Below are 65652 nucleotides of genomic sequence, written 5' to 3' on the forward strand. Positions count from 1 at the left end.
GGATAAGCTTTTCCCATTGAGAGTAGGGAAGATTCAAACAAGCGGACATTAGGGGACAGATGTTTAGGGGTAACATGAGCGGGAACTTCTTTACTCAGAGAGTGGTAGCTGTGGGGAATGAGCTTCCAGTGGAAGTGGTGGAGGCAGGTTTGATTTTATCATTTAAAGATAAATTGGATAGGTATATGGACGGGAAAGGAATGGAGGGTTATGGTCTGAGTGCAGGTAGATGGGACTAGCGGAAAATAAGTGTTCGGCACGGACTTGAAGGGCCGAGATGGCCTGTTTTCCGTGCTGTGATTGTTATATGGTTATATGAATGGCGGAGTAGACTTGATGGGCCGTATGGCCAAATTCTGCTCCTAGAACCTATGAACTTATGCACCATTTTGTATTCCTTCTAATTTCCAAATTCTATAAAATGTAATCTTATCCTGGCCTTAAATGCCCGATGTCCCGGGAGCGGCACTGGTCCGGAGTTGCAACGATCAGCCTGGCCATGCGTTGCAGTTGATGTTCTCCACTGTTCCCTGTTGTTGCTGCAGGCCGTGTCCGATCCGTGCTCTCGTCTGACCACTGTAGAGCCTCCAGCGACGTCTGATCCAACCAATCCCCCGATCCCACACAGTCATCGCAAGACTGTTGAAGCCCACCAGGTCTCCAACACTGGTGCTGTAAGTAGTATTTAACTACCTACATGTGTACACTAGGTACTCACCAGTATTCACCATGAACATGTAACATGGTAAAAGACAGGTGGAGTTAAAATCAGATCATGAATTTGTCACCATCTTTGTGACCCAGTCCCTCCTAAGTGATGGCTTTATTCCAACTTCCCACAGTATTATCTAATACCGTGCTACGTGAGATAATGGCATTGAGAGGTAACCACAACATTGGTATTTTATCAAATGTCATCGCAGGAATGTCAAGTCATTGCATAACACATTTTAATGCACTTCCAATGAACTATGTACCAGACTCTGAGAGGCGTCTTAATCCCTATTATCTAATTTTGATATGAAACAAATCTGTTCTCAGTTCAGGCATTCAGCGTTTTTGTGTTGCATTAATAATCAACATGGAAATAGCTGGAAGGGCAGCAGAGTGGCGCAGCGGGTAGAGCGGCGCAGCGGGTAGAGCTGCTGACTTGGGTCCCTTTCCAATCAACTTTAGCCAGCCCTTCCCTCATGCCCCTGTAGTTGCCTTCACTCAACAGTAACTGATGCATCTGATTTCAGCTTCTCCCTCTCAAACTGCAGTTTGAATGGTATCATATTCCTAGACCAAGTGTGACACGTTGGGTCCCGTCCCCCAACACAGGGGGTGGGGAGGGTGGAGGGTGGGGGGGCTCGTTGTCACATAGGAGGGCTGGTCCCCGAACGCGGCAGAAGCGCACACCCCAGATACTGGCCCCATCCGGATTTAAAAGATGGTTTTGCCTTTTTTTGAAACTTTAACCATGAATAACCCGGGGGGGGTGGGGTCAGTGGGCAAGGGTTGTGAATAACCCAGGGGGGAGGGGGCGGGGGCGGGGTGTGTGACACTCGGCAGCTTGAGAGCCCATTGTGATTGGTGTACTGTGAGTGGCATTGTGACGTCATCACTGGAAGCTGCTGGAAAAAGGCTCTCTGTGAGGTGGTTTTTGGCTTTTTTTTAAAGCTTTAATTGTGAATAACGTGAAATACAGGATGAAATCTTAAATCAACCTGAGTATGGTGTGCACGGTAAAAATGTGAGTTAGAATATGTAAATATTTCAGCACTAGCTCGTGGCTTTTTGAGGAAGATACAAAACATACAAACATACATACATACAAACATACAAATAGATACAGACATACATACATACAGACATACAGACATACAAGATCAGACTTTTATAGGTATATAGATGGTCGCTGCCTCCTAGGTTTTCCTTTACATTAAACCCCAGAACCAAATCTGATTCATTGCACAAATCTAGAATTGCTTTTCCCCTAGTGGGCTACTCTAAGAAGCCAATTTGTAGGCATTCTATAAATTCCTTCTCTTGGGATCCAGTACCAACCAAATTATCCCAGTCTACCTGGGCGGCCACGGTGGCGCAGCGGTAGACTTGCTGGCACTTACAGTGCCGGAGACCCCGGTTCGATCCCGACTACGGGTGCTGTCTATATGGAATGTGTACGTTCTTCCCATGACATATGGGTTTTCTTCCTCCCATGACATATGGGTTTTCTTCCTCCCATGCTCCAAAGACATACAGGTACGTAGGTTAATTGGCGTGGTGCATGTGTAAATTGTTCCTCGTGTGTGTACGATCGTGTTAAAGTGCGGGGATCGCTGGTTGGCGGAGACTCAGTGGGCCGAAGGACCTGTTTTCACACTGTATCTCTAAAATTTTAAAAAACTAAAAAAACCTGCATATTAAAATCCACCATGACCATGGGGCCCTTCTAAATTATTCACCCTAAGCCTAAAGCATTTAGATGTCATATCTTCAACTATAGACTGCATCTCAAAACTATAGTTTCTGAATAAGTCAGCACTATTTATGCTCATCTTATCTTTAAGGAGCTGCTCCATGGAGTTATTTTAAAGTTCATTGTTTTTTGGGTTATGAGTTTCACTGACAGTGCCAACATTTATTGCTCATCCTGAGTTGCCTTTGAGAAGGTGCTGGTGAACCATCTTCTTGAACCTCAACAGCTCTCTGAGGCTCCCAGCGGTGAAGATGATGCCTAAAGACAACAACACAAAATGGCGGTGTATGACCAAATCAAGGTTGTATGTGGCCTGGAGCTGAATTTGGAAATAATAGGAGAGCTCGTACATCAGTGGTGAATCTATCGAACAAGTCGGGTGTATTGAAGGCCTTAAATGTGTGCAGCAGGAAACACTTTGTGTTATATCAGACCATAGATCAGTGCGCAATAAACCAATTTGTTCAATAGACTCACCATTGGTCTATGAGCCATTTAATTTTGTGTCTGTGATGATCTGAGTAAAGCCAGATACAGGGAGGGGTGTAGCACAAAATTCCCTCTTACAATTCCAGTCTTTATATTGATATCTTCTATACATAACTAAAGCGCTGATCTTATACTCTTCCGGTTTGCGCTGTTTTTCTATTTGCGCAAAAACGGTACGCAATAGCGCTACGATTTTTTGCCAGCTCACTCACCGTTCTCCTGTGCTGCAAGTGCATCAAGTTTTGTTCCGATCGGTGGTACAATATAAATGTTAGCACGGTTTAAATATCGTAAAAACCGTGCGAGTGCAGCTCGATCTCCTCACCTGCCAGTCAGTGCCGTGCAGATTAGTCTCTTCTCCTGTCACTCCGTGGGACGGTCCGCCCCTTCCTGTGCCATCGCATCTTTACTGGAGCTGAGAGAGGCCGGCCGATGTCTCCATCCGTACATAGTTTTCGGAGGGACTGGAAGCGGCACGCCGATGTCGCCAAACAGAAAGCGGTGAATCTGATCCTGACGGAGGATAGCGTCCAGCGCCCGCTGTGAGTGCCAAACGCACCGCCATCCCAATGCCCCGCAGCTCCAGCCCATTCCCTTCTGGTCCCCCTCGCAGGCCCCTGCCCCTTCGTGATACCCCCCTCTCCCGCATGGTTCTTCCCCAGTCCTTTCTCCGAGCTCTCCTCCCCACCCTCACACCCTGTCATCGATTAAAGTGACTAAAGGACTAAATCCTTGTAACAATATAAAAATCTGTCACTACAGCTGGAATATTGCGTTGGGGGACCAAGCTTCCTGTGTGACAGGGTCCCACTTAGTCTAGTTCTGTACTAACTGGGGGATTGTGCTTATGTACTGGGATAGTCTTGCTGAGCTGCATGCAACAAATGTATAGCACTTCACCTGGTAGGTGACAATAAAGAAACTAGTGAACCAGTAAACCATGTGCAGGATGGAACTCCAGATGCTGGTTTAATCCGAAGATAGACACAAAATGCTGGTGCAATGATAGAGTTACAGCCTTACAGTGCGTACAGCACCAGAGACCTGGGTTCGATCCCGACTACGGGTTCTGTCTGTACATAGTTTGTACATTCTCCCCGTGACCGCGTGGGTTTTCTCTGAGATCTTCGGTTTTCTCCCACACTCCCAAGATGTTAAGGTTTGTGGGTTAATTGACTTGGTATAAATTGTCCTTAGTGTGTGTAGGATGATGTTAATGTGCGGGTATTGCTGGTCGGTGCAGACCCGGTGGGCCGAAGGGCCTGTTTCCACACTGTATCTCTGAACTGAACTAAACTAAATTAACCTATAACCCCGCACGTTTTTGGTGTTTGAGGGAAACCTTAGCACCCGGAGGAAACCCACACAGTCGCTGGGAGAACGTGCAAACTCCACACAGACAACATTTCCGATGTCAGGATCGAACCTGGATCTATGAGGTTGTCAGGCACCAGCTCTACCAGCTGTGTCATTGTGCTGCCCAAAGTTACTGCAAATCGTTGAGAAAAGCAATCCTTTACTCCTGATCAATGGTTCGATTGCCACGTGTAACTGGGTACAGTGAATTTATTAAGTGTACAATTCAGTAAAATCTTACTGTACATAAGCACAGTCGCTCCTAAGTACAAGAGTGTAGGAATAGTAGACTACACTGAGGCAGTATGCATAGTCCCCACATTTCCAGCATCATGCAGGATGGTGAATCTGTGGAATTCGTTGCCACATTCGGTTGTGGAGGCCAATGGGTCTTTTTAAGGCAAATGAGAAATTCTTGATTAGTATGGGTGTCAGTGGTTATGGGGAGAAGGCAGGAAGATGGGGTTGAGAGGGAAAGATAGATCAACCATGTTTGAATGATAGACAGAGTTGACGTGGGTAAGCTTTTCCCATTGAGAGTAGGGAAGATTCAAACAAGCGGACATTAGGGGACAGAGGTTTAGGGGTTACATGAGCGGGAACTTCTTTACTCAGAGAGTGGTAGCTCTGGGGAATGAGCTTCCAGTGGAAGTGGTGGAGGCAGGTTTGATTTTATCATTTAAAAATAAATTGGATAGGTATATGGACGGGAAAGGAATGGAGGGTTATGGTCTGAGTGCAGGTAGATGGGACTAGCGGAAAATAAGTGTTCGGCACGGACTTGAAGGGCCGAGATGGCCTGTTTTCCATGCTGTAATTGTTATATGGTTATATGAATGGCGGAGTAGACTTGATGGGCCGTATGGCCAAATTCTGCTCCTAGAACCTATGAACTTATGCACCATTTTGTATTCCTTCTAATTTCCAAATTCTATAAAGTGTAATCTTATCCTGGCCTTAAATGCCCGATGTCCCGGGAGCGGCACTGGTCCGGAGTTGCAACGATCAGCCTGGCCATGCGTTGCAGTTGATGTTCTCCACTGTTCCCTGTTGTTGCTGCAGGCCGTGTCCGATCCGTGCTCTCGTCTGACCACTGTAGAGCCTCCAGCGACGTCTGATCCAACCGATCCCCCGATCCCACACAGTCATCGCAAGACTGTTGAAGCCCACCAGGTCTCCAACACTGGTGCTGTAAGTAGTATTTAACTACCTACATGTATATACTAGGTACTCACCAGTATTCACCATGAACATGTAACATGGTAAAAGACAGGTGGAGTTAAAATCAGATCATGAATTTGTCACCATCTTTGTGACCCAGTCCCTCCTAAGTGATGGCTTTATTCCAACATCCCACAGTATTATCTAATACCGTGCTACGTGAGATAATGGCATTGAGAGGTAACCACAACATTGGTATTTTATCAAATGTCATCGCAGGAATGTCAAGTCATTGCATAACACATTTTAATGCACTTCCAATGAACCATGTACCAGACTCTGAGAGGCGTCTTATCCCCGATTATCTAATTTTGATATGAAACAAATCTGTTCTCAGTTCAGGCATTCAGCGTTTTTGTGTTGCATTAATAATCAACATGGAAATAGCTGGAAGGGCGGCAGAGTGGCGCAGCGGGTAGAGCTGCTGCCTTGCAGCGGCAGAGACCCAAGTTTAATCCTGACTCTGAGTGCTGTCTATACGGAGTTGTACGTTCTCCCTGTGACCGCCTGGGTTTTCACCGGGTGCTCCGGTTTACCTTCTCCACTCCAAAGACGTACATATTTTTGAGTTAATTGGTTTCCGTAAATTGGCCCTAGTATGTCGGATGCAAAAGTGGGGTAATATAGATCTAATGTGCGGGTGGTCGTGGGTTGGAGTGGACTCAGAGGGTTGAAGGGCCTGCTTCCACGTTGTATCTCTATCACTAAATGCCGGATAAAATCAGCAGCTTGACTCTATGCAACAGGCTCAGAGCTGGGGTATTGATAAGGCAGAGTGGCGCAGCTGATAAAGCTGCTGACTCACAGCGCCACAGATCGGGCTTCGATTTTTGACCTTGGGTGCTGTCCATGTGGACTCTCCATATTCACCGTGCGAACCAGGCATGTGCCGTCAGGTTAGGCAAGGTAGGCACTGCCTACCTTGACTAAAATTATAAAATGGTAATTATTAAATATAAATAGTAAAGGCATGGGACAATTATGCCAATCTAAGAGATCGATCTCTTCGGTAGGCATAATTCTCCGTGCCTTTCATGCGCAGTACTTGCAACACGCGAAGGTCTGTACAGCTCACGTGCCGTCGACGATGCTTCAAGCCGTCAATTTCAAGGAGAGCTGAAGGCAGCTGAAATTCTGCCTTTGCAGTACAGCGCATGCACGGCAGCCTACAGTGCATGCACAGCGCATGTTTCTTGGCGGGTTTTTCAAATATGGATTGTCATTATCTTTAAGTGTATCTTAGGAAACAAAGAGAGAAGAATGGAGTTTGTGTACCAATAATGTGGTAGGTAACTGTGGTAGGTGAATTAGCTCGGGTGGCTGCTCGGACAGCCCCTTCTGCCGGCCACCGCTCATCTCTAGCAGTGTTCTCCATCTGAAAACCTCTCTCCTGCCGCTCACCAGCCTCGCTCATGTCAGCCGCTTCCCGCAAATTCTTAAATTCCGACAGCGCGATCAAGGGACCAATTGAGGTTACTCGGCTGTCGGAATTTAAGGATTTGTGGGAAGCGGCTGACATGAGCGAAGCCGGCGAGCAGCAGGTGAGAGATGTTCAGACGGAGAGCACTGCCAGAGGTAAGCGGGCCGGCAGAAAGCGCTGTGGTCCCGGCGGCCGTTCGCAGCCACCCGAGCTGCTTCCTTCCTCGTCCACAATGCGGTGGCTCTGTGCCCGGAGTGCCGCGGCAGTGGTGAGTGCGTGAGTTACTGACATCATCCCCGACCCCCTCCTTCTCAACACTCCTGCCCTCCCCACAACTTTAACCCCTGGCCAAACTCTCCACACGCTGTGAAAGTAACTCTCCCCCAATTGGTCCCTTGAACAAGTATTGTCATTCAATAAGATGACAACTGATTCAACTTGTCCTGGTGAGCTCCCGTTTTTCCCGTCATCTCTCCACCTGCCGTCATCCTCCACCCCCCACCCATTCAGTAATTCAAAATGAAGGAGATTTGGAAGCCTTAGGCAAATTGAATTGTTACTTATTTTTATTTCTTCTGGGTGTTCTGGTTACGTTCCATGTCCCAGAGATGTGTGGGTTGATAGGTTAATTGGCCTCTATAAATTGTGTATCCACCTTCAGGCCTTTCAGCAACCCAAGCACCTTCTGCTCAGTGAGTGTCTGCACTCACACGCTGAGTCTGTTGAATTTCATGCACAGTGCTGGTGTCTTCCACTGTAGATTGATGCCAAACACTTATTTAGTTCATCCACCATTACTTTACCTCCCATTACTACTTCTCCAGCATCATTTGACAGTGGTTCAACGTCCACTCTCACCTCTCTTTTACTCTTTATAAATCTGAAGATCATCTCTTTTATATTATTAGCTAGCTTACCTTCATATTTTCTACCCTTATTGCTTTTTTAGTTCTGTTGGCTTTTAAATGCTTCCCAATGCGCCATATTTCCGCTAATCTTTGCCATTTTAAGGGCCTGTCCCACTTGCATGCGATTGCATGCGTTTGGTGTGACCAAACGGAAGCGGAGTTCACGCGAAATACGCGCTAAGTACGCGCTAAGTACGCACTAAGTTTGCGCTAAGTTCACGGTAAGTTCGCGCGTGACGTAATTTGCGTCATACTTACCAATCAGCTGGGTAGGAGGTGGGCCGACTGAATTTGGGCGTCGCACAGCGTCGGGTGGTGACGTCATCGCACAACGCCACGCCGGGCGGTGACGTCATCGTGCAACGCCACGCGCTAGGCATACGCCGTCAAGACGCTGCGTACGTCATCACAACTCTGCGTACGCCATCAAGACACTGCGTACGACCGCAATGCACCTGCGTGCCGACAGGCCGTTGGCACGCGAAGATTTCAGAGCACTGCGCGATGTCCGGACTAGCTTTTTGTCTACCTTCGATTTTTCCAGCATCTGCAGTTCTTTCCTAAACATGATTATTATTGAGATGTCCACAGTGTATAGATACAGGATAAAGGGAATAAAGTTTATTTGAAGATAAAGTCCAATAAAGTCCGATTAAAGTTAGTCTGCAGGTCTCCAATGAGGTGGATGGTAGCTCAGGACCATTCTCTAATTGTTGAGAGGATGGTTCAGTTGCATAACTCGTGCATATTCCAGGCCTAAACAGGCCCTATCCCCAAACTCTTTCTCACGGCATCGATGACTACATTGGGGCTGCCTCCTGCACCCATGCAGAACGCACGTATTTCATTAGCTCTACCACTAACTTGCACCCTGACCGCAAATTCACCTGGACTATCTCTGACATCTCTCGCCCCATTCATGATCTCTCTGTCTCTATCACAGGGGACAGGCTATTAACTGATGTCTATTATAAACCTAACGACTCCCACACTTACTTGGATACACTTCCTGGAAGCACTATTCCTTACTTTCAATTCCTTCATCTCCACTCCATCTGCTTCCAAGATGGGACTTTCCATTCCAAGGCATGCCGGATGTCCTCATCCTTTAGTAAACATGGTTATCCCCCTTTCTGTCATAGATACATCCTTCCCCCACGACTGTGTCCCATAGCTGTGCTCTTGCTCCCCCTCCCCCCAGAAGTTATAGGGGTAATCTTAAGCAAAGATATTAGGGTTACTTCCATATCTAGATTCTGTGCATTTTGAAAAATGTTCACTATTCACTGCACATAATCAGACTTGGATGACAATAGGTTTTGTAGTTGAGTGCCTACTTTCATCAGTCTTTGAGTCAGGGCATATTGGGCAATCCTTCTACTTGAGATCTTTAATAAAGCCTAACGCCGTCAAGGTTCTTGAGTGATTTGACAGCCTGGGTGAGTTCAGTATAATAGTCTGAGGGTCCCCGATCAGGTAGATAGTAGTTTGGGACTGCTCTACCCCACTAGATATGTGCAGGTGAAGAGTGTAGACAGCTTGCTCACATACTTGTCTCACAGAAGTCCCACAGCCAAGACTTGAGCTCACAATTCACAAGCTTTTACTCCAGTGTAGTAGAGGTTCTGCCTTTGGATGAAGCATTAGAACATGACTCTCTCTACCGTCTCAAGTGGGTAGGAGAGATCCCGTGGCCCAATTTTGAAGAAATTCACTGAAGTTATTCACAATATTCCAACAAAAATGTATCCTTCCATCTTTCCTAAATTATTGATTTTTTAATTTATGATCTATTATCTATGTGTATTGTGCTAGAGGATGCTTATGCTGCCACAAGTAAGGATTTTGTTGTTCTGTTGTCAGTACATATGATAATTCAATACTCTGGGCTTGTGACTAAATCTACCACGTTGCTTACTATACAAACTAGCCTACAAATGACCTGCCACGTAGCGGATAGCACTGCTGTCCCACTGCACAAGACACTCGGGTTCAATCACAGCCATGGATGGAATATGTACTTTCTCCCCGTGACTGCGTGCGTTTCCTGCGGGTGCTCCAGTTTGCTCCCACACTCCGAAGCCGTACAGGTATGTAGGCTAATTGGCTTTGGTAGCATTGTAAATTGTCCCTAGTGCGTGTAGGATAGTGCTAGTGTGCAGGGATCACTGGTCAGCCCGGACTCGGTGGGCCGATGGGCCTGTTTCTGCACTGCATCTCTAAACTAAACAAAACCTGTGCACAGATTAATAAATATATGACGTGAAATATTTGATTTCACCTGTTGAGCATTTTTATTCCCATTCTGAATTCTTCCATGTTTTGTTTGCTGCATTGAGATGCTTGGGATAAATGAGATGGAGCGAAATGGAGACTTGCTTTGTACCACCAACAAATCACGAATCTGGAACAAATATGGAACGCTTGAAACAAAGACGTTTTTTTATTATTTATGTATTGGCTGGAAAAGGCTTGCATCAAACAATAAATCTAGCTTGCAAAGATCACAGCCCCCAGCAGCTTGACCTAATATCAACATCAGCTATTTACAGGAAACATTGCCTTGATCACAGTGAGAAACCATAGGGGTGCCCACCCAACTGCTATCCAGCTTAAAGAAATAACTCGCTAGTCCACATTTTTACCTAGCCAGTTGCACAGAAGAATCGGGCAGTGGGGAAATAATCAGAAGGTCAATCAAAAGATAAAATCATTTTATTCTGATACAGGTCTCAGTCAGGGAAATATGAGACCAAGTGATAAGAGATGAATTCTACCTCGACCGTTTGGTAGGATTTTTCACAATGCTCTTTCAGGCAATGAACCATAGTGGACACCCTTGCCAAAGTCTTGATTCATTGCCAACGACTCCATTTTGTTCTGTAATATTTCGTAACATTTCAAGTTCAAGTTCAAATTTAAATTTGCATTTATTGTTACATAACCAATTAAGGTGCAGTGAAATTTGAGAGTTTTTGCAAAGTTCAGCATCAATACTCTGGCTTTTTGCGTGAAGTGGCAAAGATTAAGAACTTTGTAGTTATAGTCACAGAGTCTTACTGACTGGAAACAAGCCCTTTGCCCCAACATGCCCACACCGGCCAACATGCCCCATCTTCGCTAGTTGACAATAGAATTGGATAACGTGGACAGTAGAGAGGAAGAAAATCGTATCCGGCAGAAGATTTTAATTCATTGGCCGAGTGGGCAAGTTAAATGGGATTTTTAAGAAGCAGACGAAATGGTGAATGCTTTGGGATGTGTACAGTCACCATTTGACTGCCTTTGGACTTTACCGTAGGCTTTAGAGATACAGCACGGACTAGCGATCACACCGCACACTAACGCTATCTTACACACTAGGGGCAATTTACAGTTTTACCAAAGCCAATTAACAACCTACAAACCTGTGCAGCTTTGGAGTGTGGGAGGAAACCGGAGCACCATCAGACAACCCAGGCGGTCACAGGGAGAACATGCAAACTCCGTACAGACAGCACCGATAGTCAGGATCGAACCCGGGTCTCTGGTGCTGTAAGGCAGCAACTCTACCACCGTGCCTCTGTAAAAGATCATAGAGCAAAGAGCAGTGTGAATGTAAATCTTGAATCAGCACTGTAAAATGGTTATGTGAAGGGAAAATGGAGGTCAGGTGAACTGGGTTGAAACTTAAAAGGTCTGCTCACCAAAGTTGCTGACTATGTGGCTGCAGGCCTCAAGAAGTTGTGATCCTGAGAAATACACATTATCCTGCTGATGCTGCATATTCGCAACTTTGATATTCCTCGCACTCGTCTGATTGAGGTGGCTGAGTTTCAGAAGGCTGAAGAATATGCAAACCGCTGGCTCCCGAAAGTCTGAGAAATGTCCCTGTCTTAGCTCTAGTGTTGTTCCACTAATTAACATCTCCCATTGTGTACGTGCCTGTTATCATGACCATTGTGTAACAGGTCTGTCGATTAATTGGGTAATGTGGGAAGGGGCTAAACGGTGGCATTAACATATATAAAGCATTGCAATTAAGGGCAGAGAGCTTGACTCTTTGCTAGGTTGTTAAACCTGTGTGGAGACTCCTGCTCAATAAACGTACGTTTAAAGTGACCCCGGTGCCTGGTCGATTATTGTCGAAACAACCGATGTGAGAGAAAAACGTAAATCAACATTTGGTGTCAGAAGTGGGATGTCAACCAGCGACTGATCGAGCCGGCGAGTGAATCCACTGGGCGACGGGATCGATGTGAAGGGTGTGCAGCCAAGTGTGTAGATTTAGTTAAATCTCCTCTTGGTCCTTCCTCGTATCCCGGCGTAGCAGGGTAATTCGCTGACTTGCGTCAGTTGGTGGGACGACATCCGAACGTTCCGGTTGTGGGCACTGGGATAGGGCCGTCTCGAGGATTATCCTAGTCTGATCGAGCGGATAAAACACCCCGTAGAGGGGGACCGTAGACGGTATATAAGAGGAATGCACTGTGTATAGGAAGTTAACTAGTATTGAGACATTAACTGAGACCAAGGTACCCCCATATCTCACAGAAAGTCCACTTCAAAGTGACTGAGTGAGATACGGTGGAACCAAGGACTCTAGGTTAACCCTGAAAGAGTTAACAAGTATTGAGTGTTAACCGAGACCAAGGTACCCCGTACCTCACAGAAAGTCCGCTTTAAAGTGGCCGAGTGAGATACGGCGGAACCAAGGACTCACGGTTAACCCTGAAATTTTGTTGTGATATTTGTGTAATAACGTTAACAAGTATTGAGTGTTAACCGAGACCAAGGTACCTCCGTATCTCACAGAAAGTCCGCCTTAGACTGGTTGTTAAGAGAGGAAATCCTCCACGCGAAGGTCAGGAATTGAAGTGACCGAGTGAGATACGGCGGAACCAAGGACTCGCGGTTAACCCTGAAATATTGTGTGTAATAGTATAAGTTTAAAAATGGGTAATGGTATGGACACCAGTGGTCACCCAGACCGGCCATTACATCAGCTATGTTTCTTGCATCCAGAAATGGAGGAGACCTTTAGGCGTATGTCGGGAGGACTCATTCATAAACAGGGGAAGGATGAATGGCCTGAAGGGGGTTCCAAGGATATGGATGTGTTATCAAGGGCCCAAAGTGTAATATGGAAAACGGATTTTAAAAAAATATATAAAAAGGCCATTCAGTTGTGGATCGATCATTGTAACAAAGAAAAGGCACGGTCTTTAACGGCCAGTTGGCAGAGTAATGCCTTGAAACTAGGAATACCCCTGACCGAGGGGGGTCAGGAGAAGTCAGTGACAGTACTAAAACAAGAATGCAGGCATGCAAAGGAAAGTAAGGATCGTCAGCAGAGAGAGAGACAAAATAAGGCCAAGATAGATAAAGACTTACGTAAGTCGGTGGCTGGCATAGATTTGGGAGGTGACGACGAGGAGGAGGTAGAGGATTATCATTGGGGAGTCCGTGGAGCACCCCCGCTGAACCAGCAGCATCCCATTGCCAGTCCAGTATCTGCTCCTTCAATTCCCGCTACCCGATCCAAGATTAAAACTTGTCCTTCACAGATGTCAGTTTCCAAATCTCCCGTACCCTTGCTGAACCCCAGAAGACGATCCCATTCAGGGGAAACCACCGGGAAGACAGTTGCCCCCAGTGCCCCCCTCGCAGGCCGACCCCCTCCGTACTCACCTGGTGCCCCACAATCCGCTGACTCCGTGGGAGGCAGAACTAAACTGAACCCCCGGAACAAACCCAAAAAGAATATGGCACAGCGGCGAACACAATCCCCCTCCAGCTCCACCTTTTCAACCTCCGACGATAATAACGAATGGGAGAGTGAAGGGGACACGGCATCTGAAGACAGAGACGAGAGAAGGGAGGAAGAGGCTAGAAGGGCTAGGAAGAAGAAGCACTCCCCACGCGCAAGACAACTGCCAATGAGAACAGTCCCGAATCCTGCAGCCGCCGGGGTGGCCGTTGTAGCAGGAGGCCCCCTGCGACCATCCAGGTGTATGCTCCGTGGAAACCAAACGATATGTTGATAATCCTGAATGGGGCACCAGATAAAGTCAAGTGCCCGGGACGATTTGTGGAGTTCATCGGCAACATGCTGGACGCCTACCAAGCCGTCTCTTTGGATGCCTGGAGTCTGGTCAGACAATCCCTGAATCGAATGCAGTGGGGCAAGTTCCTCACCCAGCTGGGGCACAATGACCACGCTGCTATGGAAGCCGTGCACCCGGGAGTTGCCGGAGATGACCAGCGGAAGACCCTACTCCTGGCGGCTCTCGAAGCGACCCTGAGAAAACCTATTGACTTGCCCAAGGTACTGGATCAGAAACCCAAGCGAAATGAGGACCCCGAGGACTTTTTGGAAAGATTTAAGGATATGTATGGCTCGCATGCTGGGGACCAGAACTTTAACACCGGTCAGCAATCTCCCCAGTTCTGTGCTACACTAATGCTCTGCTTGCCCGATGATGTCGGTACCAGCGTTAAGACAAATAATCTAAATTGGACCGGCATGACCACCCCTGATATGTGCCGCGCCGTATGTGCATTATGGAAGAGAGGAGAAGCTAGGGATCCACCAGCAAAGGTAAAGACGGAATATGTTATCACCCGAGAGCAGCCGCCAGAACACAAGGGACCTCCGCACGCAGAGACTCGAGGATACCAGAAGGAGCACCAGCCCTGCTTTCCGGTATGGATGGATAGCCAGCACAACACGTACCCTTTCCCTTGGGGACATCCGAACGGACCTAATGCCTCCCCGTACAGGCCACCATATGCACCCCGTGGAGGTAACAACCAGCGGCCATATGGAGGAATAGGATGGGGACCAAGAAAACCCTTGATTTGTTATGAATGTGGAGGCAACGGTCACATGCGCCGACAATGTCCAAGTGATAACCAGCAAGGAGGAAGACGAGGAAGTGGCCAGGGACAATACGGACAACCTGGACAGCAAGGTCAACAAGGACCCCGAGGAGGGGACCCAGGTCCAACTCCCTCCTTCCAAGGAATACACCAAAACCCCTTTGAAAATTGACCACCAAAGATGCTGTCGATATCCCCAACAAGGAGGAATGACAGTATCCCGGAGCCACACCTGAAGATGATAGTTAATAATGAATCACACTCCTTCCATGTTGATACCGGAGCAACTGTTTCATCAGTGCAATGTTCCTTAGCCCTCCAGACTACTGGACAGCATGAAATGTTACAAGGCTTTGATGGAATCCCCCACCCTTATCGCCTAACTGTACCAGTGTCTGTCCAGTATGAAGGAATCCGCATTATGCACCAATTCGTGGTGACTAACAATTTGGACATTAATGTTTTGGGACGAGACCTACTTTGTCGACTACAGCTTCTGCTTGTATGTCAGCCGCATTCCATAGAGATTGAACACGCTCAACATCGACAGTGCTATCAGCATCGAACCCCCCAGTGGTGGAGCCTGGACTTGGAGGACCAAGAACACCATGTCACACTTGCCTATGATGCGAGTGGATCCAACTCGGAACTGGAGCAATTCTTTGGGCCCCATGAGGGCAGTCAGTGGACCATCACCGAGTTGGCTACCGTAACCAGTCAGGAAGGAGAAGCGTTGGCCGTGTCAATATCTATGTCCAACTGGAGGCAAAGTCCTGGCATCGCACCTCATCTTACGCTAAAAGTATACCTTCCATATACCGCCAAAGATCTCGGACCAATGGTTTTTCAGGCCTTGAAGGGATCAGATGAAAATATCCAAGGCCCCCAGCAAGTTACCTCCGATCTGTCCATTACCTATTCACCCACCCGACCTACTCAGGAGGGTACCTTGAGACACCATAAGGGCCGAGATATTGTGGAATTTACTGATCCGGAAGTATGGGCGAATGATCAGACTCAAGTAGGACTTACAAATGTTGAGCCAGTCCTGGTGCAGGTCAAGCCTGGTGCAGCCATGCCATCTATACGACAATATCCCTTGAAAGTCCAGGCCGTACCCTGTATCGACAGGTTACTCAAAGGACTATTGGAGCAGGGTATTTTGATCACATGCCAGTCCTGCTGCAACACACCAATTCTCGCAGTCCCAAAACCAGGAAAGCCGAATCAGTATCGTCTAGTCCAGGACCTGCGGGCCATTAATGCCATAGTACAACCATTACATGCTCTTGTTCCTAACCCAGCACATATTCTTGCTACCATCCCGGCTAAAGCAACAGTCTTTGGATCGGTGGATCTCCAACATGCCCTTTTCTCGATTCCTTTACATCCAGACTGTCAGTACCTGTTCGCATTCACCTATAATGGACAACAGTATACATGGACCAGATTGCCACAGGGCTTTGTAAACTCACCGACCCTATTTTCTCGTTGTCTGCAACAGCAATTACAAAACCTTCAGTTACCTGAGGGGTCTGCATTGATCCAGTACGTCGATGACCTTTTAGTGGCCAGTGAAACGGAGGAGCAGAATAGGGAAGCTATAATTTTGTTGTTACAATACAATACAATACAATACAATTCAATTTATTGTCATTTGGACCCCTTGAGGTCCAAACGAAATGCCGTTTCTGCAGCCATACATTACAAACAAATAGACCCAAGACACAACATAATTTACATAAACATCCATCACATTGCTGTGATGGAAGGCCAAAAAAACTTCTCTCTCCACTGCACTCTCCCCCCCCGATGTCAGAGTCAAAGTCAAAGCCCCCGGCGGGCGATGGCGATTGTCCCGTGGCCATTTAAGCCACGCCGGGTGATGCAAGGTCGCACACCGGGTCTTGGTGTTAGAGCCCCCGGCGCGCGCTCGCAGAGACCCGCCGCCATTCCAAGCCGCGCGGGGCGATGCTGTAAGGCCCCGCTCCAGGAGCTCTTCAACCCCGCAACTCGGGCGGGAGAAGTCGCCGCTGCGGAAGCCCCGAAAAGCGGTCTCCCTCCAGGGACCCGCGGGCTCCCGGTGTCACTGTCCGCCAAACCCGCAGTTGCAGCCACCGAATCTCCGGGGGTCGGGCCGCAGCAGCGTCCACCACCGCTCCACCCGCTCTGGACTCGGCCAGCTCCGCGACGGTGAGGTGAGTAGTCGGCACCAGAGTCCCGGGCTTCCTGTTGGAGGCCGCTCCTCGTTGCAGCCCCAACGACAACGGAGACCCGACAAAGAAAAGGTCGGGTCTCCCGTGCAGGGAGAGATTTAAAAGTTACCCCCAACCCCCCCACACCACCCCCACCCCCCCACACACATACCCCAACAAAAAATAACAAAAACTACATAAAAACATAGACATAAAATAATAAAAACGCAGACGGACTGCAGAGGCCGCTGCAGACGAGAGTCGCGCCGCCTACCGGATACTGGATTGAACTTTGTAAAGACATTGGGGTACGTTGTGTCCCCCTCCAAAGTAAATGTCGGTCAAAAGGAGGTGAAATTCCTCGGAGTCATAATCTCTGCAGATGGCCGTCGGTTGGACGAGAACCGCATAGACCCCATTTATAGAACAGCACCTCCCACGTCAGCCAGGGGAATGCGACAGTGGCTGGGAATGATCAACTACTGCCGTCAGTGGATTCCGAATGTGGCCCTGGACATAAAGCACCTGACCCCTTACACCAGCGAGGAAAGTACCTTTGTATTGTCAGGTGAAGCCTTGACAGTGTTCAATAATCTACGAGAGGCCCTGCAGAAGGCTCCTGCGCTGGGGCGACCCCTGTATGATAGACCTTTTCAGCTCTATTGTACCGTCCTGGGCGAATGTGCCACTGCGGTTTTGACCCAGCTGCATGGGGATAAGCACCGACCAGTGGCGTATTATTCATCCAAGTTAGACCCTGTGGCACTGGGGTATCCCCATTGTACACAGATTCTGACAGCAGTATACAATAGTCTTCAGTCGGCAGCCAACCTCACTCTCCAGCAGGACATTACCATATATTCCTCCCACTCTGTGACCGCCCTACTGGGACAACTCCAGACCCAGCATTTGACCTCAGCCAGACAAAATAAATATGAGATCTACCTGTTGAATAATCCCAAGCTACAGTTCCGGCACTGCACCACTATCAACCCCGCTGCGTTTCTCTGTTCTCCTCCTGACCCCCTCGCTCCATGCGACCATAACTGCTTGGAGGCTATTCTCGTGGATACCAGTCCGCGCCCTGACCTTAGCGATCAACCTCTAGCCTCTCCAGATTTGATCCTTTATACCGATGGAAGTTCGTCCATCAACGAGCAGGGACGCCGTCTGTCAGGCTTTGCGGTAGTTAAGCAAGATGGAACCTTGCTGGATTGTGGCAGTTTTGACCCACCGTTTTCAGCTCAGCAGGCCGAGTTGTTTGCCCTCACCCGAGCCTGTGTACTTGCAGAGGGGCACTCCGTCAATATTTACACCGACTCCCGATACGCATTTGGAGTCGTTCACGATTTCGGACAGTTATGGAAAAACAGGGGATTCCTTACCTCAACGGGCCATAAGATTGCCAATCAGATCCTGGTCTCTGACCTGTTGAATGCTATCCTCCTGCCCTCTGCGGTAGCCGTAATTAAATGTGCGGCCCACACGACAGGAGATTCCCCGGTCCAAATCGGTAACAGGTTGGCTGACGAAGCGGCTAAGTGTGCTTCACGCGGTAGATTTAAAGTGGTGGGTAGTATGATGAGGCAGGTGAAAAGCCTTTATATGGGCTCGTCTGAATCTGAAAAACCTATGCCAACCATAAATGATGTATTGCTCTTACAGGGGGACGCCTCTGCTAATGTTATAATAGAATGGGAGCAGCTGGGCTGTCAGAAGGCTGATTCCGGATTGTGGCTCACGCCGGCCGGACAGACCTGTATGACAGACCAGTTAGCGACCTGGGTCATTGATTGCCTACATCTAGCCACTCACTGTGGGGCCACCTTGCTAGTAGACGCTCTCTTACAGGCATGGTGGCATCCTCGACTTAAGGTTTTGGCAGCACAAACTAGCGCACGGTGCCTCACCTGTGCTACACACAACCCTGGTAAAGGAGTTGTCTGCCAGACAGGTCGTACTCCATTACCTACTGCTCCGTTTGAAACCTTACAGATGGATTTTATAGATTTGCCTAAGTGTCAGTGTTATAAACATGTACTTGTTATTGTTGATGTGTTTTCTAGGTGGATTGAAGCCTTTCCCACCACTGATTGCACTGCTTCTACGGTGGTGTCTATTTTATTACGGCAGTTTGTTCCTCGCTTTGGGGTTCCAAACACCATCAGTTCAGATAACGGCCCTCACTTTATTGCCGCTATCAATAAAGAATTGTACCGACAGCTGGGAGTAACTCAGCGGCTGCATTGTGCTTATCGCCCACAGGCTGCAGGAATGGTGGAACGCTTGAACCAGACCCTGAAGACCAAGCTTGCCAAGCTGGTGGACCAATCAGGCTCCACATGGGTTAAAATGTTGCCTGTTGCCTTGTTTTAGATCAGAGTCCTTCCCGCAGGGAAGACAAGGTTGTCTCCTGCAGAGATCATCTATGGCCGACCTCTGCGCACCCCCTGGACAGAAATTATCCCGGTCACAATGACATTGCATCACATGACGGAGGAGATGGTCTGTTACGTCCTTGCCCTTACAAGGGCCCTGCGTGAGATTCATGGGGAGGTCAAGGCCGCTTATGTGGGTGACATAGATTTTCCCGTTAATGGACGGATCACCCCGGGCTCTTATGTGTTGATTAAGAATTGGGTTCGTAAAGACACCCTTTCTCCTCGATGGTTGGGCCCCTTCCAGGTTCTCCTCACCACCCCCACCGCAGTAAAGGTAGAAGGACGATCGGCATGGGTGCATTTGCACCATTGCAAAGTGGTTGGTGACACCAAGCGAAGGGGGGAGGTCAAGGTCAGGGAGGGGGATCCAGTCCACGGGAAGCAGGGCACAAATTAATTTTGACATGAAATTGCACGTTCTTTTCTTTTTCCCTCCCTTGTCTTCACAGATACAAAATAAATCGCTAAGATGAGGGTCGTTGTGGCATTAATATGTGTGGTGACCACTGCAGGGTTAATCGGTTTTGGCTGGAAATGGACAAAGCCTGAACATGGACGGAACGAACGAGGAAAGAGAGGGGAACGAGAAGACTCCAATTTATTCATCCAGGCACACAACGAGATTCGGCGAATGGGACTTTTAAATGGACTATGAGTGTTGCCATAAGAATGGCAAAAGGGGGGAATGTGAATGTAAATCTTGAATCAGCACTGTAAAATGGTTATGTGAAGGGAAAATGGAGGTCAGGTGAACTGGGTTGAAACTTAAAAGGTCTGCTCACCAAAGTTGCTGACTATGTGGCTGCAGGCCTCAAGAAGTTGTGATCCTGAGAAATACACATTATCCTGCTGATGCTGCATATTCGCAACTTTGATATTCCTCGCACTCGGCTGATTGAGGTGGCTGAGTTTCAGAAGGCTGAAGAATATGCAAACCGCTGGCTCCCGAAAGTCTGAGAAATGTCCCTGTCTTAGCTCTAGTGTTGTTCCACTAATTAACATCTCCCATTGTGTACGTGCCTGTTATCATGACCATCGTGTACAGGTCTGTCGATTAATTGGGTAATGTGGGAGGGGGCTAAACGGTGGCATTAACATATATAAAGCATTGCAATTAAGGGCAGAGAGCTTGACTCTTTGCTAGGTTGTTAAACCTGTGTGGAGACTCCTGCTCAATAAACGTACGTTTAAAGTGACCCCGGTGCCTGGTCGATTATTGTCGAAACAACCGATGTGAGAGAAAAACGTGAATCAACAGCAGCACAGGAACAAGCACTTTTGTTCACATTGTCTGTGCCGAACCTGATGCCAAGATAAAAAAAACTCATATAAAACATAGAACAGTTGACTAAATATTTAAGCGGTAGTTAGCAGAATTGAGCAAAGATTGCCCTGCTTTCCAGCCATTCTGGCACCAGACTGTGCCATGTTTCCATCTGGCATTGCAGGTAGATAGAGCGGTGAAGAAGGCTTTTGGCACAGTGGCCTTCGTCAGTGAGTGAATTGCGTATTATCCCACTGGTAACCACATCTTTCCATCTCCACCCCTTTCTGCTTTCCGCAGAGAACGTTCCCCTCCACAACTCCCTGGTCTACTCGTCCCTTCCCACCCAAACCACCCCTTCCCCACGTACTTTTTCCTGCAACCGCAGGAGATGCCACACCTGTCCCTATACCTTCCCCCTCGACTCCGTCCAAGGACCCCGACAGTCTTTTCAGGTGAGGCAGTGGTTCACTTGCACCTCCTCCAACCTCATCTACTGTATCCGCTGTTCCAGGTGTGGCTCTCTCTACCGTCTCAAGTGGGTAGGAGAGATCCCGTGGCCCAATTTTGAAGAAGTTCACTGAAGTTATTCACAACATTCCAAAATGTATCCTTCCATCTTTTTTTATTTATGATCTATTATTTATGTGTATTGTGCTAGATTATGATTGTGCTGCCACAAGTAAGGATTTTGTTGTTCTGTTATTGATGCATATGACAATTCAATACTGTGGGCTTGTGATTAAATCTACCACATTGCTTACTATGCAAACTAGCCTACCAATTACCTGCCACATAGGCAGCATAGCGGCATAGTGGATAGAGCTGCTGCCTCACTGCACAAGAGACTAGGAATGTGCACATTCTCCCCGTGACTGAGTGAATTTCCTCCGGGCGCTCCGGTTTCCTCCCACATTCCAAAGATATGCAGCTTCGTCGGTTAATTGGTCTGTAATTTGCCCCAAGTGGGTACAGAGTGGGGTAAAATCTGGGGGTGGTTGATGAGATTAACTTTGTGTTAATGTGAACAGGTGGTCAATTGGTCAGCATGGCCTTGATGGGCTGAAGGGCTTGATTCCATGGTGTATGTCACTATGACTCTCTCTTCCAGCGGTGCCGACAATTCTGAAGCACACTATGGGCTGCAAAGCACTTTGAGATATCCTGAGAGGGTCATGAAAGTTAAGGGCCTGTCCCACTTAGCCGATTTTTAGGCAACTGCCGGCGACAGTCGTAGCGGGATGGCGTAAAACCGAATTCTCCGGACCCACCCTACGACAATGTCTATGACAAGCTACCCCCTAGTCGATGTCAAGCTCTGACAAGCTACATCAACCGACGACACAATTCCTCGCGACTAGGGCCACCCACCTACGACAACCTACGACCATTCAGGCAACAGGCTGTCGCCGAGAAAATCGCTTAAGTGGGACAGGCCCTTTACTGTGAAACATAGAAACATAGAAAATAGATGCAGGGGTAGGTCATTTGACCGAATGAGCCAGAATCACCATTCAATATGATCATTATCAAATTTGCAGATGACACAAAGCTGGGTGGCAGAGTGAACTGTGAGTAGGATGCTATGAGAATGCAGGGTGACTTGGACAGGTTGGATGGGTGGCCAGATGCATGGCAGATGCATTTTAATGTGGATAAAAGTGAGGTTATCCACTTTAGTAGGAAAACCAGGAAGGCAGATTATTATCTAAATGGTGTCAAGTTGGGAAAAGGGGAAGTACAACAGGATCTGGGGGTCCTTGTTCTGTTCATCAGTCAATGAAAGTAAGCATGCAGGTACAGCAGGCAGTGAAGAAAGCGAATGGCATGCTGGCTTTCATAACATGACGAGTTAAGTATTGGAGCAAATAGGTCCTTCTGCAGTTGTATAGGGCCCTAATGAGACCACATCTGGAGTATTGTGTGCAGTTTTGGTCCCCTAATTTGAGGAAGGACATTCTTGCTAGTGAGGGAGTGCAGCATAGGTTCACAAGGTTAATTCCCGGGATGACGGGACTGTCATATGCTGAGAGAATGGAGTGGCTGGGCTTGTATTCTCTGGAGTTTAGAAGGATGAGAGGTTATCTTATTGAAACACATGATTATTAAGGGTTTGGACACGCTAGAAGCAGAAAACATGTTCCTGATGTTGGTGGAGTCCAGAACCTGGGGCCACAGTTTAAGAATAAGGAGTAAGAGATGAGGAAACACTTTTTCACACAGAGAGTTGTGAGGCTGTGGAATTCTCTGCCTCAGAGGGCGGTGGAGGCCAGTTCTCTGGATACTTTCAAGAGAGAGCTAAATCGCTCTCTTAAAGATAGCAGAATCAGGGGATATGGGGAGAAGGCAGGAACGGGGTACTGATTGGGGATGATCAGCCACGATCACATTGAATGGCGGTGCTGGCTCGAAGGGCCGAATGGCCTACTCCTGCACCTATTGTCTATTGTCTATTGGCTGATCATCCAAAATCAGTACCCTGTTCCTACTTTCTCCCCATATCCCTTGATTCCGTTAGCCCGAAGAGCCATATCTAACTCTCTCATAAATACATACTGTTACATAAGTCTTTCTTTTAACTCAACGCAAACTGAGAACTGAATGTGGGGAACAAGAGTCAAGAGAGTTGACATTGTTGCATGTACTGACAGCAGAACAATTACCGTACATTCGTATGTCTGGCAGCATAACAGCCGTAAACAGCATGAACACAGAATATATATTACTAATTAAAATGAAATAAATTAATAACTCCAATACTAGTGCAAAAAAAAAAACCCAGTCTTCAGTGCAAACAAAGACAGTCCATAGTTGAGATTCTTCTTCTTCTTGCATATGGCGTGCACACCCGAACGTTGTAGGTCAACTTGTTCTATTTATGTTTGTGCACATCAGGTTGATTGCATTAGTCGAAACAGGGTGGACCACGTGAAGGTAGCAATCTCCCACCCCATAGTTGAGATTAGTGTTGTGTAATGATCAAGAGCCTGATGGTTGTTGGGAAGAAGCTCTTCCTGAACATAGGGGGCAAGATGTTCAGACTCTTATGCCCTCTTCCTGAAGGCCAGGAGTAAAATGCAAGCGTGGTCAGGGTGGTGTGGGTCCTTGATAATATTGGTGCCATTTTGAGGCAGTGCCTCCTGTAGATCCACTCATTGGTGGGGTGGTCGGTACCTGAGGTGGCGTAGAATGTGTTGAAGTTTTGAGCGAAATCCTAATCTTTAATCTATTTGCTAAATATGGATTTTACATGTGAAACAGGAACAATGCCTGGGCGGTTTTGACTGGTTAGAATCAGTTACCAGCAATTGAGAAGTGATACCAGCATTTACCTCACACCAGCCCGTACATAGCATTTATAAATGAAGGAATTTCCTTCAGGTAAGGTATGTGACAGATGGCAGCTATGGAGGCACAAGGTTAGAGATTAAGTTTGTGATGTTATGTGAGCATGGGGAATGTTGGAAACAGGATAAACTGCATGGTTCTATACAATTACATAACCATGCCAGAACCATTCCATTTTTGGAAATTCATATCTAATAATCGAGTTTGGTATTCCGAGAAACGCAAGGAATCATGGGATTTGTCAAAGGTCATCGCTGTAATTAAAAATCCCACGAAGCGCTGTAGATTTAGTGAGTATAGTTTGGGTCTGATTTGTTGTCTTTTTTCAAGTTTGTATTTGTCAGGGGGCAGATAGAGGGGGCAGATACGGGGGGGGGAGACTGGACCGGCTCTCGGCAGCTGCACGCACACAGAACCGCGTCACATCCGCAGCCAGGATCGAACCCGTGTTCCTGGCGCCGCAAGCGCTGCCGAACAGCCACTGGACGTTTCCTGGTTCCCCCGACCCCACTCGAGTGTCCCATCCCCGCCCAGGCCCACAGCCAGTGCGGAGAAGCGCCAACTCCAGCCACACCCCGCTCCAACTCCAGAGGAACACGCCGCAGCGATGGGCCGCAGCGGTGACAAGTGCCAGTTCGCCCACGGCCTGGCCGAGCTACCTTTCCTCAGCTGCCGCCCCAAGCCGCACCTTGCACACCACTGGCCTCTGCCCCTACGGTACCCGCTTTGAACTGTGGACAGCGTGATTGTATTCATGTCTAGTCTTTTTTTTGACCTGATAGCACGCAAACAAAAGCTTTCCACTGTATCTTGGTGAACGTAACAATATTAAACTAAACTAAACTAAAGCTTCATGGGGAAGGTGTAATATAAATGCCAGTCAGCACCGGGCCCTGAAGGCAGGGAACAAGTTCAAGGATCTGACTAGTAGAAGAGCCAAAAGGCTCATTCGTCTGTTGTTTCAAATCAGTTTTATTAGCGAGAGGACAAAAACAATACTTGTCTCTGTACGTACAGGGAACCGGTTTACAGCATCACACCTCCTCTCTCTGTGCCTCCATCCGTGGCACTGATCGGCACTCAGCCCTTAGGTCAACCCCTCTCGTACACGAACACATCAGATTTATTGGCAAGAGAGAAAACAAAGCGAATACTTGGCTTGGTATGCGCGGGGTCCGTTTTACAGCAACACCTCTCTCTCTCTCTCTCTCTCTCTCCCTCTCTCTCTCTCTCTCTCTCTCTGTATCTCTCCAGTTTCTCTCTCTCCCCTCTCTTTCTCTCTCTCTCTCCCTCTCTCTGTCTGTCTGTCTCGCTGTCTCTCTCAATCTCTCTCTCTCTCACTGTCCGTCTCTCTCTCTCTGTCTCTCTCTGTCTGTCTCTCTCTCTGTCCGTCTCTCTCTCTCTGTCTTTCACTCTCTGTCTCTGTCTGTCTGTCTCGCTGTCTCTCTGTCTCTGTCTGTCTGTCTCTCTCTCTGTCTCTCTCTCTCTCTCTCTCTCTCTCTGTCCGTCTCTCTCTCCCCCCCCCTCTGTCTCTGTCTCTCTCTCCTATCTCTCTCCCTCTATCGCTCTCTCTCTCTCTCCATGTGTGGCACAGATCGCGACCTAGCCCATCGGTGAACCCCTCTCGTACATGAACTTGAACTAACTTCTGGCCCACTGGCGCTTGCCTTTGTACAGGTGAGAAATCAGGTGTTGAAATAACCGCCGGTAAGTCCTGGTCAATTGCGCTGCTCCCAAATTCAAACTATAACCAATTGCAGGGGACTGCATCCGGGTGAGCCCCCCCCCCCCCCCCCCACCTCTTTGGAAGAAAGCGTTATCAGCCACAGACTGCCGAGTAAAACAATACACACAGTGCTACAGACTTAGCGCGTAAAGGTAATACACACAGCGCTGTCGGCTTAACACGTGTGAATTTAAACAAAGAGCTGTCGGCTGCAGCGCTATGGGGTTTAAATATAGCGCTATGGCCACAGTGCTCTGGGTCACAGACTGTTCGGGTAATTGCTCGTATATACTCAAGGCCCTGTCTTACAGCCTCTCAAATGTGGGTATTTGGTTTAAGAGGAAAACATGTGCCATTGATTCAATGTAAGGGAAAGTAAAAAAAGAATGTTTTCTGAATGTATAGAATTTGAAGAAAGGGAGATATAAGTCTTTATGAACCAGCATCACATATTGCAGCCGTTTAGCCAATAAAGTAAATCTTCTGCAAAAACTGACAGAAAGTTGTTCAGATCGGGACTGCAGAAAGCGATGACATCCGTCACGACTGTTTTGAATCATTGGACTGGTCCGTATTCCGGGAGTCTGTGGCCAACCTGAATGAGTGCTTCACTGCCATGACAGCCTTCATCAGCGTAGGAATTTCGTTTCCCTTTACTCCACTTCGGGCCCAACTGCCCGAGTTATTCTCTCCCTTGTCGGAGGGTCAAACGGCCACCACTCCACTCGAGCGGTTTCCAAGAGAGAGAGAATACAACAAAAGGGATTCCCCTAGGTTCTAGACCTCGGAATTATGGTGGGATATGATAAAAGGTTGAATTGACCAGAGTGTGCTGATGAGAGAAAACAGAAACCAAGATGGACTCAAAGCAAGTCTAAAATTTACAGGCTTTATTAAACAATGAGAAATCGAATCTCACCAACACTACATAATACGTGGCTAAACTTGTGCTTTAAACTAAGACTATGGACGGAAAACTATCGGGCACGTCGTAAAACTTACTTTACACAATTTTACCCCCCTTTCCCTTTCTTCTCTCAACCTCTATCCTATTTCGGGAACTTCACCAGGTCACTAGGATACTTACAGCTAGGTCGATGCAGGCTCACGAGCCGTCCAGCAGAGCAGAAAGAGAGCGAGTTCTGGCTTGACTCCTGTTTTTATACCTGAGCTTCCTTTGAAACCCCCAGGTGATCCTCTGGATAAAAGGGTTCTTTTGATGATTCCCAGTTTCGATCTGGCATGAACAATAGGCTTCCGATGATAAGGAGTTTGCTGATGTCATGATCCCTCAGCCTGATCGTTATCCCATTGCCTACATGGGCTCCCATTGTCCTGATGGATGGGTCATCCAAGATGGTGATTGTGCTTGCTGCTGGCCTGTTTACCACCGTCTGCTGAAACTTGGTACCTTCCTTTGTGTTTCCAAGATAATCTCGTTATCTCCGTCTCAGCCTTTCCTGCCCACACCATTCGCATAGTTGTGTGATGCCCAAGTCCACAGGCCAGACAGGTTTGAAACTTGAAACTGATTCTTTCTGTGGATTGGGGTTTTTTTTCCGTTGCAGCCAGCAAATCTGTCTTTTTAAAATGTCCATGTCCTTATCCGAGTTCTTCCATTATTTTGAAGGATTTGCTCCAATAACTTACATGCCCCTACGATACGTCCAGGCTTGCACGGACCGTATCGATTGACAAAGTTAGTGGGCAATCCTCCAGCCTCAAGAGCTGTAAACACTCCTGGTGAGAAGGTGAAATTATGTACCCCGAAAGCCCCCTTAATTGCTAAACTAGGCCCTCGAAGCACATTAACTTACACTATACACCTTTTACTTTACATCAATCCCACAAACCATACAGTACCCTCACGACCATTCCCTGAAAATGCAGGGATTACAACATATGTACGAAACCATTGCAATAGAGTACAGACATTTTACAATGACGAGGTGTCGTTACGGTGACGTCAGGCGGCTCGATTTACCAGCTGTTGTAATTTGGCCATCCTCCTCCGCCTTTTAAATTTGCAATTAATGCATAGCAAATACAGCACAATTATCATCTGGCAGATGATCAGAACATGGGACACGATGCGGACCCATTCTGGAACTATGATCCAGGACTCCAGGTCCCACCAATGTGGAGACTTGATCTCTTTGATCTCCCTGGCGATATCCAGTGTCTTTTGTTCCAGGGAGAAGAAGTGTTTGTGCGACAACTTGACCGCCACCAGCAACTTTTTAAATTTTTCCTTCACTGGGGGAATATCATACCCGAAATGGGCCACATAGTTAAATAAGTCAGTTACATTTTCTCGTACCGAGTGGTGAACCGAAGAAGGTTCCGGGATGGGTAATATTCGCTGCTGTGCCACATGGACTTCTGCCCTGGGTTTAAAACAAAAGCTGCTGTGCGGTATCGGGCACCACAGCTGTGATCCGTGCTGATACCGCTGGTACGTCCCACTGCCTATATACGCCACCTGTGGAGGGACATGGTCTGCCTCCATGGTGCAGTTTATAGGCTGTACCCCAACAGCCCTGAACCCACACTGAGGCCTAGCCTCAGCGCCCATGTGCTGGAGACACAGGATTACCTGTGCTCCCCGGCTCCGACAACCCAAAAGGTCAATGCCTGTCACAGCTTGCTCCCTCACTATGACATAGGGCGGGACCTTCCCGTAGCGAATATGCACCCCCCCACGAACAACTCCCACGTTCTCCACTCGGTACAGAGGAGCTGGTCGTGCCGAGGTTCCCATCACCGGGATTCTTACGACCACTCCCATTATGGTGTGATTGGATTTTCCGCAATCCACCGGTACCGGGTAGGCCTCGGAGGCCACACGAAGCTGACAAGGACTCAAAGTGCTGTTATAAGGGTGTAGCGCTGCTAGGTGCTGGTTGCTTATCCAGGAGGGGACCCACCTTGCCTCAGGTCTTCCAGGTTGCTCCTCCCCTCCCCCAACAACCACGCACCATACAGCCCACACACCTCATTCTGTGCAGCCTGATCGGACGCATTCCGGTCCTCTTTAATCAAAGCGTTTATCGTTTTTGCATGTGTCTCCAATTGTGCTATGATTTCTTTTAGATGTAGAGTCATTGCCTGTAGAGTCATTGCCACCTCTTCGTGCAGCCCCGATCCTACCACCGCATTTTCCTCCCCCAGAACCTTTCATAACTGGCCCTTCAACTGATTGATCTGCAAGTCCAGTTCTACGTTGTCCATGCTATTAATAATAGACATCCCCGTGTTAAATGCTGTAAACCCGTCGTTAACCACCCCTCGTCTTTGCCTACCGGACCCCAAAGTGAAATCCCCTCCCCCGCGGTACATCTCTTCTATGTCTATGTCCCCGAAATCCAGGTTGTGGAATTTCTGGAACATGTCTTTTAGCAGGGCCTGATATAATAATTCCGTCTCGCGGGGGCACCATGCGGGTAACCGCACTTCAGTCAAATTTAATATTACTGAGGCCACAGCGTAATGCACTCCCTGGTACAGCACCTTCTTGGTTGGGACAAGTGCTAACCCATTCTCCGGCCCTTTGGTGCTGGTTGGACAGTTGTGAGGGTCGATCGGTTGGGCTGTGGGTAGGGGCTTCTTCACCTGAACCAGCAATTCGGTGGCTTTTACTGTCATTCCAGGTCTAGGGGCCACACATGCCTGCCCACTGCGGTCCCAATCTATCCCGTTCCCGGGGTCCTGCCACCACTTGACGAAGGTGATTGATGCCCCTACCGGACACACCTTGGCAGACCCCCATAGACATAAATAAAGCCCCTGGTCATAGGCCCACCATTTGTCCCAACATACAATGATCACTCCCGGTGACCCCATGATGGTCCGGTAGGTATCATTGTCCAGTCTTTCCCAGTCCGAGGATCGATCCCTCATGTCCGAGCTCAGCTTTCTGAGCCACCACCATCTCCCCAAAGGAACGTCCCCCTTACAGGTTAAACACACCCGCCTGCCCTCAGTCACCCTAACCCGGTCAGTAGCCACCTGTATCTCGGCACAGGGTATGGATGCTTCCCCGTAGGCGAAGCTCCTGTGGCTGGAGAACCTGGTCGAGTTCGACCCCAGCCACACAGGCCATCTCCCCTCATGGGAGTATCCGGCCTGGCTATCCGCTACCAGGTTTCCTTGCCCAGTAGACACGAGGGGTGCTCTGTCCCCTGAGCACCCATATACGATGGACTCCTCCGTGTCCCCGCGACGCGCCACGCACATCCGGAGGCACATCATTGCCATCATCCATACGGTGGGGCTACCCATCTGGAAAACAAAGCAAAACACCTCCTTGCCTCCACAAAGCTATCCGCCTAAAATGGCATTTGGGGTTTTGATTTTGTCTGTTGTGGTCTACTTTCCCACAGCACATCCCTTCGATCCCGTACTGTCTTTCCCTGTACTCCCCTGTAGCTATACAAAACCCTATATCTAATTACGCTAACTACATCTACTTACACACAAACCAATGCTATATACAACGCCACCCGTCTCCGGGTGGCCAACTCATAACTGGTCCCCGTCACGCTGGGGCCACCCCTCTGGTGGGCCCACCCGTGCAGGCCAGAACTCCTCCTGTCGAGGGGCCTGACTGCCCCTCACCTCCCTTTGCACTACGGGGTTTCGAGATACCCCTACGTTCCCTGTGGAGACTGGGCTCCCTCCAGCCGCACTCCGTAGTGCCCTGTTTCGGCCACTCTCCTTCCCGGCCCTCCTGTGGATGGCCCTAGCCCTAGGTTTAATTAGGGATGGGGACCATCTTACTGGGGGTTTAGTGACCCTGTTACACCTACGTCTGACCGGGGGTTCCCACACAAGAGGTGATACCTCCATCTCCTCTGCTTCTGCTAGTTCTGCCTCTCTTAGGCAGTCTATGGTACCTGCCTGCGGAGGGCTGGAGTCAGCATCCTTCCCCGCTGCTTCCAGTCCTTGCCCTGGGACACAGCCGGCTACTTCAGGCTGACTACCTGTGGACTCGCCTGGCTCCCCTACGGTTTCCACATCAACCCGGGTCTGTTCTTGATCCTGTTCCCTGACATGTAGGCAAGGCAAGGCAAGGCACATTTATTTGTATAGCACAATTCAAACAGCAATTCAAGGTGCTTTACAGGAAAGAAAAAATAAAATAGTCAATAATTAAAAATTGCAAAATAAGCAATACGACAAATGTATGAATAATAAAACAACGTCAATGAAACAATAAAACGATTTTTAAAAAGCACATAAAAGGGTTAAAATTAGACGGTTAAGATTACCTGCATGTCGGGTTATGGACAAGCTATAGTAAACAACAGTGTTTTTAGGCCTGATTTAAATGCGCTTACAGTCTGTGCACACCTCAGGTGTTCAGGGAGCTTGTTCCACAGGTGTGGAGCATAAAAACCGAATGCTGCTTCAGCCTTTTTAGTTCTGACCCTGGGAACACAGAGTAAACCTGTCCCTGAAGACCTGAGGAGTCTAGGCGCCTCATATACAACAAGTAGGTCAGAGATGTATTTTGGACCTAGACCATTCAGTGCCTTGTAGGTCAGTAACAGAATTTTAAAATCTATCCTCTTACACACAGGGAGCCAGTGCAAAGATTTAAGGACAGGTGTAATGTGGTCCATTTTCTTGGTGTTGGTCAAGACTCTGGCAGCGGCATTTTGGATAAGCTGCAGTTGTTTAATTGATTTTTTATTGAGACCTATAAAGATGCCATTACAATAATCTAACCTACCAAAAATATATGCATGAACAAGTTTTTCAGTGTCTTCTTTGGACAGAAATCCCTTGATTCTTGCAATATTTTTTAGATGGTAATAGGCAGATCTGGTAATGGTCTTTGTATGGCTGTTAAATTTCAAATCCGAGTCCATAACTACACCAAGGTTTCTAGCTTTGTCTGTGGTTTTCAGTGCAATTGAGTCGAGTTGAGCACTCACCTCTAGCCTTGTTTTTTTGGGACCAACGACAATAATTTCTGTCTTATTTGCATTGAGCTGGAGGAAGTTCTGGTTCATCCACTCATTGCTATGTTTGACACACTGGCTCAGTGAGTGTAGGGGACTATGGTCATGTGGTGACACTGCGATATATAGTTGTTTGTCATCGGCATAAGTGTGGTAGGATATGTTAAAATGCTCTATGATCTGAGCTAGGGGGAGCATATAAATGTTGAACAAAATGGGTCCAAGAATGGAGCCCTGAGGAACCCCGCATGTGAGTTTTGTACGTTCTGATTCAAAATTACCAAGGGAAACAAAATAATCCCGATCTTTCAAGTAAGATTTGAACCAGTCCAGCACAGAACCAGAGAGTCCCACCCACTTCTCCAGTCTGTCAAGCAGTATGTTGTGGTCCACCGTATCAAAAGCAGCACTGAGATCTAGAAGTACCAAAACTGAAGCTTTTGATGCATCACTGTTTAGATGTATGTCGTTTAGGACCTTAGTGAGTGCAGTCTCGGTGCTGTGATCTGGCCGAAATCCCGACTGGAAAACATTAAAAATATTGTTTTGGGTCATAAAGCAGTAAATTTGTTGGTAAACTACCCTTTCAATAATCTTTGCCAAAAATGCTAAATTAGATATGGGCCTGTAGTTGCTCATAGCTGAGGCATCCAAATTAGGCTTCTTCAATAGGGGCTTGATCACTGCTGTTTTTAAGGCTTCGGGAAAATGCCCCGATTGAAGGGAAGTGTTTACTATATTCAGTACTTCTGGTGCAACACTGTTAAAAATATTTTTAAAGAAGCTTGTGGGCAGCAGATCAAGACAGCAGGTAGTGGACTTTAGCTGTTGAACAGTTTCAGTCAGAGATGCACAATCTAAAAGTTTAAAATGTTGTAGATTCATTAGTGAATCTGGAGGCATAGGTGACAAAGCCATGTTCCCTGAGGTGGAGCTAGACATTGTTTGTCTTATCTTCAGAATTTTATCGGTGAAGAAATCTGCAAAGTCATTGCATGACTTGCTGGACAGGAGCTCAGGAGGGACTGATGATGAGGGGTTTGTCAGTCTATCGACAACGGCAAACAGGGTGCGGGAATTATTATTTTTGTTGATAACCTCTGAGAAAAAGGACTGCCTTGCCCCTTTCAATTCCTGATTATAGATACGGAGGTTGTCTTTGTAGATGTCGTAGTGGACCTGTAGTTTGGTTTTTCGCCACCTACGTTCGGCCTGTCTACACTTTGTTCTTTGGGATCTCACTGCTGTGGCATTTCTCCATGGTGACTTTTCCCATCCAGATAAAACCTTGGTCTTTAGTGGTGCAATAGCATCCATAAGAGTCATAACATTGGAGCTAAAACCATCCACAAGGTCATCGACAGAGGTCGAGGGCAGAGTTGGTGGTGGTGTATAGGCCTGAGTAAACAATGCGCCAGTGTTTTCATTGATACAGCGCCTTTCGATCACCTCTGGTTCTCATCTGATACTGCTAGCAGAGATGGTCGTTTAAAAAAATACACAGTGGTGATCGGAAAGAGGCCTTCCCTTGTACCCCTTTCTTACTTTTCCCTGCCCTTGTGGGGTCGAACAATTTACACTGGTTGATGTGGAACCATTTGACTCTACGGGGAAGCTGAATGGCATATACCATGGGACTGGCCTTGTCCACTATGTTGTATGGGCCTGCATACAAGGGTTCGAACACCCCTACCCTAGCATATCTCCTGACCATTACCTTGTCCCCCACTGCCCACTCGCAATGCCTAAGAGGCTCCAGCAGTAGCTTGTTTCTTTGGTGCTGGGCCCCCATGTTTCTGGCTGCCTGCCAGTGAACCTGCCTAAGTTGTTCAAATAGCTTCTTGGCGAACTTGTCCCGGTTCACTTCCCTGAGCTGTCCCTCTGTTAGGGCTGGGACCATAACGTGCATGGGCGATCTCATGACCAGGCCCATCATAAGCTCATGGGGAGAGTACCCCGTACTCCTGGACTGGCTGGCCCGAATGCCCGTAAGGACCAGGAGTAAAACCTCCACCCACCGGTTCGGTGAGTCCCCTGTTTCCTTCCTTATCCTTTCCTTTATTGTCCGGTTCAACCGCTCTACCGGACCTGAGGACTGGGGGTGGTAGGCCACATGCCACTTGGCCTTGATGCCCAGTATTCTAAGGGTGGACTGCATGACCTGTCCCGTGAAATGGCTCCCCTGATCTGACTCCACGAACTGTGGGAGTCCCCACCTGGTGAACACCTCCCTAACCAGGATTTTTGCCGTACCCATAGCGGTGGCTGCTCTGCAAGGGAAGGCCTCTACCCATTTTGAGAACACATCCACAAGGACTAAGCAGTACTTGTAACCCCCTTGAGCGGTTGGAAGGGGTCCGATGTAGTCGATTTGAATCGACTGCCATGGCCCCTCCACCCTCCTGATGTGTCCCATAGAAACCTTCCTTTTCTGGGGGCCTGGGTTGTTTGCTGCGCAAACCAGACAGCTTGCGCAAAAGTCGCGAACGTCTTCCCTGAGCCCTGGCCACCATCCTGCCATCTCTACTCGCTGCCATGTGGTCTCTGGCCCGGGGTGACCTGCCCCTGGACCCTCATGGGCTAGTTTTAAAAATTCCCTTCTGTACAGGGAAGGCACTACCCACTTATCTCCCTTGAATAACATGCCTTCCTTTACTGACATGTCTTTATCCCCATACGGTCCCTCTATTTTCACCTGCCTGCAAATGGCTGCTGAGGCAGCCTTTAAAATAGGGTCTTGTGCCTGGACCGTGGTCAGGTCCGGGGCCAAAACCACTCCCGCACTCTCCTTTTCTCGAGGCTGCTCCCTGGCTGCAGCTACCTGTCCTTCCTCATAGGGGTCCCATGCTTTCACACTCCTGGCTCCTTCCCTGGCCAAGCCATCCGCCCTCTGATTTCTCTTTCCCCGTGGCTCCGTTTTGGAATGGGCCTTCACCTTATGGATATATCTATCCCCGCCCTTCCCTATGGCTGCTACAATCCTCTCTAATAGGGGTTTAGTGGTCAGGGGCTTCCCGTCCGATGAGGTGTACCCTCGGCGGGACCAGATGGCCAGATATTCCGTGCAGGAATTGCATGTGAACATATGGTGTATGGAGTGGGGAAACGCTCGGGATGGGTCACCACGTACATTACCGCCGCCAGCTCGGCCTGCTGGGCGCTTAACGTATGTGGGAGTTTAAGAGCTAGGGCTATCTCTGTCTCGGGGTCCCAGATCCCACAGCCCGTGAGCCGTATGCCCTCGGACACGAAACTGGACCCGTCCACGTATATTTCCCTACCCGTGGGATGTAACACTGCTCTAAGCCCAAAGTCCACCTCCCATACCCCTTCCAACGAGCAACGGTGTGGCTCCCCTGGGTACACCAAATTGGCTGCGAGCTTGGGCTCACATAGCCTCTCAACCCGGAAGGCCATTTGGGAAAGGAGAAGGGTCCAGCGAGTGATGCTCGCACTGCTAACGGTCCCATCCTTAATCTGACCGTCCAGCAGCATCTGGGTTGGGGTATGGTGGGTCAGGAGGGTTATGGGGGACATTCTTATGAAGACCTGTACCTTCTTCATTGCCCAGTATGTGGCTAGCAGGTGCCGCTCACAGTTTGAATAGGACCTTTTCTACCTCTGTGAGGACTCTGGAGGAATACACCACTGGCCTTAACTTGCCGTGCCGTTCCTGGAGGAGCACTGCGCTCAGGCCATCGCTGCTTGCGGCTACCTCCAGGAAAAATTCCTCCCTGTAGTCGATGGCACCCAGAGTTCAAATGGACGAATGCCGACTCGCACTGCTCATCCCACTCCCACTCTACCCCTTTGCGTAGCAGCCGGTGTAGAGGTGTTGCGGTCGCGGCATAGTCCTCTATAAAGTCTCGGCAGTAGCCCGTGACTCCCAGAAATGATCTTACCCCCCCCACGTCCGTTGGGACTGGGAGTTCCTGCACTGCCTGCCTTCTTGCTGTATCGATACCCCTTTCTCCGGCCCTAAGGGTCAGTCCCAAGAACTTTACCTCTTGTAACTCTATCTGTGCCTTCTTGGGATTTATTTTTAAACCGCTCTTACAGAGCAGCTCCAGCAGTTCATTTACTAGGGGCCCATGTTCCTCACTGGTGTCCGTGAATAGCAAAATATCGTCCACATACTGGACGATCTTGTGGGGCTCACTAAATTCCTTTAAACATTCTGCCATAAATTGGTGGAAAATACTGGGGCTATTGTGGAACCCTTGGGGAAGACAGTTCCATGTGTATTGCTGCCCCTTGAATGTGAAAGCATATTTGTACTGGTCTTCCTTCCTGACCGGGATAGACCAGAAACCGTACGAGATGTCTAGCACCGTAAATACAGATGCAGATGCTGGAATTTCCGCTAATAGGTCTGCTACAGCTGCCACAGTTGGTGCGCAAGCCGGAATATTCTTATTCAGGACCCTATAATCTACCGTGGCCCTCCAGGAATTGTCTGGCTTCCGTACAGGCCAGAGCGGTGAGTTCACGTGGGTGGCTATGGGCCTCAAAACGCCTTGCTTAACCAGTGAACTCAGAGCGACTTCTAAGTCAGCCTCCGCTTCTCGGGGAAAACTATACTGTTTCTGTGGTCGGGACATGGGATCCCCGTCTATCCTGACCTCTGTTCCTGTGACCCTTCCACAGTCGTGCTTGTGAGTAGCGAATGCGGCCAAATTTCGCTTAACATGGCCTCGATACTCTGTCGGGGTCTGCCTCACTAGGACCTCTAGATCGTACCCCTCTCTGGGCTTCATGACACACAGAGCCCCTCTCTCTGATGCCCTCTCGATGACCATTACCTCCTTCTCTCTCTCAGCCCCTTCTCCTGCTATGCCCCACAAACAGTGGTTCCTCAGGTCCACCAGGACCTGGTGGGCCACTATAAAGTCAGCGCCTAGTATCCCCTTTCCCTCCTGCTCCCAGCTCATCAGGACGCATTTCCACTGCGCCTGGAGTGCTCCTAATTGAATGGACAAGGGAACAGAGAAAAACCCCGTCTTCTCGTTTCCCGTAAAACCGACAAGACTATAGGGTACCCCACTAGATAGAGGGGATGTACGGGGATTGTCCATGTGGACAATAGTACTGGAAGCACCTGTGTCCAGCAGGTAACTCCCGACCACATCCTGGACCTCCATCTTGACCCAGGGTCTCCCACATGGGCCATACTTTAACGGGCATAGGAATGTGGGCTGTTTCGCTGGCAGTCATAAAGGTGCCGGGGGTGCGGATACGGGCGCGCCCTGGCCTGTTGCCATGGCTACCTGTCCGGACCCTCCCGCCTTTGACTGCAAATAGGTAATTAGATCACTTACATCTATTGTTACCTCCGGGGCTGGGTTGGCCGTTACCGGGGTCCTATCCCCCACTGCTCTACTTGGGTTTCTGCACTCCCTCTTGTAGTGCCCGGGCTTCCCACACCCGTAGCACACCAGCCTCATCTCGGAAGAGGTCTGGCTGCCTTCCTGTTTCCACTGCCTCCTTTTGGGGGGTGCCGTATGCAAGGGTGAGCTTCCTGATCACCTCCGCCTCGTTACGGTTTGGGTCAGCTGGGTCGAACCAGTGCTCGGCCCTTTAATTTATGAATGAACTGCAGCAAAGGTGTCCTAACTGTAACTACTTCCACAACAAAGGTTGGTTATTCTGTCCAGCGAACGGCAAGTAAGTAAGTAAGTAAGTAAGTAAGTAAGTAAGTAAGTAAGTAAGTAAGTAAGTAAGTAAGTAAGTAAGTAAGTAAGTAAGTAAGTAAGTAAGTAAGTAAGTAAGTAAGTAAGTAAGTAAGTAAGTAAGTAAGTAAGTAAGTAAGTAAGTTTTATTTATATAGCACGTTTTAAGTCAACTCGCATTGACACCAAAGTGCTTTACATAAAATAGATAATAAGTTTCCATACAAACCATAGAAGAAGGTTAAAAAAAAAAAAGAAAATGGACACAACACATTATAGAGTTCAACACAAACGTCCCCCCACAGCTGAATCAAAAATTTCCACTGTGGGGAAAGGCACCAGAAAGTTAAGTCCTCTTCCTCTGTGAAACACCCGAGGTCGAGGCCCATTTGTGGCCTTGCAGCCAGTCCGATGATTTTCAGGGCCCTCTTGCCGTGAAGATGGAACTTCGGCGTCGGGTGAAACATTCCTCAGAGGCTTGGAAAGTCTGGAGCAGCTGTCCCCTTCCCGGAGACCGGGGCACTCGTGGTCCTCAGGCCGCGCCGGTTGGAGCTCCGACCCCGGCGAACTCGATCCCAGGCTCCGCGGCGCTCCAAATCCAGCGCCGCCCGTGGCTGGACGCCCACAGCCACAGCTCCGCGATGTTGGGAGTCGGCGGCCATAGCGCTCTGGAGCTTACCGCACAGCGACCCGGTAAGGCATCGCCCGCTCCGTGTTGTTATCCCAGCGCTGCGCCACTGCCGCCGAAGCTGTAGTCCCGGCCGGTCCCGACAGGAAACGCCGCTCCATTCTCGATGGTAGGCCACGAGGAAGGGGCGAAGAAGCAGCTCGGAGGGATGCTGCCTCTCCGACCAGGTAGGGGACTAAGAAATAAAGTTTCCCCCTTCCCCACCCCCACCCACCACATAAAAGACCTCCACTAACATTTTTTAACAGGACTTAAAATAATAAAAAGGTGAAGAGACGGACTGCGGGCAGGCTGCCATACACAGACGGCACCCACTCCTGCACAACCGCCATCTTGCAAGCCATGCAACTATTGCAAGAAGATGAACCATTTTGCCGTTTGTTGCAGATCCCGTGGGAACTGCAATTCCAGTTCGGCGTCTAATCTACCCCTGCTGCAACAAGACCAAACATTTTCAGACTCCCAAGATCTTCGTGGGCAGTCTCTTTCGATCGCTCCATTCACAAGTTACTTATATCTGAGGACCCGATTCGAAATTACCCTGATCTGTTCGATGACAAGCTGGGCAAGCTTACAAAATTGCCATTGACCCCAGCCATCCGTGCCGTTCACCGCGTGTCACATGCCATGCGTGACAGAATCCAGATTGAACTTAAAAATATGGTGTCCATGGGTGTACTAGCTGAAATCAGTGAACCTACAGACTGGGGCTCCACCATATTCATCACGAAAAAAAAGGCAAAGATGAGCTCCGAGTGTGCATCAACCCAAGAGACCTAAACACAGCCATCAAGCGCCCAAATCATCTGATGAGAACTATCGAAAACGTTGCAGCCCAAATCGGTCGCACAACAGTGTTCTCCGTACTAAATGCAAAAAGCTCGTTCTGGCAGATACCTCTAGATGACGAGTCCTCGAACCTTACTACGTTTGCTACACCATTTGGCAGATTCAAATGTCTCAGAATGCCATTTGGTATCAATTCGGCTAGTGAAGTCTTTCAGAGAACCATGGAAAAGCTGTTCACAGGCTTCCCGTGGGCTATCATTGTTGATGACATCCTGGTGTATGGCATGGACATAGCGGAACATGACTCCAATCTCAAGCAGATTCCGGACAGGGCACAAAGGACAAAGGACAAAGGACATATATTGTCACATACACCCAATGGTGTAGTGAAATTTGTCTTGCCATGCAGCACACAGATAAAGATTAGACATAACATTGGGGGGGAAGGCACAATGTCCAGTCCCCATCCCCAGTTCACCTATAGTCGGGCCTATTGAGGCCTCCGCAGTCGCCTCTACGGAGACCCGATGTTTCAGGCCGTTCTCACCGAGTGCTGTAGCTCCGGCGTCGAGATTAACCTAAAGATGAACCTAAAGTTCAACCCCAAGAAATGCAAGTTCCGCATTCCAGAAGTCACCTATGTCGGACATGTATTCACTTTCAATGGTCTGAAGCCAGGCCCCCAAAAAACTGCAGCCATCAACGAAATGCCTGCCCCTGTTGACGTAGACAGCCTCCAATGCTTTCTGGGTACGGTCAACTATCTGGGAAAGTTTATACCCAATCTCAGCGAACTCAGTTCACCACTGAGACAGCTCACCCGCAAGGACACTGAATGGGCCTGGTACCAGCAACACCAACAGGTATTTGACTTTTTAAAACTACAGCTGGCCAGCGCTCCTATCTTGACATACTTCGACCTGAAGCGACCTGTCACAATAACCTGTGATGCCTCACAATACGGGTTGGGCGCCGCCTGCCTTCAAACATCTGCCGACGGCATAGTATTACCTGTCTCGTACGCCTCTCGCACCATGGCGGACACCGAACAGCGCTATGCACAAATCGAAAAGGAGCTGGTAGCTGTTGTCTGACCATCAACCACTAGTGACCAACCTGAATAAACCTATTCAAGCAGCACCTGCACGTTTGCAGCGCATGATGATGCAGCTCCAGCGATTCGATTTCAAGATCATTTATAAAAAAGGAAAAGAGATGCTCATCGCCGACACTCTCTCTCGTGCACCACGTGTATCCAGTGAACGACATCCCTATGAATGTGACGAGCTCACAGTTCTCAAGGTCGACTTCGTTCCCACGGAATTCCTGCGTCGCCCGTATGAACACACAGCCGCTGATGGGACTCTACAGCTGCTCTCCTCCATTATCAAAAGAGGCTGGCCAGAAAAACAATCCAGCACACCACTGGAGGTACAGCCGTTCTTCCTAGTTCATGATGAGTTGGTAATACAGGATGGTGTCATTGTCAAGGGTCACAAAGTCGTGATCCCATCATCCTTGCAAGATGAATACTATAAAGAGGTACACAACGGCCACCAAGGCCACGCACAGAGCATGTTCTGCTGGCCTGGGATGTCCAAGTACATACGTGACAGAACAGCATCCTGCCTCATCTGCAACAGTTTGGCACCACACCAACAGAAACAGCCACTGCTACAACAACCCCCACCAGCACTGCCTTGGACAGCTCTTGCAGTGGACATTTTTGAATGGCACGATAAACGCTACATAGTCCTAGTCGACTCCTACTCCAACTGGTTCGAGCTCGATTTACTGCCCACCATCATATCCGACATGGTTATACAAAATCTTCAGAGACATTTTTCTGTGTTCGGCGCACCAGTTCGTCTGCAAACTGACAACGGAAGACAATTCACCAGCCACGCATTCAAACACTTTGCCGGACGATGGAACTTTCACCATGTCACCAGCAGCCCTGAATACCTCCAATCCAACGGCCTCGCTGAACGTGCCGTCAGGAGATGGAACACTCTCACCTTGCCAAGTCTCATGTCTACCTCGACCTCTTAAACCTGAGAAACATTTCCAGGGATGGGGTCCTGGGCTCTCCCACTCAACAGCTGATGTCTCATACAACACGGCCTCCACTACCTGTTGCCCAGCAACAGCTGAAGCCACAGGTGTTTAAACCCACTGCGGTCCAGCAGCGCATTCAGGAGAAACACAACATTCAGAAGGGCTCCTATGACAAGTCCAGCAAACCACTGAAGCCGCTATTGTAGGGTCAAGTGGTCCATTTGCAGACTGCTGTGGGACATACCCGTCTGGGTTTCGTTGTCGGCCCGTCCAAGGAGCCCCGTTCCTTCCTTGTCAACGCCGATGGTGTTCTGTACAGCCACAGCCGTCAACATCTCTTGCTTGTGAACGAACCTCGACCACCTCCTGCCGATCCATATGCATCGCCTCTGCCGTTTAAACCCTCTGCTGCTCATGTTCTCCCTAGTCCCAGCTTGCACTCTCCACCACGGTCTGTTACCCCATCCACCCACGATAACATTCCCGCATGCTCACCCCGCCGGTCCCCTCAAGTGTCCCCGGCTGCTTTCTCCTTTTGTGGTTCCCTGCCTCCCGCCCCCACTAACTTTTCTGGTACAGGTGGAGAGGGGTTTGTCCGTAGGCGTTCGGGTCGCATTAGTAGACCACCTGACAGTTATGGCGAGTACGTTTAACTGCGTGTGTTTAACACTTGTCTAACAATCTTTTCTCTCTACGGGGAAGGATGTAGATTGGTTATTGCATGTGAACCAATCAGAGTAGTGTAGCATCATTAACTCCACCTTACTGTACACTTTATATTAACACTCATTTCCTACATTAGGTGGTCATGTTAGAGGTAGCAATGAATTAACAACCTACTGTACCGCTCTACTATACCTTATGATTAAAGATAATTTAAACTCCAGACCTGTGTCTGTTAAGTCATTTACACCAACTTTTCAATTAGGCAAGGCATTCTCAAATCAACTTTTCAATTTAGGCAAGGCATTCTCAAATCAACTTTTCAATTTAGGCAAGGCATTCTCAAATCAACTTTTCAATTAGACAAGGCATTCTCAAATCAACTTTTCAATTAGGCAAGGCAACTTTAGCAGCTATGACATGGCCGTGGTGTCGGACACGTCGCGGTTCATCACCCTCACAAGTTTGCCCATGAGATGCTGTTTACAGGGGAGCCTATCTCTGCCCAGGATGCCCTGTGGCACGGGCTGGTGAGCAGAGTGGTCAAGGACAGGTTGGAAGAAGAGATGGTGAGGATTTCCGGCCAGATCTGCGGGGCGAGCAGGGCCTTCGTCACTCTGGGCAAAGCGACATTCTACAAGCAAATGGCCCAGGACCACAACCAGGCCTATCAGACCACCTCGGAGATCATGGTGGACAACCTAGCGATGGCCTGAAAGGAACTGAAGCCTTCTTTCAGAAGAATTAACCGGTCTGGTCACATTCCACTGCCACAGAGCAACGTGACCAATAATCTGCTCTGGTATTTAGGTGCGTGCAATGATCCATTAAGTCCTTGCCCTGCAGATCAAGAAGAACGGCCAAGAAATTATATATAGATCTCTCAAACTTTCCTAATGGGCCTGTCCCACTTACGCAACATCTTGAAAATCCAGCGGTGACCAGAAAGACGCTACGACTCTTTGGGCGACTAGGAGACTACTCACGACCATACAGGTGACACCCTGGCGACATGTTGTGGGCAGAAGCCTGCATGGTCATGAGTAGTCGCCCAAAGTGTCGTACCTTGTTCTGGCCGCCTGTTGAAAATTCAAGTGCAGTTTCATACCAATTCAAGCAGGGTGCAAGGCCACAAATTCAAGTGCAGTTTCTTGCCACTTTAAGCAGGTTGCAAGATCACCAAATTCGAGTGCAATGTCATACCACTTCAAGCAGGGTGCAAGGCCACAAATTCAAATGCAGTTTCCTACCAATTCAAGCAGGGTGCAAGGCCACAAATTCAAGTGCAGTTTCTTGCCACTTTAAGCAGGTTGCAAGATCACCAAATTCGAGTGCAATGTCATACCACTTCAAGCAGGGTGCAAGGCCACAAATTCAAATGCAGTTTCCTACCACTTCAAGCAGGGTGCAAGGCCAACAAATTCGAGTGCAGTCTCATACCATTTCAAGCAGGGTGCAAGGCCACTAAAGACAGAGAGTCGTGACCTCTCCCTCCCCCTTCTTGCAGAGACTTAGCCATACCCACACTTCCAGGTTTTATAGTCCCTCCCACCAGAAGGGACATGGCTTTCATGGCGTGATTGACAGGACAGAGAATCTCAACATTTTTTAAACACTAATCGATGGGAAAAGTCCTCGGCACCTGATGAGCGGAGGGGGACTCTGAGTAAGATGGCCAAAAATCACAGCCGTAAGTGGTAGCGTTTTACCTAAAATCAATATAGAGCGCAAACAGGAAGTGGTCAAGATTAGACTTTTAATTATATTGACAGCAAGGCAACTTTTGCATTTTCAAACCAACTTTTCAATTAGGCAAGGCATTCTCAAATCAACTTTTCAATTAGGCAAGGCAACTTTAGCATTTTCAAACCAACTTTTCATTTGGGCAAGGCAACTTTAGCATTGTCATACCAACTTTTCAATTAGGCAAGGCAACTTTTGCATTCTCAAACCAACTTTTCAATTAGGCAAAGCAACTTTAGCATTCTCAACCCAACTGTAGATTGGTTATTGCATGTGAACCAAGTCTTTTATTTTTCATTGATGGGAAAAATCCTCTTCTCCTGACCAGCGGAGGGGGACTCTGAGTAAGATGGCCAAAAATCACAGCCGTAAGTGGTAGCGTTTTATCTAAAATCAATATACAGTGCAAACAGGAAGTAAGTGCATTTGCAGTAGTGCCTTTTAACTTCAAGCCAAAGCACCCAAGCCGCCATTTGCAGTAAGTAGTGCCTTTCAACTTCAAGCCAAAGCACCCAAGCCACCATTTGCAGTAAGTAGTGCCTTTCAACTTCAAGCAAAGTACCCAAGCCACCATTTGCAGTAAGTAGTGTCTTTCAACCTCAAGCCAAAGCACCCAACCCACCATGTGCAATAAGTAGTTCCTTTCAACTTCAAGCAAAACACCCAAGCCACCATTTGCAGTAAGTAGTGCCTTTCAACTTCAAGCCAAAGCTCCCAAGCCACCATTTGCAGGCAGTGCCTTTTTACTTCAAACAAACCATATTTTCATTATCAAACCACATTAAGGGTACTCACAGTTGTGTAGACATTTGTTCAGTGTTATTCAGAGCTCAGAGAGACGTGACCCTGGGCTTCATTCAACTTGCAGAGACTGCGTGAGGCACACCACTTCCTGGTTTTATAGTCTCTCCCCCTCCCTCCAGCAGGGGCAGCAGAGAGAATGGTGATTTTTTTAAACTTAAAGCCAAAGCTCCCAAGGCACCTAGTGCAGTAAGTAGTGCATTTCAACTTCAAGCAAAATACCCGCCACCATTTGCAGTAAGTAGTGCCTTTCAGCTCAAGCCAAAGCTCCCAAGCCACCATTTGCAGTAAGTAGTGCCTTTCAACTTCAAGCCAAAGCTCCCAAGCTACCATTTGCAGTTAGTAGTGCCTTTCAACTTCAAGCAAAACACCCGCCACCATTTGCAGTGTAGTGCCTTTCAACTTCAAGCCAAAGCTCCCAAGCCACCATTTGCAGTAAGTAGTGCCTTTCAACTTCAAACAAAGCACCCAAGCCACCATTTGCAGTTAGTGCCTTTCAACCTCAAGCCAAAGCACCCAAGCCACCATTTGCAGTAAGTAGTGCCTTTCAACTTCAAGCAGAGCACTCAAACCACCATTTGCAGTAAGTAGTGACTTTCAACTTCAAGCCAAAGCACCCAAGCCACCATTTGCAGTAAGCAGTGCATTTCAACTTCAAGCAAAGCACCCAAGCCACCATTTGCAGTAAGTAGTGACTTTCAACTTCAAGCAAAGCACCCAAGCCACCATTTGCAGTACGTAGTGCCTTCCAACTTCAAGCCAAAGCACCCAAGCCACCTTTTGCAGTAGGTAGTGCATTTCAACTTCAAGCCAAAGCACCCAAGTCACCATGTGCAGTATGTAGTGCCTTTCAACTTCAAGCAAAACACCCAAGCCTCCATTTGCAGTAAGTAGTGCCTTTCAACTTCAAGCCATAGCTCCCAATCCACCATTTGCAGTAAGTAGTGCCTTTCTACTTTAAACCAAAGCTCCCAAGCCACCATTTGCAGTAAGTAGTGCCTTTCAACTTCAAGCCAAAGCACCCAAACAGCCATTTGCAGGCAGTGCCTTTTTACTTCAAACAAACCATATTTTCATTTTCGAACCACATTAAGGGTACTCACAGTTGTGTAGACATTTGTTCAGTGTTATTCAGAGCTCAGAGAGGCGTGACCCTTGGCTTCATCCATCTTGCAGAGACTGAGTGAGGCACACCACTTCCTGGATTTATAGTCCCTCCCCTTCCCTCCAGCAGGGGCAGCAGAGAGAATGGTGACTTTGTTAAAAACATTAATATCTCTCTGATTTGTCATCGATGGGAAAAATCCTCCACACCCGTAAGGCGGAAGGGGGTTCTGAGCGAGGTGGCCAAAAATGGAAATCGCAGCACAGTGGGCGAAAAGCGGTCAAGATCAGAGATTTATTAATATAGATAGATAATAGACTTGTATTTCTATGATTCTATAGACCTTGATTGAATACCTGGGGCTCAACAAAATTGTTCCCAATTGGGCCCCGCACGTCCTAAGGCTGGCCCTGGTAACGCGAGGTGGTGTTGTGTTGCGGAGCTCCCGTCCAAACACAAAAACGAGTGAGTTTTAAACATCTTTTTGGAATTCGGAGGAGGTACAGCGGGACTTTTATACATCCTTGTGTATCGCTGCGGCGCTGCAGAGATTTGTTTAAAACGTTTCTGCATGTTTTGGGACCGCAAGCAGTATTATCAACTAACTGCGTTGCTCCCACTGTTGTGGCTGGCAACCTGTCAGGAAATTGTGGCACACCAAAAGGGGGAGAAAACCTTTCTGGACTTTTACGGGAGCACCTCAAGGCAGCGTGCTCAGCCCCCTGCTGTACTCACTCTACACTCATGACAGCGTAGCCGGGCATAGTGCGAACTCCACCATCAAGTTCGCCGACGACACCACTGTTGTCGGACGAATCACAGATGGGGACGAGTCAGAGTATAGAAGTGAGATCGACCAACTGACAACACAACAACCTGGCTCACAACATCAGCAAGACCAAGGAACTGATTGTTGGCTTTGGTCGGGGAAGGATGAGGACCCACAATCCTATTCACATCAATGGGACGATGGTGGAGAGGGTCAAGAACGTCAAATTCCTGGGTGTGCATATTTCCGAAGATCCTTGCTGGACCCAGCACACCGATGCAATTATAAAGAAGGCAATCAGCAACTCTACTTCCTGAGAAGATTACGGAGATTCGGCATGTCGAAGAGGATTCTATTAAACTTCTACAGGTGCATGGTAGAGAGCATTCTGAACGGTTGCATTGTGGCCTGGTTCGGCAACTTGAACGTCCAGGAGCGAAAAAGACTACAAAAAGTTGTGACCACTGCCCAGTCCATCACCAGCTTTGACCTCACCACCGTCGAAGGGATCTATTGTAGTCGCTGCCAAAATCATCAAAGACCCACACCATCCCGGCCACACACTCAACTCACCATTGCCATCTGGAAGAAGGTACAGGAGCCTGAAAAGTGTAACGTCCAGGTTCAGGAACAGCTTCCACCCCACAGTCTATTAAACGCAACAACGAATAAGCTCTGAGCTCTGAACTGCAGAAGATTATATTCTTATTGTACTATATTTGTTATTTATTGAACTTTTTCTTTTTTTTTCCTCTTCCCCCGTTATAAACAATGTTTACATATTCACATATTCTGTTGTGCTGCAGCAAGTAAGAATTTCATTGTCCCATCCGGGACATATGACAATAAAACACTCTTGACTCTTGACACCTGCATCCGGAACAACCTCCTCCTGATTGCCTCGTTGTTGCTGACCGGGCCGGTGTGGCTTCGAGTGGTGCGGGAGAATTTCTGCACTATCTCAACTTTCTGCGGCCTTGGGACTAGGAGCTGACGAAGCCTCCTTTCTCTCGGAAAGTCCAACGGAGTTAAGGGGATTCCAACGACGACGGCAGAAATGCCTTTTGTTGCTGCAGGAGCAGCGAAGCCCAGCTGGGGTTATCTGCGAGAGTCGAGATAGCGGGGCTGAAGAGGTGCTGACGCAGCAGGTTTTGGGAGACGCCCTTTCATTGACCGAGTCAACATCACTCGCTCCCTCCCTCGAACTGTTCCATGTTTGTGTGTGGACACTGGCTTCGTGCCATTTGGACTGTCTATATTTATATATGTTATTTGTTTAAGTGGTAGTTATTGTAGGGGCTGGTACTATGCTGGCTCAGTGTTCTGGGGGACTGGGGCCTTCCAGGAGCTATGCTCATGTGGCTGCTTCAGCTGCTCCTCTTGGGGCCCGGTTGCCCATGAGGAACCCGCCTTTCGACCATGGAATAAGGTGCTACTTGCCCCCCCCCCCCCCCCCAGATGAACCTGCAGGACTACGTGGCTGTTGCAGGCGTGGCGGCCGAGCCCGCAGGTGTCCTGTACGTGGGAAGGATGTTTGAGAAGGCCGTGTTCTTCCTCGACTCCGTTGAGGGGGTGAATGCGGCTGTGAGTAAAGGGGTCAGAGTGGGGGGAGTATATTTGCAGGTCGAGCCCGTAGTGTCCACCGAGCAGCGGGTGGTCCTGTCCAAAGTCCCACCCTGCATCACAAACGAGGCCCTCCCCCACCTTCACACCCTGGGGAAGGTCCTCATGGACATCACCCCGATATCCCAGGGATTCCGCAGGAAGGAGCTGCGCACGTTCTTTCCCTCCGGCGCCAGCTGATGATGTTGCTGGACTGGGAGGAGGTAGTTGATGGGTGCTTCTGTGTCCAGCAGGATGGGCGTGATTTCCCCGACTACTGGACATCGGAGTGCCCAAGATGCCATGCCTGTAAGGAAGTGGGGCATATTCGGAGGAATTGCCCCAAATCCCGGGTGGGGGTCTCCGCCTCCGATGCCACTAACCCCCCTCACCCCACCGCTCCCACCCCCCCATGCAGTTGAGTCAGGGAACCCGGGTGTTGCACAGGGCATGGGTGGGGGTGGGGAGAATCAATAGAAGGGGGGGCAGAGTTGCAAAGAAGATGAAACACCTGGAGAACAAAACCCCCGGAGACAAGAACGTTCCACCCATCCCGTCACCTCCCGTTATGGAGTCTGCAAGCCCCATATTCCAACCGAGAGCAGAGGGGATCGGGCGGGAGGAAAGGGAGCCACAGGAGAAGGTTGCTCAGGTGACCCCAGAGTTTGCGAGCTCCGTTCCATCGAAAAAGAGAAGGAGGAATCTCTCTAGGGAGGAGCGGAAGGGGGACGAACGGGGATCCTCCAGGGGGGTGGGGAGTACTGTGGTGGAGGAAGACTCCCGCCCACTGGTTCGGGCCCCGGTCCCATGTTCTGGAGGGGATTCTGGGGAGGGCGGCGATGGGGACCACTATGGAGCAGGGGGAGATTCCTGTTGGGGAGGGAGTCCCGCATCAGGCACCCGAGGAAGCCCAGGAGCAACCCACCCAGGATAAGGCGCAGAGCACGGCTCTGGAGGTAGAGACTGTAGGTGAGGAGGGGATAGGAGAAACCAGCCCTTCTCTCCCTCACGACCTGGCTCCAGAGGGACTCCCTGAGTGGATTAAATATATTTTTACACATAAATTATGAATTATGAATAAAGATAAGAACCTGGACATTACAGATTCTTGAACTCTGCTGAAGAGAGGACCATTTTGATTTATGTGGTGGGAAACATGAAGGAAATGGATGATGTGTTTGTCACCCGGAGTGTAGTTAGTCAGGGTTTTCCTGGGCCGGTCTTACTCTGGGTCAAACACAGAAGCAGTGTCTATCTACCGCCATCTGGTGGCTGCTTTGTTGTGTTAACTCCCTTCAGTCGTTGGGGGAACAGGGCCACGATGTAAGCTACAATACAGAGACACACAAGAGACTGCAGATGCAGCAATCCTGAGTCAAAAACAAACCGCTTGAATTACTTTAGGGGTCAGGCAGCATCTGTGAAGGGAAATGGACAGAGAAGGGAAACGGACAGAAGATAAACAGTAAAGAGAGGGCAGGGGAACAAGGAGGAGGGGGGACAAAACTAGCAAGTAATATGTGGAAGATAGACACAAAATGCTGGAGTAACTCAGCAGGACATTGACTTTTCGGGTCGAGACCCTTCTTCAGACAGAAAAGAGACAGTCTGAAGAAGGGTCTCAACCCGAAACGTCACCAATTCCTTCTATCCAGAGATGCTGTCTGCCCCGCTGAGTTACTCCAACATTTGTATCTATCTTCGGTGTAAACCAGCATCTACAGCTCCTTCCTACAGAAGTAAAGTGTGGATTCAGGTGAGGAGGGGTTGATTGGCACTGAATCTGAAAACAATTGCACCAAATTTAGTTTTGTTTAGTTTAAAGATACAGTGCGGAAACAGGCCCTTCAGCCCACCGAGTCTCCGCCAACCAGCGATCCCTGCACATTAACACTATCCTACACGCACTAGGGACAATTTACATATACACCAAGCCAATTAACCTACATTCCTGTATGTCTTTGGAGCGTGGGAGGAAACCGAAGATCTCAGAGAAAACCCAGGCGGTCACGAGGAGAGCGTACAAACTCCGTACAGACAGCACCCGTAGTTGGGATCGAACCCGGGTCTCCGGCGCTGCAAGCGCTATAAAGGCAGCAACTCCACCGCTGCGCCACCATGGCTGCCCATTGTTAGGAACAATTTTAGAAGCAGTTGACCACCTCACAATCCATCTGCGTATATGTCTGTTCAGGTACCTCTCACCAATTACCAACAGGTCAGAGGCCCCCAAATTCACATCGGTGCCTGATAGATTGCGAGTTCTGATGAAAGGTCATTGATATGAAAAAGTAGCAATCTCCACAGACATTGCCTGAGCTTCCGAGGACTTGACGTTTTATAGTTTGGTGCTCATTATATATTTTTTTCAGGTTCTCTGCTCCGGTTCAACAATATTACAGATATTTGTATATAAAAGAAAAATAAAATTTATTTTCAATCTCTACAAAACACATTTAAATTAAAAATGATAATTGATCGATTGAAAGATACAGCATGGAAGCAGGCCCTTCGGCCCACCGATGCCATGCTGACCATCGATCACCGGTTCACTCCAGGTCTATGTTATCTCACTTTTGCACCCACTACTGACACTCGGAGGGAGACAAAAGTGCTGGAGAAACGTTGCCTATTTCCTTCGCTCCATAGATGCTGCTGCACCCGCTGAGTTTCTCCAGCACTTTTGTCCACCTTCGATTTTCCAGCATCTGCAGTTCCTTCTTAAACACTGACACACTTGGGCTAATTTACAGAGACCAATTAACCTACACGTCTTTGGGATTTGGGAGGAAACCGGAGCACCTGGAGGAAACCCACACTGTCACAGGCCAACATGCAAACTCGACACAGGCAGCACCCATGGTCAGGATTGAATACGGGTCTCTGGTGCTGTAAGGCAGCAGCTCTACCAGCTGTGCTACTGTGCCACCCATTATTAGAATATTAATGCATACTGTATGCACATGCCAAGTTGTAATTGTTTATTAAAAATTCCCTCTCTTCTTAGGTGGTCCCTCAGGATCGAGGGTGACTAGTTTTCATTACATGTCTGAGGAGCGTTACTTGGGAGCCTTTGACTTCATAGGTTCATACCTTCTAGGAGAAGAATTGGGCCATTCGGTCCATCTAGTCTACTCCTTCATTCAATCATGGCTGATCTACCTTTCCCTCTCAACCCCATTTTCCTGCCTTTCCCCTAACACCTGTACTCATCAAGAAACTGTCAGTCTCAGCCTTAAAAATGTCCATGAACTTGGTCTGCAGCAATGAATTCCACAGATTCACCACCCTCTGACTAAAGAAATTCCTTCACATCTCCTTTTAATTTGAGGCTATGGCCTCTGATCCTAGACTCTCCTACTGGTGGAAACATCCTCTCCACATCCACTCTATCCAGGCCTTTCACTATTCGGTAAGTTTCAATGAGGTCCCCCCCTCATCTTTCTAAACTCCAGCGAGTTGATGATAGATGTTGGGAAGTGCCTGATCACACCGGCAAGTGATAGGTTGTGAGGTGCTGCACTGGCTCTGACATTCACATACAGCTTACACATGATGTCACAAAGGTAGACAAAAATGCTGGAGAAACTCAGCAGGTGAGGCAGCATCTATGGGGTGAAGGAATGGGTGACGTTTCGGGTCGAGACCCTTCTCAGAAGAAAGGTCTCGACCCGAAACAACACTTATTCCTTCGCTCCATAGATGCTGCCTCACCCGCTGAGTTTCTCCAGTATTTTTGTCTACCTTTGATTTTTCAAGCATCTGCAGTTCTTTCTTAAACGTGATGTAACAAACCTCAGTCCCTTCTGCTTCTGCATTTTGAATGGACATGATTCAGGAAGTCCGTTTTTCCATGGAGGTTTCATCTTTTCTTCTGGGCACCTCTGAAAGGCATGGCCCACCCAGCAGAAGTGAATGAATGTAGGTAAGGCCTCATCGCTGAAGATGTTGGTTTGGTAGAGGACATTTGTTTTCTTAGCCTACCAATGGATTTATAGTACAGTTAATCCTCTTTTAATGGACCATAGCGAGGGGGGTGGTGTCCGTTATTGCAGATTATCCACTATAACCGAGTAAGGTATTGTCATTATATAATTAGTTGAAACAAACAACTGCAGTTACTACAATGCACAAAAGGATACAAAGTGCTGGAGTAACTCCTCATATCAGCTGGTATCTCTGAAGAACATGGATAGGTTCAGTGTTCCATTTTCAGTGACAATGGCTAAAGGGCCTGTCCCACTTAGGTGATTTTTTAGGCGACTACAGGCGACTAGGCTGTCGCAACTTGGTCGTCGCCTGTATGGTCGTGAGTAGTCTCCTCAGTTGGTCAAAGAGTTGTATCGTCTTTCTGGTCACCGCTGGATTTTCAACGTGTTGAAAAAATTTCAGAGACAGTCGGCGAGAGTGGGTTTGACGCCAATGAGCGTAGCTTGACTTCTCCTGACGTAGGTGCTGTCGTAGTTGTCGCCAGGGTAACGTAGGTTGTCGCCGGTGCTGACTTCCGTTTTTTTTTGTTGTTGTTAAAGTAATGATTCTATTTCAAATTTTATGTCGAAGGGGGGTCCAGTCTCTGGTTTATCGGCCACCTGCTACGACTATGACAGTCGCCGGCAGTCGCCTAAATATAGCCTAAGTGGGACAGGCCCTTAAAGCTTTTCACCGAATCACGGTATACCTGAAGGTATACGTGACAATGGTAAAGCAATACCAATACAATTTGTGATTAGCTCAAACAACATTTTGATTTATTGAAGTTCTTCCCTTCCTTTCAAGTGCCCGAATTTCACTATCTCCTTCCTACCAATGACGTCTGTGCTCCTCCAATTCATTCTATTTGTGCACCCTGATTTTATTCACATCAGCATCAGTGTCCTGGCCTTCATCTACAACTGCTTTATGTCTTGAATTCACTCACTAAAGCTTCCCTGCATTCTCTACCTCTTTCCTCCTTTAAAAGGTGCTTCTTAAAAGCTACATCTTCCACTAAGCATTTAGTCACAGGTGTAATGCCTCCTTGAGACTCAATGTCAAATATTCCTTGGTAACTCTCGTTAAAATGGCTACATCCATACACGTTTCCATTGATAAAGAATAAATTCTCTAGTGAGTTCAACACTACCCTTTCACGCCCTGCAAATGCATTTAAACCAAGAGAAAAAAAGAAAATACTGGAGGAAGTGTCTGAAGAAGGGTTTCGGCCCAAAACGTTGCCTATTTCCTTCGCTCCATAGATGCTGCCTCACCCGCTGAGTTTCTCCAGCACTTATGTCTACCACTGTAGGAACTCAGTAGGCCAGACAGCACCTGTGGAGGGAAGTGGACAAACCACGACTCAAGTCGGGACCCTACATCAGACTGAGAACATGGCCAAACAGCAGCAATGATGTAGGAATCACAGGGAGAGAGGACCTTATACACTCAGTGAGAGAGAAGCCAGCATCATCAGTCTCTTGTGCCTAACATAGAAACATAGAAAATAGGTGCAGGAGTAGGCCATTTGGCCCTTAAAGCCAGCACTGCCATTCAATATAATCACGACTGATCATCCAAAATCAGTACCCCGTTCCTGCTTTCTACCCATATCCCTTGAATCCACTGGCCCTAAGAGTGATATCTAACTCTCTCTTGAATACCTCTAAGTTGTAATCTATTCCGTTCTGACGGACTGAAGATTTTCTTTGTTTAAAGATTCTAAAAATCCAATATGAGAGTTCAGCAATCTCAAAGCATTTTACATGATAATTCTTATCCAAACATCCATCCATGGCTACATCCATACACACTTCCATTGTTAAAGAATACATTCCCCAGCGAGTTAAACACTACCCTTTCACGTCTGGCAAATGCATTTAAATCAAGAGCAAAACAGAAAAATGCTGGAGCACAAATGTGTAGGAAGGAACTGCAGATGCTGATTTACACTGAAGATAGACACAAAAAGCTGGAGTAACTCAGCCGGTCACACTGAAGAAAAGGAATATGGGTTGAGATCCTTCTTCAGACGGATTGTACTCTGATTGTACTCTGGTTTAAACCGAATATAGGCAGAAAATGCTGGAGTGACTCAGTGAGACAGGCAGCATCTGAAGAAGGGTCTCGACCCAAAGCGTCACCCATTCCTTCTAACCAGAGATACTGCCTGTGCCGCTGAGTTACTCCAGCAGTTTGCGTCTATCTTTATGCCGGAGCACAATCTCTTGTGAGGTTGAGACCAGCAAAGATGCTGGCCCCATTCAACGCCAACATGGCATCCATCAACAGGAGGCATCCCAAGGACAAATGTAGGTCGGATTTCTCATGCCAGTCCCATCCGAGTATAAATCCACTTCAAAGAGTGGATCTGGGGTCTGGACCTAGCAAACGTGAGTCCTGCTTTACTATTGTTTTGAGATGCATCTTTATCGGATGCCAGCTGTTCCTCCACTTTGCTCCATTGTTGCATCGTCCAATGTAGGACAGCAACCCAGACATCAACGGAGAGCTGCGGAACAGATGGCACCCTGCGGCCAACCGAGCGTTTTACACAGATTCTCTGAGCCGCAGAATGCAAATCGGACTAAAATATTAATAGAAACTTTTGTTTGTTCCCCGGTACGAGAGGCGTCGCCATTAGCGGACGGTTTGAATTTTTCATGCTTTTCAATTAGCCGAGTCGCAAAGTTTACAGTTCTGAAGTGTTCATGTCAAAATTTAATGAAATCAAAATAATCACAGTAGGTTTGTGTAATACAAGGTCCTTTCGAATGCAGCAATTAATATAACAAAGTGCCCTTATTTACATCATCTGTGCCCACTGCTAATTGTGCCTGATGGGTATCTGCTACTCAAGCAGATGCATTATCTTCTAGAGGCAGCCCTTCATCACTAATTACTTCCAGCATATCAGCACCAGGCCATTTCCTCAAACAACGACATCAATATTAAAGAGACCCCTTTCCCGAAATTGTGATTTATTTGACTTGTTTTGTGACTTGCGTATTGCAGCAAGGTGCATAATGTTAGGCAGAAGAATGGACCTCGTCTTATTTTGGGCATCTAATGCCAATCTCAAGCGGCGGCCAGACCAGTCATTGAACTGACCACACACATGTACTAAATCTCATTGTGTAGGAAGGAACTGCGGATGCTGGTTTAAATGAAAGATAGACACAAACGCTGGAGTAACTCAGCGGGACAGACTGGAGGAAAGGAATGGGTGACGTTTAGGGTCGAGATCCTTCTTCAGACGGATTGTACTCTGACTAATCAACACCGAGGTCAGGTATGGTAGGAGCGAGATTCAGATTAAAACTCCCTCTACGCTGTCCACCAAGCACTCTACTGTAAGGTAATAATGCAAGTCATTTGGCAATGAGAAATATCATTTTTCCATTGCAGGTTTAAAAACAAACTAGGTCGTGGCTGAAGCAGGGTCGTGACCCAAAACGTCACCCATTCCTTCTCTCCATAGATGCTGCCTGTCCCACTGAGTTACTCCAGCTTTTTGTGTCTATCATTTTGCCATCCAGCAAGCAATCCCAACTCGTGCAAAGGCGAAATCATCCCTGATTTTCAATTCTGAATAAAGATGAGATGATAAATAATGGTCATATGCTGAATAAACCTTGCTGTATAATGACCCTATAACACTGTAAGGGCAGCACGGTGGCGCAGCGGTAGAGATGTTGCCTTACAGCGCCAGAGACCCGGGTTCGATCCCGACCACTGTACGGAATCTGTACATTCTCCCCGTGACCTGTGTGGGTTTTCTCCGAGATCTTCGGTTTCCTCACACACTACAAAGACGTACAGGTATGTAGGTAAATTGGCTTGGTATAAGTGTAAATTTTCCCTGGGGTTAGTGTGCAGGGATCGCTGGTCGGTGCAGACTCAGTGGGCTGAAGGGCCTGTTTCCACACTGTATCTATAAACTAGACTAAACTAAACTAGACTCACCAACAACATGTGGTCGGGTGCTGCTCAGGTTAGGTAGATGGAGATGGAACTACTACAGTGACCCACACGCACATATTAACAACACAGCACAGGTTTGTCACTGAATAAAACTCCCTCTACATTGGTCCATCGAGTCCACTATGGTCAGAGCAACACCGGTTAGATACTGAATTGCCCTGTTGTCCTGTTACATTAAAGATTCCTTTGCACGTTCCCATTTTCCACATCTTGTAACCTTTCGTAGTGAAATAACGGGCTTGAGCCCAGCAGGAAACTGACGTGAGACCATGAAGGAACCATGAAGCGGTTCATTAACAAGCAGTGATTAAATAATGCCTAGGCTAGCTGCTAATTTGTGAGAGATGTCTGAGTGAACTGAGAAGGTCCAGAATCTTACGACTTGGGGTGGGAGTTGTAAGGAAAAGAGAGTTCGGGGCATACAGCAAAAAAGAATAATCAATTATTATTAATATAAGGGTTGATACAGTTTGCAAGGGATTGATTGCCTTGCTTGGACTGATTAAGGATGAGACAAATGGTACAGAATTTCTGGCATAAGTTCCAGTTAAAGACCCTTCACGGAAATATATGGTTATTGTTGCCGCTCCTTAATTGTGAAGCAAATCAATGTTCATCAATTTAGAAAAAAATAATCCCTGTCTATTTAATTGCGGGAGGAAAATGCACATGATTTCATACAGAAATTGGTCTGATATTTAGTAGAAACCTGACAGCCATGTGTCGACCCAGCAGATAGTGCACTTGTCAAGTCCTATTTGCTCCAAGGGCTGAGATGAACTCGGGCCAAATTATCAAAGGGTTTTTAATTCCAGTGAGCATTTCCCTTCCTGTCCAGGTAAGATCTCTCCTTGGGGGCACCGACATATGGAATTGCCTCATTCCCATCCGAACTGTCATTCTATGCATGTCAAGTAGGGGCTGTAATCCAATTATCCATTAATGAGGCAAATGCCCTGTAGCACCAGACCAATTTACCACTGTTTCATTCAGATTAAATTAATGGAGACTCTAAACACCTTTGTGGCAGGTACAGCACAGAAAGGGTTAACCGAACTGTGACTTTCCAAAAGCAAGAGCATCTTTTTTTTGTGTTGCTTTTCAACTGGAAGCTGAAATGTTGTATTCACTGAAAATATATATTCCAGTCATTTGTGGTTCTGTGGTACTTTATTGTCATGTGTACCTCAGTACAGTGATATCCTGTTTTTGCATTACTTTAGAGAGACAGTGTGGAAACAGACCCTTCGGCCCACCAGGTCCTTGCCCACCAGCGATCTCCCTACGCCAGCACTATCCTACATGTACATGGGACAATTTACAATTTTACCTACAAAAATGTACGTCTCTGGAGTGTGGGAGGAAACCGGAGCACCCGGGGAAACCCACGCAGGTTATGGGGAGAACGTACAAACTCCGTACAGACAACACCTGTAGTCAGGATCAAACCTGAGTCTCTGGCGCTGTGAGGCAGCAACTCTACCACTGTGCCACCACGCTGCCCTGGCTCAGTGACAATCCCACAATTGAACCTCTTGAGTTACAAACTGTCTTGGTTGCACTTGGGTCTTTGGACTTTTATTTTGCATTAATATTATTTATTTTTAATTTATTGAACTTTCTTTGGTTTATTGCGTTATCTGTGAGAAATGTGTTTACAGACCTGTTATGTTGCTGCGAGTAAGTTTCATTGTTCCCTTATTGGTACATATGACAATTAAACACCCTTGCCTCTCTGTCGTGATAGGGAAGAGATTTAAAGGGTCCCCACAGTAAAATGGACTGGCAGATCACCTTGTGATGTTCAGCCCACAGGGTGGCACGGTGGCGTAGCGGTAGAATTACTACATCACAGCGCCAGAGTCCTGGGTTCGATCCTGACTTTGGGTGCTTGTCTGTACGGAGTTTTACATTCTCTCCGAGACCTGCGTGGATTTTCTCCAAGATCTTTCCTCCCACACTCCAAAGGCGTACAGGTTTGTAGTTTAATTGGCTTGGTATAAGTGTATAAATGTAAAATTGTCCCTAGCGTGTGTAGGGCAGTGTTAATATGCGGGGATCGCTGGTCGGCGCCGAAGGGCCTGTTTGACACAACAATGATCAATGAGCATGAAAACAAATATCCTGATGCTGCTTTTATTATTCTGGGAGACTTTAATCATTGCAACCTCAAGAAAAACATTCCAAAACTGTATCAGTTTGTGACTTTCCCAACTAGAGGAAATAAGACACTGGACCACTGCTACAGTAATATCAAAAATGCTTTTACAGCTGAACCAATACCCCACTTCGGCAAGTCTGACCACCTGGCAATTCGGCTCAAGCCCACCTACACCAAGAGGCTTAAGGCACAGCCAGTCACAGTCAGAACTGTTAACACCTGGACGGACAGTGCACAGGCCAGCCTGCAGGGATGTTTAGAGGCTACAGACTGGAACATCTTTAAGGTGGCCACAGATGACATTCATGAATACACAGAGGCTGTGAGTGACTACATCAGCTGGTGCACATCTATATGTGCCCCTCCCAGAACTGTGCGTGTGTTTCCAAACCAGAAACCTTGGTTCAATGGAAACATAAAACAGAAGATCAGGAAAAGGCAGGAAGCTTTTAAGTCAGGAGATCAAAGGGAGTACAAGAAAGCCCGGTACGAGCTACAGAAGTCCATCAGAGATGCAAAGAGGGCTTATTCCCAAAAACTTGAAAGCTTTTACCTAAGTAACAACACACGCAGTATGTGGCAGGGAATCCAAGCAGTCACAAACTACAAGAAAACAGTATCAACCACAGACCCCCAGGATGTCACCCTCCCAGACAGCCTTAATACCTTCTACACCAGGTTTGACAGACTGAACACAGACACCCCCTCAAAAGCCCCATGCAACCCCACGGACACTGTTTTTCAGGTGACACCCGTACAGGTCCTGAAAGCTCTGAGGCAGGTGAACCCCCACAAGGCTGTGGGACCAGATGGCGTCCCTCCTAAAGTTCTGAAGGCCTGTGCAGAACAACTCACGGGAGTGTATGTAGACATCTTCAATCTGTCTTTAAACCAAGCAGTGGTCCCCCGTATTTTTAAATATTCCACCATTGTACCAGTTCCAAAAAAAACAAACCCATCCACCCTGAATGACTTCAGGCCAGTGGCACTCATGCCAGTTGCCATGAAGTGTCTAGAAAAATTGGTTCTCACACACATCAATCACATGGTCCCGGGCACGATCGACCCCCTCCAGTTCGCCTACCGCCCCAACCGCTCAGTGGACGACGCAGTGGCCATTGCTTTACACCATATCCTGCAACACCTGGACAGCAGAGGAACATACGTCAGAACGCTGTTCCTGGATTACAGCTCGGCTTTTAACACCATTCGCCCGGGCAGGCTGACTGAGAAGCTGACAGACCTCGGCGTCCCGACTCCCACCTGCAACTGGATCTTAGATTTCCTGACTGAAAGACCACAGGTGGTGAGGATGGGAAGGAGGGTGTCTGCAGAGCTCACCGTCAGCACAGGATCACCACAAGGCTGCTGTCTCAGTCCCAAACTTTTCACCCTGTACACACACGACTGTGTCTCCACCCAGGAAAACACCATCATTATTAAGTATGCGGATGATACCACCATCCTGGGCCTCATCAAGGGGGGGGACGAGTCGGGCTACAGGAGTCTGGTGAACGACATTCTTGCCTATGGTGAGGTGAACGACCTAAGCCTCAACACAGACAAGACAAAAGAAATAATAATGGACTTCAGAAAAAATCCACCCCCCCTGCAGCCCCTCATCATCAAGGGGACTGTGGTGGAGAGGGCTGACAGTTACAGATACCTGGGACTACAAATAACATCAGATCTGAACTGGACTTTGAACACTGCAGCCACAGTGAAAAAAGCCCAGCAGAGACTGTACTTCATCAGGCTGCTCAGAAAAGCTGGTCTGCACTGTCGCCCTCTCACCCAGGTCTACAAAGGACTGGTAGAGAGCATCCTCACCACAGGCATCACGGTGTGGTATGGAAACACCACACAGACAGAGAGGAAGGCTCTGCAAAGAGTCATAAAGACTGCAGAGAGGATCATCAGAACTGAACTCCCCTCCATGGACACAATCTACACACAGCGCTGTCAAAAAAGAGCAGGGAGAATCATTAGAGACACACTACATCCAGCTCACTCCCTGCTCAAACACAAAAACTGCACATACAACCTCAGGCACAGACAAGCGGACAGTATCGCCACAAATAGAACACGCTTTTTTAAGAGCTTCTTCCCTGCAACAGTGAGACTCTTGGCCAAAACACAACAAAATGAACTGATGTCCTGATATAGTGTTTGTGCAAGTTACAATGCTCTATGTGTCTTCTGTGTGTCTTTTTAAGTTTTTTAAAAAAAAATTATTTTTAATTTTAATTTTTAACTTAACTTGACTCTCTGAATAGCCGCACAAGAGTTCCTATGTGTGTAAGCACAAATGGCAAATAAAGTTTTTGACAAAAATTTGTTTCCGTGCTTTATCTCGAAACAAAACTAAACAAAACTCAAAGAGAAACATGTCTGATGATGGCATGTCACATGTGCTATTACGGAGACATAAGGGAGAATGAACAGAACTTAGCATGAGAGTAGCCAGGAAGCCAGCAGGCCATTACAAATTTTCCATGGGTTACTTACAAACACTTCCCATGTCTGGCTCCTGCCTCTTAATGGACTGAATGATCATTCAGCCTGAGGATAAATAGAATCATCTGGATCGCTAAATTACTGTGACAGCCAGAACTGGACTTAATACCAGAGTGCTCTTGGGTGGCTGGTGAGGAGTAATTATTAGATCAGAAGCAATGTTAAGGATTTGGGGTGAAGATAGCAGTAGAATTGTTGTAGGAAATTTGCATGTCAAAATCAAATGCCATACATATAAACAAAGAAAACATTTGGGCAACACTGTGGCGCAGTGATAGAGTTGCTGCCTTACAGCACCAGAGAACTGGGTTTGATCCTGACTAGGGGTGATGTCAATATGGAGTTTGTACGTTCTCTCTGTGACCGCATGTGTTTTTTGCCGGGTGCTCAGGTTTCATTCCCACATTCCAAAGATCTACAGGTTTGTAGGTTAATTTGCTTTGGTAAAGATTGTAAATTATCCCCAGTGTGTAGGATAGTATTAGTGTATAGGGTTCGCTGGTTGGCGTGAACTCGGTGGGCCGAAAGGCCTTTTTTCTAAATTAAACTAAACAAATTTCTGAAAATTGTGCACATTTTTAATATTTTTGCTGGATCAATCAGAAAACGATTACTAAAATCCAATATCGATTTTATTAATTACTTAGAGAAATCTTATGGTTAAGCTAGTATCTGCCGTTTTAAATTTTGACCAAAGATCCTATGGGCTGACATGTAGTACGCAACGGAGCGGAACGTGGGCCTTTTATTCATCCATTTCCGTAACCCGACCCGACCCGACTCGCAGTGTAATCAGCGTTGCGGCGGAACAGTTTGTGTTAATAAATTATAATTCTGATAATGAGGAGAAGATTATCGGGAGGAGGAGCCATCTTGGGGAATGGCTGCTAACCAGCAGCCGTCCGTTTAATCCATTTTTTCCCCAGTTTTTTAGTAAGTCTTGTTTTTCGTTTGTAGGAGAAATGGACTTCTTAATGTGGGGGGAAGGAGGCAATCTTACTTCTAGGTCCCTACCTGGTCGGTGAGGCAGCTTTTTCTCTGGGCTGCCCCGTCGACCCGTCCTCGCGGCCTACCAGCAGGCTTGGAGCGCCGTTTCCTGGCGGGGACCACCCAGCACCTCGGCTTCGTTGGCGGCACAGCGCTGGAGCGCTATCGTGGAGCGGAGCGGGCGATGCCTTGCCTGGGTCGCCGCGCAGGATCGACACGCTGGAGCTCCGGTGAGCTGTGACCGCCGTGTTCAACACCTCCGGGCTACGGGTCTGCGGAGCGGAGCGGGCAGCGCCGACTTTAACATCGGGAGCCTGGGAGCTCCAACCCGGCACGTCCCTGTCGGCTTCGGAAGCCGACAATCCCCTGCTAGGAAACGGCCGTTCCAGGTGGCCCAGCCACTGTGAGGACTCTCCCGACGCCGGGGCAGCTCCACCCGGCCAGAACGGCCAGGAACATCGGGCCTCCACTGTGGTAACCACTGTGGGGAGATGATTTTTTTGTATGTAGTTACTATGTTAGTCTGTGTCCAAGATGGCTGTCGGAAGGGAGAGTGGACGCTGCTCTCTCTTCACATTGTGTTTTTTGATTTTGTGTCTTTGGAGCGATTTCTATCTTTAATTTGCGTATTGATGATGTCCTTATTATTTATTTTTCTCCAACTATATGTTTTTTTCTCTTCTGTTAATCTTTGTAAAGTGTCCTTGAGATTTGAAAGGCGCCCGAAAATAAAATTTATTATTATTATTATTAAGATTTTTCCCAAATAACTTTGATTTTTACGAGGATGTTTCCATAACCGGCTTCCGTCTCCGCACTAGTATCCTATGGTATCTTTGGTGCGGAGACGGAAGCCGGTTACGGAAATGGGGCCGAAATTACCCATGAATCTGCCCATGACCTTACTACGTCCTTTTCATCGAGTGATCTATCTTGCTCGCTATAGGATCTTTGATTTTGACGGCTCCACTGTGAAATCTCAAGGTATGCCTACTTTGAAGAAGTTCTCCTCCTCTCTCCGATGGGTTGTGTGAGACACTCTCTCACTGCTCCCCCTTTGTGATTTCTGCTGCTCTCTTCTCCAGAGATGCTGCCTGGCCCGTTGAGTTACGCCAGCAATTTGTGTCCATAATTTTAAAACTTTTGGTCTAAATGATGAAGATTCCCTACACTGCTCTTAGCAAGGGGCATCCAGTATTTTGTGTAGGTGACGACAAAAGGGAAGGAATATTTGTCCAAACCAAGTCTGTGTGTGATCAGCCATGATCACATTGAATGGCGGTGCTGGCTCGAAGGGCTGAAAGGCCTACTCCTGCACCTATTGTCTATTGACTTGGAGGGAACGTTAGCGGTGATGGTGCTCCCATGAACCTGCTGCCATTCCTTCCGGCATAATGTGAAGGATGCAATACTGGGTATCAGAGGCCACGGAGCGTTTTTGAAAGTTGGGGGGCTGAGCGATTACTGATCACCGGCCTCGTGTGTGTGTGTGTGGAGGGGAGCATGCCCCGTTCTCACCCAGCGTGTGAAATAATCGACCTACTATAGGGCGTTCACGGTGGTACATCAGTAGAGTTGCTGCCTAATGGGCCTATCCCACTTAGGCGACTTTTTAGGCGACTGCAGGAGACTATGCAGTCGCCACATGTTCGCGGGTGGTTGCCGGGGAGTCGCCTTCATGATCGTGAGGTGTTCCCGCAACTAGTCGCGGCCTCATTATGGTCCCCGCGAATTTTTCAACAAGTTGAAAAATTAGCGGTGACCAGATTGAAGTCGCCATGGAGAGTAGCGAGAATTCCCGTGCCCTAGGTGCAGTGGTAGTGGGTTGCCAGGAGGTCGATGGTTGTCGCAGGTTCTTGTAGGTTGTAGCCGGTGCTGACCGGTGAATTGGCTCATTGGGGAAAAAAAATGTAAGCAGTAGTTTTCAGAACCAAGAATAACCGACCGGTAATGTTAATGTCCGCCGAGCTTCACAGCCGTGTATCTCTGGCTTCTTAAAAGTTGTCTCCACTCCTTTTTCCCCCCTTCTGCCCCCTCTCCCCCCCTCTTTTAAAGGACTTACGTGACACTTCAGGTACACTGTGCTTTCACCATCTTAATTACAGCACCAACCTTCCTCAAGACAAGTCAAGAGAGTTTATTGTCATGTGTCCCAAATAGAACAATGTATATTACGTGTGTGTCTGTATCACATTGGCTTTGCACTGTGTGAATTTCACTCAGACAACGCTCCCCCCTCTTGCCCTGTCCCCCGCCTGCATAATGGGCTGGTGAAGGAAGCGATGTGGGTCCGTGTGTTCCACTCTGACAGTTGCCGGCAGTCACCTGAAAAAATCACCTAAGTGGGACAGGCCCATCACAGCGAATGCAGCGCCGGAGACCCGGGTTCGATCCTTACTACGCGTGCTGTCTCTAAGGAGTTTGTACGTTCTCTGGGTGCTCTGGTTTCCTCCCACACTCCAAAGACATGCAGGTTGTAGGTTTGTCTGTAAATATTCTAAACTGGCCCTAGTGTGTAGGATAGTGCTAGTGTATGAGGTGATCGTTGGTCAGCGTGGACTCAGTGGGTTGAAGGGCCTGTTTCCGTGCCATCTCTCTAAAGTAAATTCTAAAGTCTGACATCTTGCCTTCCATCCAGGAACTCAAACAGTCCTGTCATGTGAAGCAGTGACTCGCATGTGCTTCTTCCAATTCATTATACAGCTCTCCGTGCTCACAATGTGATCTTGTCTACACTGGAGAAACCAAATGCAGGTTGTGTGACCACTTTGCAGAGCAACTTCGCTTAGTTGACAGGACAACCCCGAGCTTCCAGTTTTTTGTCACTTTCATTCTCCATCCCACTCCCATTCTGACGAGCGAGGAGAGGGATGTGGAGTCCAAGGAAGGAGATTGCTGGAGGCCTGCAATAACCTGGGACTTATCTGGAACAGACACCACTAATAAGAACTGGAGTCTGGAGTTTGAAAATGGTGCCAAAACATGGCGTCTCTTGCATGCGGGTTCAGTAGACTATTTCTGTACACTTGCTAATTGGTGCTCCACTCCCTTTCTTGCTGGACATATACAGGAAGAGATGTATCAACAGAGCCATCTCCATCATCAAAGACCCCTACCACCCATCGCATCACATATTCTCCATCCTGCTATCTGGGAAGAGGTACAGGAGCATTAGCTGCAAAACCAGCAGGATGCTCCTCAGCTTCTTCCCGCAGGCTATAAGACTGTTAAACGGACTTTGCCCCTGCCAAAGTATCGCGCACCAACCACCAACCTGGACAGAGCCACTGTCGTGCCGCTGCCGATCGGAACGCCTGTTAATGTTTAGTTGAGAGTAGTGTTAATCTTGTTCATGATATATGTATTTTTATTTCTATTTATTTTTTACTGCACACTGAATGGACACTGGTTTGAGTAACGTTTTTTTGTTTCCTCTGGGTATGTGAGTACTCAGGAAAATAACAATAAAGATATACAATACAATACAATACAATAATCAAAGATCAGGGGTTTAGCAATATTCTACTGGACTTTGTAAGAAAAATAATTTCATTGTGTTAGCACTTCATACAAGTGACAATAAAAAGCACCATATTTGTCACCATCTTAAATCCCTTTCCCATTCCGACCTTTTTATACGGAGCCTCCGTCAATGCCAAATTGAAGCCACATGCAAACTGGAGGAACTGCACCTCCTATTCTGCTAACGTAGCTTACACGCTTATGGTACGAACATTGGATTGCCCCATTTTATGTAACATCATCCCCCCTTCTTTTCCCCTTCTCTTCGCTGGGCTCCACCCAATGCGCACCCATCTTTCTCATCCCATGCCCCCTCCTGACCTCTTTTCCGCTCACCCCTCTAGCCGTATCCCTTCCTCTGGCTTCGCTTTTCACTCATCTTCTCTCGTTATATTATCCCCATTTGTCTCCGTTTATCTCCAACCTTTATCCATCCTCTGCCAATCAAGTTGCCGGAGGAATTCAGTGGGTCAGGCAACATCTGTGGAGGCAAAGAGAGGGTCGATGTTTCAGATGGAGTCGCTGTATTGGAACTGCTCCCAAAATAACAACAACTGTCATTTTGCCTCCATCTGCCTTGCCCGCCAGATTTAAGCATCTGCAGTCTCTTGTGTCTCTTAAATCTTAAATTGGAGCACTTGTGATTGCACATTATATGCCTTAGTGAATTCTCTATCGGACTCAATCAAAATGATAGCAGGCAGCCTTGGAAGCCTTACCTCACTACTCAAACCTCACGTCAAAAACCTTGGCGCGATATTTGACTCAGCACTGAAATTTGACAAACAAGTCAATGCCGTGGTAAAAGGTAGCTTCTTTCAGCTTCGGATGATAGCTAAAATAAAACAATTCCTCCAGTTTGATGACCTCAAAAAGATAATCCATACATTTATCTCCTCCCGCCTAGATTACTGCAACTCCCTTTACACTAGCATCAGCCAATCTTCCCTGACCCGCCTGCAA

At 47.9% G+C, this 65652-nt stretch overlaps 2 long non-coding RNA genes across 2 annotated transcripts; both read left to right on the forward strand.

Annotated features, from left to right (window-relative positions):
* Positions 1 to 11990: 11990 nt before the first annotated feature.
* LOC116991630 lies at positions 11991 to 13013 on the forward strand. The gene is made up of 2 exons (XR_004416846.1): positions 11991 to 12491; positions 12634 to 13013. It is a non-coding gene; the product is annotated as an uncharacterized LOC116991630 (long non-coding RNA).
* A 9478-nt stretch (positions 13014 to 22491) lies between these two features.
* LOC116991550 lies at positions 22492 to 40728 on the forward strand. The gene is made up of 3 exons (XR_004416824.1): positions 22492 to 22502; positions 35000 to 35004; positions 40695 to 40728. It is a non-coding gene; the product is annotated as an uncharacterized LOC116991550 (long non-coding RNA).
* Positions 40729 to 65652: the final 24924 nt, after the last annotated feature.

Source organism: Amblyraja radiata, chromosome 34 (genome assembly GCF_010909765.2).
Source record: "Amblyraja radiata isolate CabotCenter1 chromosome 34, sAmbRad1.1.pri, whole genome shotgun sequence".
Lineage (NCBI taxonomy): Eukaryota > Metazoa > Chordata > Chondrichthyes > Rajiformes > Rajidae > Amblyraja > Amblyraja radiata.